Source organism: Magnolia sinica, chromosome 13, assembly GCF_029962835.1.
Source record: "Magnolia sinica isolate HGM2019 chromosome 13, MsV1, whole genome shotgun sequence".
In the NCBI taxonomy this organism is placed as follows: Eukaryota; Viridiplantae; Streptophyta; class Magnoliopsida; order Magnoliales; family Magnoliaceae; genus Magnolia; species Magnolia sinica.
The window spans coordinates 8,116,547-8,188,635 of NC_080585.1; the positions used below are offsets into that span (position 1 = coordinate 8,116,547).

General features: G+C 39.5%; 1 protein-coding gene across 4 annotated transcripts; it reads left to right on the top strand.

Annotated features, from left to right (window-relative positions):
- Positions 1-38,801: 38,801 nt before the first annotated feature.
- On the top strand, positions 38,802-59,845 carry LOC131222669 (histone-lysine N-methyltransferase ATXR4). Of its 4 annotated transcripts, none has more exons than XR_009160142.1 (8): positions 38,802-39,147; positions 39,239-39,397; positions 45,880-45,935; positions 47,805-47,931; positions 48,587-48,653; positions 48,744-48,923; positions 59,363-59,466; positions 59,599-59,845. XR_009160142.1 is itself a non-coding variant. In XM_058217826.1 (8 exons), exons 1-8 carry the CDS (start codon positions 38,860-38,862, stop codon positions 59,715-59,717), a joined length of 1,068 nt encoding a protein of 355 aa, XP_058073809.1. In that variant the 5' UTR covers positions 38,804-38,859; the 3' UTR covers positions 59,718-59,845. The 4 variants fall into 4 exon arrangements, 3 of the variants coding, with proteins under 3 accessions (XP_058073810.1, XP_058073811.1, XP_058073809.1); XM_058217826.1 differs by having other exon boundaries at positions 38,804-39,147; positions 59,395-59,466; XM_058217827.1 differs by lacking the exon at positions 59,599-59,845 and having other exon boundaries at positions 59,341-59,466.
- The last annotated feature ends 12,244 nt before the right edge of the window (positions 59,846-72,089 follow it).

Consider the following 72,089-nt stretch of genomic DNA (forward strand, 5'->3'; position numbering starts at 1 on the left):
TTGATTTTTTATAACATATATATATATATATATATATATATTTCGGTTAAACAATTCTGCCAGAATAATTAGCTTATATGCATAAAAAAAGATATCTTTCGATTTTAATCTTTCTTTAGTGTAAGTATCTCAAAACTCTGTCGAAATGACTGGTAGCCGTAGCGTTGAACCAGTTATTCCTATATAACAGAGTCAGAGAAACCACACACATATTCGCTATGTGTTTGTTAAAGTTTCCACAATCTTGCTCAGCACAATTAATGGTCATGTGCTTGTCCTAATTCGTGAACGATCTAGAGAGAAAAACTCTTAACTCTCATGAGAGACGGCACCATCTCTACGTTCATATAGGTGAAATCCTTTCAGTGTCTCCATTACTATAAGACATTTGTCCTTATAGACTAGATTTCATTAAGAGTTCTAAGACTCAACCCTCCTTCGTAACGCTCAGCACTTATCTATTACGGATGAGGTTATATAATTTAGTGCTAAAAACTTTCCACATATCAGTGACTTGTTCTTACCCATTAACTCAAAATTAGAGATTTTCTTACTTTAGGTTGAGTTACCATCACTGGTGGAACTTTGGTTGAAGAGTTTCACCCTATCTCTCTAGATGTAGCCTTTACTGCCTCTCTCGGTAGAGGTTTAGTGAAAGGATTTGCCAGGTTATTGCTTGATTTCACATAAGAAATAACAATAATTTCATCTCGAATTAATTGTCTAACATAATCATGTCGAAACTGATATGTCTAGACTTACTATTATAAGTGCCGTTATAGGCTTTAGCTAATGTGGATTCACTATCACAATGTAGTGACACAACCGATATAAGCTTTACACAGAAAGAAATTTCTAATAAAAGATCTCTTAGCCACTCAGCCTCTTTACCTGTTGCAGCTAGAGCTATAAATTAAGACTCCATAGTTGAATGTTTATGCATGTCTGTTTCTTAGATCCCCAAGATATAGCTGCACCTCCTAGGGTGAAACCCACACTGTAGTAGACTTGTTGTCCCCTGCACTCGATATCTAGCTCACATCGGTATATCCTTCCAATACGGCAGAAAACTCTGAATAAAATAGTCTCAAGTCTTTGGTTACTTTTAAGTAACTAAGGACTCTACTGATTGCATTCCAGTGTTCAGTACTGGGGTTACTAGTAAACCTACTAAGTTTACTCACAGCATATGTGATATCAAGTCTATTGCATTGCATAGCATACATAAGACTCCCTATCGCACTAGCATATTCTAATTGTGCACTTGTTCTTCCAGTATTTTCTTTTAGCTTGATACTTGGATCAAATGAGGTCTTTGCTTCTTCTATATTTAGATGGTTAAACTTATTTAGTATCTTCTCAATATAATGAGATTGACACGAAGCATAACCCACATAATGTTTTTTAACTTTGATACCTAAAATGGTATCAACTTGTCCAAGATCCTTCATTTTAAATACGGAAGATAGAAACCTCTTTGTTTCAGTCACACCTTCCATTTCATTACTTATTATTAATATGTTATCAACATACAGACAAATAATAACGATATAACTACCATCTACTTTAGAATATATGCATTTGTCAGCTACATTATGCATGAAACCATGAGATAGTATTTTGGAATCAAACTTCTCATGCCACTGTTTTGGTACTTGTTTTATTCCATACAAAGATTTGACTAATCTACATACTTTGTTTTTATTTTCTGGTAGAACGAAACCTTCAGGTTGTTTCATATATACCTCCCCATTGAGGTCACCATTCAGGAATGCAGTTTTTACATCCATTTGGTGGATGTGAAGATAATGTATAGAAGCTAGCGCAAATAATATCCTAATGGATGTTATCCTAACTACAGGTGAGTATGTGTCAAAGTAATATATCCATTCTTTTTGTCTAAAACCCTTAACTACTAGTTAAGCTTTAAAGATTTAGATAGTCCCATCAGTGTGATATTTATTCCTAAATACTCACAACCTATGGGTCTAAAACCTGGAAGTAAGTTTACTAGTTCTCATGTTTGGTTTGATAGTATGGATTCCATTTCATCATTTATAACTTCTTTCCAGAAAGCTGAGTCTGTAGGATACAGCCTCTTTATATGTTTTAGGATCATCTTCTATAGTCATCACTATAGGTATTTTTCTTATAACATTTTCTCTATCTCTTTCTACAAGATGGAAAATGACGCGTTGTGAGTCTATATAGTCATCTCCTAGACTCTTCTCTATTCTTGTCCTTTGACTCCTAAGAGATTCAATAGGAGCTTCCACTATCTGTGGAGCTGTGCTATATGATTCTCTATTAGGAGTTTGGATTTTATTATCCTTTGACTTCAATGATAGTGAGTTCTCAAAGAACTCAACATCTCTTGATTTTATTATTGTATTAAACTTTATGTCTAGAAGTATATAAGCTTTACTATTTTGTGCATACCCTACGAAGGCGTATTTAATAGCTCTTGGTCCTAACTTAGTTTTTTTTTTTATCAGGGGTTCTGCAATATGCAAGACACCCTTACACTTTTAGATATCCTAGGTTAGGTTTTCTACATCTCCATGTTTCATATGGAGATATTTTATATTTTTTAGACGGAATTCTGTTTATTATATGGCATGCTGCAAGCAATGCCTGTCATGCCCCAAACTCGGAAACCGGGCTCACAAAATTTTCGATCGCCGAATCCAGTGCCAACAACCTCCGTAGTACTCCATTCTCAGCTCCCAGCACGCATGCGCCGGATTCCGATCCTAAGATCCTACAAGGAGGATTTTCCAACGTGCATTTGTCTCGTATGAAGCATAACCACAAGTATACCCAAATCACAAGAACAATCATCATCATCATATATCCACTAATATAAACATTTGAATACAATGCTGAAAGGGAAAATACATATGTCAAAAATCAAAGCTCCAAAAGTCCACTGCACGCTCCAAGCTCAACGCTGCGGCAACCTAATGCCACCTACACGTATCTATCATGCAAAAGGTTATAGAAAGCTTAGTGGGTGGTGAAAGTGTGTGCACAAGGTAAGTGCCCAGTAACCAATATCAGAGTAATCAGAGTAAGCGAAAATACTAACAAGCCCATAAATCATACAATATTTAAAATACTAGCAAGTTCATAAAGCATGTGATATCAGAGTAATGCGAAGACATGCAAATAGGCCCATAAATACCATCAGCCTTATCCAGGCTATGTGATACAAAAATATAATAAACCAATATCATATATTGATGAAGGAATGTAGATCAGCATTGCAATGCGGAGGCAGTAAGCTAAATACTATGTGTTGAGAATGCAATGCAATATGCAATGCGAATGAAATGACTAAGCTGAACTGTGAAGTCGGAATGGTAGTACGTAGTATCACAAGCTACGGGGTCTATCACAAAGGGCTTCTATCCAAACTAGTCCCATACCTAAATTTAGATAGTCAAACCCAATGTGGTAAACTCCTGATTTCAGGTTAGTCGTGCGCCCAACCGAAATCTTGACCATGCGAAGGTACACAACAATTAGTTGCGCACCACCAACCCGAGTGGATAGTGAATGAAATGAATGTTTGAGTATGCAACTCCTACTCAATAAGTCCACAAATCAGTACGGTTCCCCTTTGAAAAATCACCGAGGTCTATTACACTCCAAACCAGATTGCCGCCTCATCGCGTGCAACAAGGTAAGTGGAAGAGACCTCACTATACGCCTGCCAATATTGGGCCCGACTCGTCGATAGCGGACCCATTCCTCGAGCTAGTCAGACTCAACATAGTATTGCCCCTCCTCTCGGGCAGGTAAGGCCGTACCCCCTTCCAACCGACCATGACACAGTGGGAGACACCACCTAACAGTATACGGCCCTTATGCGCTCATGCATCCACTCGGTCTAGACGTTAGAGCAACCTTTGGAACCAAGAGAGTTTAGGGACTTTCACCCAAGGATATCTATAACACCCTATGTAGAACAGATTTTCGGTGTCCCATCTGACCATCCACGAAATACCTGTGGAGGCTTCTACCCTGATGTCGTTAGGGCGTACAGTAATCACAACACACAATGTAAGATGCATGAGTCATATAAATCAGTCATGCATCAATCCTGCGCATACCATGTATTCATGTTAGACAATTTACGCCTATCAGGGAGTCTCATAACAACATGCCCAATGACATATGCAATGATCAACCACACCTCATAACAAACATGCAGATGATGCATATGGGCATGTATCATGATGCTATGTTGTCACATACTCATAATCGGCATCAATAACCGGCACCGACAATCAGCATCGACAATCGGCCTCGACAATGTGGACATTTAACTAACATTGTCCTCAAGGAGTGGCCCACATAAAGCCTATCATATAGTGGACCCATGGCCTCACACATGGGCTTAATACACATCATGATGGGCCTCAAATAAGTCTCGACAATCGGCCTTGGCAATCAAAATCAGCCTCAACAATCAGAATCGACCTATACAATCAGCCTCGACAATCGGAATCGACAAATCGGTCACGTCAATCAGAATCGGCAAATCGGTCACGTCAATTAGAATCGGCAATTGGTCACGACGATTGGAATCGATCGATAATCAGAATCGACAAATCGGTCAAAACAATCGGGATCAATCGATAATCAAAGTCGGTAAATCGGTTACGACAATCGGGATCGGCAATCGGATACGACAATCTGGATCGATCGATGATCAGAATGAGCAAATCGGTCATGACAATTGGAGCCACGACAATTGGGATCGATCGATAATTAGAATCAGTAAATCGGTCATGTTAATCGGAATCGGTAATCGGTCACGACGATCGGAATCGATCGATAATCAGAATTGACAAATCAGTCACGTCAATCAGAATCGATCACGACGATCGGAATCGATCGATAATCAGAATCGGCAAATCGGTCACAACAATCGGGATCAATCGATAATCAAAGTCGGTAAATCGGTCACGACAATTGGGATCAACAATCGGCTACGACAATCGGGATCGATCGATAATCAGAATCAGCAAATCGGTCACGATAATCAAAATCGACAAATCGATCAAGTCAATCGGAATCGGCAATTGGTCACGACGATCGGAATCGATCGATAATCAGAATCGGCAAATCAGTCACGACAATCGGGATCGATCGATAATCAAAGTCGGTAAATCGGTCACGACAATCGGGATCGGCAATCGGCTACGACAATTGGGATCGATCGATAATCAGAATCGGTAAATCGGTCACGTCAATCGAAATCGACGATCGGTCATGACAATCGGGATCGGCCGAACAAGGCCTAAGGGAAAGTCACAATGTGGACATTAAACCATCATTGCCTACAATGTGGCCATTAAACCATCATTGCTCCCAAGGCATGGCCCACCATAATCATCATTACATACATCGTGGAGTAATCACACATTGCAATAGACCTCATATATATCGAGCTGGCCATATCACATGGGCCACACCAGTGGGCCTCATATACATCAAGTGGATCGCGCCCACGGGCCACACCAATGGGCCTCGTATATCTCAAATGGGCCATATCAATGGGCCTAATACACATCACGATGGGCCACATGATAAGAGCCTAATACACATCATAATGGGCCTCGTGTTCGTCAAGTCAGGCCTCATCATATGGGCCTCATATACTTCAAGTGGACCGCGCCAATGAGCCTCACATATGGTCACGTGGGCTGCATCAATGGGCCGCACTAATGGGCCTTGTAGATGAGCTACAATGTACATCAAGGTGGGCCTCACAGGTGGGCCATATATATATATCAAAGTGGGTCTCAAATGGGAGTTTGGATTACATCTGAAATCATTTCAACAGTTATAGGTGCAACATATGTATCACTGCGCACTATCATTCCATGGGGCACATGGCCCACTAATGATGATCAGCACTATCCAAACATCGTCCAGCACAATCTGGACGGTGCAGATGAAATAAATACATCAAAGTGGTGTCCACAGTTTAGATGGGACCCACAGAACTTACTAACGTCTGTACAACAACAATGGCTACTGGGCCAGCCATCGAATGGACGGTGTGGCTAAAATGCATGCATCAAGGTGGGCCATACATCTATCAAAGTGGAAAGACGGTATGAATACAACACATTCATCAAGGCAGGCTTCATACAATTAGGGTGCGTCCCACAGCACCGTCCATGTACAGCCGATGTGGATGCAAAACACATCAACTCAAGGTGGGCCCCACTTGCTGCCATGGTGGGGTCCATGTCCAATGGATGGACGGCAGGAATCTAATACGTACATCAATGTGGGTCCCACTGTCCCATGTGGGAAAACAGATGGACGGCTTGAATATAAAATACATCATGGAGGGGCCCACACGAGTGGACGGTGTGGATTAAACCCATACATTACACCTAGGGTCCACGCGTCCAAAACGGACGGACAGCGTGGATGATACACATGTCATGGTGGTCCCACGATTTAGACAGTGTGGATCAAAACCACACATCACATGAGGGTGGGCCACGTCCTCTAGATGGATGGACGGTTTAAATAAAACACTGCCTGATTATCAGGCCCACAGAAGGCGTCAATGACATCAGAGGTGGGTCCCACCGGGTGGACTGACAGTGGATATACATACATCATGCGTGAGACCTATAGATCTTGTTGATGTCAGCGACAGTGGGACCCACCATCCCCACAGAAATAGATGGACGACATGGTGTAAAAATACATACGCTATGGTGCGCCCCACACCACCCATCTAGATTGACGGCATGGATAAAAACATACATCAAGGTAGCCCACACATCGGACGGTGAGATTTCAGAAAGTATACATCAAGGTGGGCCCACCCCACACGTGTGGCACGTGTGGGTTGGTCCCACACCCCAACAAGGGACGGACAGTGTGGATTTCAAACCACGTATATGTATATGAAGGTGGGTTCCCACGTGGGCCATCAGCTATATTATATGTAAAATATATTATATTAATATATATATATATATATAATATGGTATATCATATGGTCCAGTGTTCAGATGGATGATCTGGACCGTCTGATTTTTTTTTGTATATTACAAGGGGCCCACCGTCCAGAGATCTGGACGGTGCAAATATAATAAATACATTAAGGTGCGGTCGACGAAGACAGACGGCGTGGAGAAACAATACATCACGGTGGCCCTCAGATCTTGCTGACGCTGTACAGTAGCAGCAGGAAGTGTGGTCCATATAGTGGACGGTCTGGATGTCACCAACCTAGATCAAACCCACAGAACTTGCAGCATCAGCACAGCAACTGTTACTGCGACTGCTAGCGCACCTACCATCTGACGGACGGTGTGGATCACTAAGTTGGATGGCATTACATCATGGTAGGTCCCACAGATCTTACCTGCTGCACATACAACAGCTGCTTGCAGTGGTTGCTGGCCCATCATCCATCAGACGGACGGTTCATATTCAAATCAGATGGACGGTGGGGATACAACACATAAATCACGTGGGTCCCACCTGCTGGACCACGTGGATGCAACATGCATCATGCAGGCTCCACCGTGGATAGACGATGTGGATGGTACACAGGTCACAGTGGATCTCACCGTCTAAGTTGCTGGACGGTAAGGATACACCACGTACATCAAAGTGGCTCCACCGTGATGGATGCGTGGATAGATCGCACACATCAAGTGGGCCACACGGCATCAAAGGAAGGTAGAGAGAGAGAGAGATCGGAGTGGCGGAGGGGCCCCGTCACTGTGGGCCCCTCTTTGATACGAATCATACATTAAGATGGGTCCCACCACAAGTGGGCCTCAAATCATCAAAATTAACAAATAAAATCACCCACCGTTGCAAATCTTCTAGCCTCTTTGGTCTCCCCGAGCTCCAAGGGATGCGATTCAACGGTCAAGATTATCTTTGGAGGGTGAGGATGGGAGGTAAGAAGGTGGGCCACACAAGCATCTCCATGGAAGTCATGGACGTTGGGTGCTCTCATGGTGCTTGGGAGAGAAATGAGAGAGAGATGAGAGAGAGATGATGTAAGAAAGAGAGGGATGGGTGAGTGATGGGTGCGTGATGGGTGTACTTGAAAAGGGATGGGTGGAGAGAGAGAGAGAGAGAGTTGACTTTGGGTTGCTTTTTAGGTAATGTGACATGTACTTGATTGATTTGACATATTGTAGAGATTCTCTCGGTATTGCAACGCGCGGCATTTTTTCTCGAACTGAACGCGGACCCACATCTCCTGGACCGGGTAACGTCTTGGCGCGTAATATGCGGTGTCGGAATCGCGGCGACGACGCAGTCGCAAGGGTATAAGTTTCGAGTTGATCCGACTCTGATATATGAGACACGACTCACGATCGCACGCAAACACCGATAACAGATCGTGGGTTGCCGGAATTCGACCGGGAGGACCGCGGAGGCTTATGGAATAGTACGGTTAAGATACGGGTCTTACAGTGCCTCTCCCCATAGACTTAGTGACAACTTTGCTCTTATCAGTATTGAGTTGACCATTTCTACTAATATTTTATTTTTTCTTTCAGCAATTCCGTTTATTGAGGTGTGTATGGCGCTGTACATTGATGTATCAGTCCATGTTCTTCACAGAAGTTATCGAATTCATTGGAGAAGTATTCTCCTCCCTTATCGCTACGGAGAATTTTTATCTTCTTATTCATTTGATTCTCTACTTCTACTTTATATATTTTAAACATGTTTAATGCTTCATCTTTGCTCTTTAATAGATAAATATACATATATCTAGAGCAATCATCTATAAAGGTTATGAAGTACCGTTTACCTCCACGAGTAAGAATGCCGTTTAACTCACAGATATCACTGTGCACAAGATCCAATACTTGAGATGATCTTTCAACACTTGAAAAAGGTTTCTTCGTCATTTTGAATCTTATGCATACTTCACATTTATCGGTTTCATTATCTATGTATGAAATTAAACCATTCTTAGCCATGAGCCTCAAGGTACTATACTCTATAGGGGCTAGCCTATCATACCACAGTCCAGCAGATTCAACCATATATGCAGAAGTGCTACTTTCATTCAGAGAAAACTTAACCATCCCATTACAAGCATATCCCTTTCCGAAAAAATTCTCATTCTTGGACAAAATCAGTTTACCTGACTCATACACCACCCGTATGCTTGGTTTTCTCAAAAGATCCCCAGAAACTAAGTTTCGCCTCATATTTGGGACGTGCAGTACATTAGTTAGAATCACTTTCTTTCTATAGGTGACTATCAGTTTCACAGTTCCTTTGCCGACAACCTTTGATCGGACTTCATTACCCATTTGAATTTCTTGACCATCGATTAATTCCTCATAGGTTTTGAAGGCTGATTTATCGTAGCACACATGTACAGTAGCGGCAGTATCATACCACCACCCTGGAACTTTGCCTTGGATGGTATTCACCTCAGTGATCATAGCTACGATATAGCCTTCTTCTACTGCACTTGCCTCTTTTTAGATTTGTCATAGCGATATACTCGAGCATAGTGCCTGGTTTTTCCACAGATTTGGCACAGGCCCTTAAACTTTCCATTCTTCTTTTGGGTGTTCTTCTTAAATTTCCCTTTATTAGGTTTCAGGGAATTGTCCTTCTCGGGATGTTTGTTATTAGTGTTTTCTACAGCATGTACCTTGGACGAGGTATTCCCGTTATTATTTTTTCTATCGCGGTTACAGGATTCTTCTTCAATTCTAAGGTGTTTCTGTATTTGTTCCAATGCGTAGTCTTCGGTTTTATACAACTTCTTTCTATAGTCTTTCAACATCAGTGGTAATTTGGCGATTATAGCTCTGACTTGGAATGATTCAGGAAGATCGATTTTTATCGCTTTGATTTTGTTTACTATTAGCTGCAGTTCTTGGATTTGGGGCAGCAACGGTTCATTATCTACTATGCTGAAGTCAAAATACCTGGCGATGAGAAACTTGTTGGTACCTTCTTCTTCAGCCTTGTATTTGAATTCCAAAGCAGCCCAGATCTCTTTTGCTGATAATGTCTGTTGGTACAGATCGTATAGGCGGTCGGAGAGAGCATTCAGAATGTGTCATCGACACAAGAGTTCATCTTCTGCTCGTTTGGTGCCGGCAGCCACCTGTTCAGGTATGTCTTTGTCAGATGCTTCAGGTAGTGCTTGCAGATTTAGATCTAATATGTAATAGATCTTCAGCGCTGTCAGGAGAAATTTCAGCTTGTCTTGCCATCTTGTAAAATTGGTTCCATCGAACCGATCAAGACGTATAAAGTCCTGATTCATCAACTTGATGGATGAAATACTGTCGGCTTCCATTATAGAATAACATTTTAAGATTGTTAGAAATTATACAGATTAGTATTTCTGTATAATGTGGAAACCAAAAAATTACAAAATAATCTGAAATCAGGACAGGCTGAAGCACGTCTGAAACGCTATCCTTAAAGCGTTATTTGCCCCTACTCAAGTGAATTGAGTATGCTGATAGGTTATAGGCAAACCGCTTCTAGGATACGACGAGCCTGTTGTAGGTCTGTGTTCAGCAAACACGAAGGGCCACCAAATGGAACTCTTATACACTCTATCTGGCAGAATTACAATATAGAAAAAGTATCAAAAGAGAAAGAAAGAGAAGAAATTTCTTTTGATTTAGACCACTGCACTGGTCAGTTCTTCAGCCACTGGTTCAGATGAACCGTTCTAGACCACACCGTTGGTCTATTCTTCTAGCAAAGGTTCAACCCTTGCTGTCTTGCTGGAACCACTGGAGTATTAGAGAGAAGTAGTGAGTTGTGTCTCAATTCATATGAGTCTGCTGGAGTGGGTTGAGAGATGGTTTGGAAACCCATCCAGACCCTCCTTTTATAGGCTATGATAGCTGGGGGTTATGGTCCAGGGAATTAAATCCCATGACCGTTTTCTAGCTGTTGGAGAAAACTAGCCATTTTATGGCCGTTTTTTGACTGTTGTGCATGGGCCATTAAGCTACTTCATGTTGACTGTTGTGAGACAGCAGCTAGCCGTTTTCTAGCTGTTGGGCTAGCCATGCAGCAGTTACAGCTAGACCATGCACTAACTGTACAGCTGTTATAGATCTGCTGCAACATCTCTATTTTTCAGCCTTCTATATATTCTGGAAGACTCTCATTCAGTCCTCTAGTCTCCCCTTCATCCAGTCATCCGCTTTAGTCACTTAGTCGCACCCTACAGCCACACTGCCTCACATGCTCACGCCCTCACACCGAGCCCGAGCCCGTGAGCGAGACCGAGTCCGAGCCCGACCGCGAGTGTTTTAGTGTTACGCACTGGAACACGCAAGGTCCATAGTCCTTGGACTAAGTGAGTAAATATTATAATACTCTGCTGTTTTCATTTAAATTATTTTTTTTCTCTTCCCTTTCCCATGTGAAACTATTCCTAAAAACCCACAAAACGGTATTTTTCAAAACAAAAATAATATATCATATATTATTTTTTATTATTAAAATATATTTTATTAAAATCAATATTTTTGCAACGGGAGGGGGGAGTATTAGATGGAATTAAGATGGATAAAATTGCATTTGGTACATACATTTCCATGCAGCATTTGGAGAAGATAGATTAGGAGGGCTGAAATTGCATTCAGCTCCGTCTAGAATTCCCGTGGGTTTTGAAGTCTATTACACATGTGGGCCCTATATTAATGCATGTGTTTACCAACGCTGTCCATCCATATACACCATTTACACATGATGACGTGGTTATATATGTGTATAGGTGAGCGACATCTATTGCAATTTTGGTCTGTTAATTATAATAACATGGCCTACCAAACACTATTTTGCTTAATATAGTGTTTTCTTTAAAGAAATTTCTCAATCATGAGATTGGATGGCTACAATCTCATGGTATTTCCAGACATGCAATAATTGACTAATAATGGTGTTGTATCCATACCGTCCACCCATTTTTAGAGATCATTCTATGGCATTAGAATGAGAATGAGATAGATCTAAAGTTCAAGTGGACCCACCACATAAAACTGGGAGAGTAGTCACACCCACCGTTGAAACATTTATAAGGCTCACCACGATGTATTTTTGAGATCCAATCTATCCATAAGTTAACATAGAGATAGATGAAGTGAAAACAAAAATATCAACTTGATTGGAAACTACCGTGGCAATGAAAAAGTTTTGAACGGTGGATGTCATTGTCCGTACTATTTTCTATGGTGGGTCCGCTTGAACTTTAGATCTATCTCGTTCTCTTTGTAATGCCATAAAACGATCTCTAAAAATGGTTGGACGGTATGGATACAACACATGCATCATGTTCGGTTACGTCTCTTCAGTAGCGATTTGGCTACTGACCTTGTCAGTATCCAATCCGCGCCCGAGTTTTAGATATAAATGTTTTGGGTGGCCTACCAATGTGTTGAATCACCCCGATTTTTTGGATCAACGTCCAAGATGGGTTGATGTGCGGCGTGGATTTCATGCACTTTTAAGTCTTTTCTACCACATTAGTGGAAGTAACGTCGGCAGGTACGTGGCGCCACGTATCCAAGTGTTTTCCCATCAAGAAGCGTGAATATCAGATTCTATCCTTCAATCTTCCCATCATGAACAGGTGATCTGACTGGATCGGAGTATTCGTCAGCTGGGCCCTATTGTAAGAAACGGGACAGATCCTAATCATCTAATTGATGCACTTTGGTGATCATCTGAACCGTCCAATTAGTGGACCACCTGATAGATGGCCCTCAGACCAACAATGGTAGAGATTTAAATTTGGTAATTTTCAGATCCACCACCCATTTTTCTGTCATTACCCGTTCAGATTATGGCTAACAGATTCAACGGACGTGATCACAGTACGGTTTATGTGTCGGTGGAGATGTTGGACATATGCGTCAGCGGCCGTAATGGTGCACCATGACGGAACAGGTCCTTGCACTAACCCGCAACATACGCTTATTGGTCGGCCCACCAATACCTCGCACACGTGGACGCGGATTACCTCCGACGAAGCTAGGTGGGGGCGACTGTGATATTTGTGAGAAATCCAGCCCGTTCGTCCGTTTTGGGACCTCATTTTAGTACGACGAACATAGAAAAACTCAAGCGGACCAGAGGCAGGAAACGTGGGGAGGGAAATCTTACCGTTAAAAACTTTTTGATGTCTACCTTTTTTTTTATATATTTTATGCAAACCGTTCGTAAGGTTATTTACACTTGGGCAAACCAAAAGCAAATATATATATATTATAGCCTCATCCACAACTTCTGTGGCCCCATGAATTTTTCAACGGTAGGCGTTCTGTCCCTACTTTTTCCTGTCTTGGGTTTTGGATCCGCCTTATTTGTATATCATATCCTAAATGCGTTGTAAAAACGGATGGATGGCATGGATTTCGCACATACATTACAAGGGCCCCACCTAGCCTCCTACCGCAGGACTTCCTATCCAGGGGGGTCACAGACAGTCCTCGTCCCCCATACGGGTTCCATTTTTCAGTTATAAATATCGTTCGTCTCATGGGACCCATGGATGGGCCGCACCAAAGTGAATAACTATCTACTTTTTACAAAAAGGGCGGTAGCTACATGGAAGCTAGTGCTCGTTTCCTTGGTCAACTAAAGAGATTTAAAAATCTACGGCGCAAATTAAAGAGCCGGTTTCTCTACGACTACTGTAGTTATTCTAGAATTTTGTTTGCAGGCCTTATGCATGCATGACATCCATTCCGTCCATCATGTCAAGCCTCTCATATTCTCCTTGGAATAAAAAATTCATAAGTTACTTATGTGGGTGTGCTTAACATCCACTCCGTCCATCACGTCAAGCCTCTCATATTCTCCTTGGAATCGAAAATTCAGGCTAAGTTCCTTATGTATGCTTAGGGGTCGTTTGGCACCGTGGATTGGAGGTGATTTGAGGAGGTTTCGTATCCCCTAGTTGTTTGACAGCATAAAGTGAATGGGGGTTTCAAATCCCCCCTTTGAGGGAGTTTATAATATGCAATGAGAGCTTGGATTACACCTAAAATCATTTTAATAGTTGCAAGTGTAACATGTGTGTCACTATACACTATTATTCTATTAGGCACATGGCCCATTAATGATGATCAACATAGTTTAAACATTGTCTATGTAAATCAGCATTGTCCAAACATTGTCCAACACTGTCCAAACATTGTTCATGTAAATCAACAATTAAAAATTGTTGGTTAGTTACTTAGACATGATCTTGTGCTTGTGGCCCATCCAAGATTTGGAATTTCATTGTTTTGGGGCAAAGCATATATTTCAATAGGTTTATCACAACCATTGTGTCAAAAATCACATATCTCACTAATTAGAGACAGTAAAATTGATATAGTAATTAAATTCAAACCCCCACCAATATACGATGCACAAGTACTTTTGGATTAAAGTTAATTTACACTCCAGGGTGTCAAACACATAGGGAGGATTGAGAGAAGGACACCTCGTTTGAACGCTAAGGTCTTGGTTTCGATTCCCTAGTGAGGGTGGCTAACAGTGAAGTGTGAACTGACAATGGGGTGTATTAACAAGCGGACAAAAAAAAAGTACTTTTGGACTGAAGTTAATACACACTCCAGGGTGTCAAACAGACGGGAAGGATTTCAAATCCAAGGGGGTTCTGAATCTAGGAGGTTCCAAATCCACGCTCCCAAACAGGCCCTTAACATCCACTCCGTCCATCATGTCAAGCCTCTCATATTCTCCTTGGAATAAAAAATCCAAAATGGTCATAAACTCAGGTAGGCCACATCATGCATAAAACCTCTAGAATCACGTGTTGTGGCCCATAAAGTTTTGGAATGGCCTGATATTGGGGCTGTCATTCATCTTAACGGGGTGCATCTTATGAATGACTTAGATGTCATACATTCATCTTAACAGGGTGCATCTTATGAATGACTTAGATGTCATACATTCATGCATCTTAACAGGGTGCATCCCCATCCGAACCGTTGCCTATGGTGTGACCCACCTACATTTTGGATCATCCTTATTTTGGGACAGTGGAACTGAAGGTATGCACCTAATGGCTACACACAAATAGTAGAATATGTTTATTTTATAATGGTTGTAGGGAAACCGGCCTTTTTAGAGAATGCTATGACTAGGATGATGTGAGTGCCCTTTTTTAAATGGGCTTAGTGGCCATCAGCACTATTTTATCATTTTGGGGTGTATCGTAGTGGTGGACCACAAGCACTAATGAAAGCATAAGAATATCTAAAAATGTAGTCGTTACTGGTCTCTGCGTTAGGCTGCCTTTCACAATGATAAATGGAGAGAGATGATGAGCCATGAAATCATGATAAAAGGTGTTAATATGGTCTAAGAAAAATGATCACCTACAATGTTGCATGGTATGTTTCAATACAACTTTTTTTTTTTTCCAAGTGTCACTTTAGTGGAACATTGGAGCCGTGAGAAAGGTGGGCCTTAGTAAGGAGAATACCAGGAGTGAAATTTGGAAATATCGGCTCATCAGGTGGGCCACAAGCATATACCATTGAGTCAGACCAGCGGCTATCCATTGATTCCAATATTGGTTTAGACTGCGTTATGAATGGACCATCATGGTTTTCACCTCACGGGTTTTTTACAACCTGGCCCACCTTTTGCATGGCTGGGATGTTATATTGGACGTGAAAGTTAGTATCCTGAAGTGTATGAGACCATTTCTGGCATGTTTTACTAAAAGTGGCAGAGAAATTGACCACTGTAGACGCCACCTTCTGCCCAGCGTTTTTTCCAAACGCTCTCAAACTTTACTTTTACAGGCGAAACTATCATGTACGGACGTACTATTTTCGGACGAAAATACCCCTGCATTCAGCAGGGTTTCAGCATGGGTTCCGTAGACCTATAGCTACGAATTATAACCGTAGCCATAGGTAGCGCGGCCATTACAGGTGGCCAGGTCACTGCCACTGGGACCCGACCCCACCTATTCAAAGAGAGCTAGGCGGGGCCACCGCTAGTTCAGCACGACCCTACCAAGGCCAGAGTTTTGTGAGGCCCTCTACACAAATGTGGGGCCCCCTTTTAGCCATTTATGCGTCATTTTTTAGCCCTTAAATACCCCCATCTCAAAATTTCTCTAATCCCTCTCCCTCAAAACCCAAAAACCTCCATCTAAGCTCATTCCCTGCATCAAATACTCCCCACCAAACCCCATTTCCCTGAATCCTTTTCATCTTTAGGCCATTTATTTACCAAAATTCTTCCTTTCAAACACAATTCTCTCAAACCCCTCATTCCCTAAACCCGTCTTCCTTAATGGAGCGTTTGGTTCAGGGTATTAGATGGGATTAAGTGGGATAAAATTGTATTTGGTCCCGTGCAATTCCATCCATCATTTGGAGATGATGGGAAATGTTGAGATTAGTTGGGATGGAATTACATTTAGTCCCATGGAATTGCATTTGGTCCAAGCAGGATCTCTGTGGATTTTAAAATCCATTACACATATGGGCCCCACATTGATGCATGTGTTTATCTATGTCATTCATCCATATGCACCGTTTACATGTGACATTTTAGTTATATATATGTACAAGTGAATGACATCCGTTGTGAATTTAGTCCATTGATTACAATTCCATGGTCCACCAAACATGATTTTACTTAATCCAATGTTTTTCAATAGCAAAATTTTAATCCCAAACATGGGATTGGATGACTACAATACCATAGTATTTCTAAACATGCAGTCCTTTTGCAATAATGATGTTAATCCCATCTAATACAATTCAATACCATTTAAATCTATGGACCAAACACGCCCCAATGGGATAACTACTCCAAATCCACGGAGCTGGAAATTGAGCGAGGCAAGCTAGAAATTCAACGAGGCAAACTGGAAGTTGGGCGAACCAAACAGGAAGTTGAGAGAGGCAAGCTGGAAATTCAGTGAGGCAAACTAGAAATTCGGCGAGGCAAACAGCAAATTGAGCAAGGCAAACTGAAAATTCAACGAGGCAAACTGAAAATTCAAAAAGGCAAGCTGAAAATTCAGCGTGTCAAACCATCATTTCAGTGAACACTTAGAGGATGGGTTTGGGAATCCAGCAGAAGAATCGTCACCTACAAACATGAATTGCAAAATAGATCAAAATTAAAATTCAGTAGATATTTAGCGACTCAAAGTATGAAAAATTAGACATAATTGAAAACAATTAAACACTTCATGAATTTGAGCGAGCTTCGGATGAAATTAAATAAGCCTCAACTGAAATTAAGCGAGACAAACATTAAATTGAGCAAGGCAAATATGCAATTTAACTAGGCAAACATACAATTCAGCAAGCATCAAAGGAAATTGAGCAAAGCAAACAAGAAATTGAGTGAGGTAAACTAGAAATTGAGCGAGGGAAACATGAAATTGAGCGAGGCAAACTAGAAATTAAGTAAGGGAAGCATGAAAATTGAGTAAGGCAAACTAGAAATTCAGTGAAGGAAACATGAAATCGAGCGAGGGAAGTTGGAATTTGAACTAGGCAAAACTAGGAATTGAGCGAGGTAAACTAGAAATTGAGCAAGGGAAGCATGAAAATTGAGTAAGGCAAATTAGAAATTCGGCGAGGGAAACATGAAATCAAGCGAAGGAAGTTAGAATTTGAGCGAGGCAAACTAGAATTTAATCAAGGCAAAACTAGGAATTGAGCGGGCAAACTAGAAATTGAATGAGTGAAGCATGAAAATTCAGCAAGGCAAACTAAAAATTCAGCGAAGTAAACTGAGAATTAAGCAAGGCAAACTAGAAATTCAGCGAGGCAAATTAGAAATCGAATGAGGGAAACATGAAATTGAGCTAGGCAAATTGAAAATTAAGCCAGGCAAACTAGAAATTCAGCGAGGCAAACTAGATATTGAGCGAGGCAAACTGAAAATTGAGCGATACAAACTAAAAATTGAACGAGGCAAATTGAAAATTAAGTGAGGTAAACTAGAAATTGAGCGAGGTAAACTAAAAATTCAGCAAGACAAACTAAAAATTCAGCGAGGCAAGCTGAAAATTAAGTGAGGCAATCTAGAAATTCAACCGGGCAAATTAAAATTGAGCGAGAGAAACATGAAATTGTGCGAGACAAATTAGAAATTGATCGAGGCAAATTGAAAATTGAGCGAGACAAACTGAAAATTCAGCGCGGCAAGTTGAAAATTGAGTAAGGCAACTTAGAAATTCAGCGAGGCAAATTAAAAATTAAGCGAGACAAACTAGAAATTGAGCAAGACAAACTAGAAATTCAGCGAGTTCGAGGCAAACTAAAAATTGAGCGAGGCAAACTAGAAATTAAGCAAACTTAAAATTGAGCGAGGCAAATTAGAAATTTAATGAGGCAAACATGAAATTCAATAAGGCAGACATGAAATTCAGCGAGACAAACATGAAATTAAACGAGCATCAAAAGAAATTAAGTGAGCCAAACATGAAATTCAGCAAGGAAAAGTGGAAACTGAGTAAGCCAAACAGGAAATTTAGCGAGGCAAACGTGCAATTCAGCGAGGTAAAGATGTAATTTAATGAGCATCAAAAGAAATTCAGCGATGCAAGCTGAAAATTCAGCGAGGCAAATATGAAATTGAGCGAGGCAAATATAAAATTCAACAAAGCAAACATGAAATTCAACAACCCTCAAAGGAAATTGAATGAGACAAGCATGAAATTCAACGAGCCTAATTTCAAATTGAGCAAGGCTAACATCATATTGGGTGAGGCTAACATCAAATGAAATTAAACAAGCCTAACGTGAAATTGAACGAGCCTATAATGAAATTGAGCGAGGCTAACTTGAAATTCAGCAAGGCTAACATGAATTTAAATGAACTTCAAGTGAAATTGAAAGAGCCTAACACGTAATTGAACGAGCTTTACATGAAATTCAACCAGTGCTTCAATGAAGTTGACCAAGCAGTTCTTGAAATTGATAGAGCGGTACATAAAATTTACTGTTACATTAAATGAATTTGTGGAAGTTCCCAGTCATATTTTTATCATTTATATGTCAAATTCATAAATTGCTCAGGGAATTTCACCAATCATGCACCGGGAATGTCGGCGACGACTTGAGCATATTGCCGAGAGTAAGTCAAATGGACCGAGAACTCTCGCAAATTGGAAATCGATTGCTCAGTATACTCTTATCATACTGAGTTAATTGCGTTGGGCCCGCCTTGAATGTATGTGGCCTATCCATGACATTCATTTGTTTTTCCATCTAATTTAAGGGTCTGAGCAAAAAATCAGAACATATCCAAATATCAAGTGGATCATACCACAAGAAACAGTGATTCCACCGTTGAAACCTTATTAGGCCTCATAGTGATGTTTTATTTGTCGCCCATCATATTCATAGGATGATGTATACATGGATGAACCAAAAACCCAGATGTAAGCTTGATCCAACACTTCAATGGCTCACAACAAATTTACTTGAGCGAAGTAAACTGAAAATTTACTTTAGCATTCATGAGAAGTAGAAATGTATAGTCATTGGAGAAGAAAAGTCTAATTCTCATCTCTTTTATTGTTTGTCCCATTCTTTAGACAAGTCCTTGTATTGCATTGAAGCCCATGTGGAACATGAAACGACTTATAATTCCAAGTCAAGTCCGTGATAATATAAACTTAAGACATGGAGATGACTCTTCTTTTTCCAATAAATTTCTCTATAGTTAAATAAAATGGTAAAAGGTCTAAATTTTGTGTTTTCAATTAATTTAATTAATTTCCTGTAGGTGGAACATTTTAAGTTCACATGTGCAAAAGTATTTTAGGGCATGTAAAAGTTGGAAATGGGCTCGAATTAGAAATTAAGCGAGGGAAGCATGAAAATTTATCGAGGCAAACTAAAAATTGAGCAAGGCAAACTACAAATTCAACGAGACAGACTGAAAATTGAGCGAGACAAACTAAAAATTCAGCGAAGCAAACTAGAAATTAAGCATCGAAAACTAGAAATTGAGCAAGGCAAACTAAAAATTGAGCGAGGCAAACTGAAAATTGAGCGAGGCAAACTGGAATTTGAGCGAGGAAAAACTAAGAATTGAGCGAGACAAACTAGAAATCGAGCAAGGGAAGTATAAAAATTTAGCGGGGCAAACTAGAAATTGAGCAAGACAAACTAGAAATCGAGCAAGGGAAGCATAAAAATTCAGTGGGGCAAACTAGAAATTGAGCGAGACAAATTAGAAATTGAGCGAGACAAACTGAAAATTGAGCGAGTTAAACTAGAAATTGAGCAAGAAAAACTAGAAATTCAGTAAGACAAACTGAAAATTGAGTGAGACAACTTAGAAAATTAAGCGAGGCAAACTAGAAATTGAGCAAGGCAAACTGAAAATTTAGTGAGATAAACTGAAAATTAAGCTTCGTAAACTAAAAATTGAGCGAGGTAAACTACAAATTCAACGAGGCAAATAGAAAATTGAGCGAGGCAGATTAGAAATTGAGCTGGGGAGATTAGAAATTGAGCGAGGCAAACGTGAAATTGAGCGAGGCAAACTGAAAATTCCACGAGGTAAACTGGAAATTCAGTGAGGCAAATATGAAATTGAGCGAAGCGGACTGGAAATTGAGCGAGGCAAACTGAAAATTCAACGAGGGAAGCATAAAAATTTAACGAGGCAAACTAGAAATTGAACGTGGTAAATAAGAAATTGAGCGAGGCAAGCTAGAATTTAAGTGAGTCAAACTAAAAATTGAGCGAGGCAAACAAGAAATTGAGCAATGCAAACATAAAATTGAGCGAGGCAAAAATGAAATTCATCGAGGCAAACATTAAATTGAGCGAGGTTAGCATGAAATTAAGCGAGCCCTAACATGAAATTGAGCGAGATTCAAGTAGAATTAGTGAGTTTCACATGAATTTGAACGAGCAATGCATAAAATGGACTAAGCCTAACAAATGAAATTGTACGAGCCTCACATGAAATTCATTAAGCCTAACATGAAATTGACTGAACTTTACATGAAATTGAACGAGTTGTCGGTCAATTGTCATCGACTTGGGCTCGTCTCAATTTCCATGAGTTCTTCAATTTCAAGCATGCAATAGTTAAGTTTAACCAAGCACCCTTGGTGAATTACTAGCTGAATTTGCACAGGTAGCCAGTGAATTGTAGGTGAATTGTGGTTGAATGCTACAAAGGGAATTAACTATAAACTACTTCTCTAAACCCACCAACGTTTTTTTAAAATCTGTACCTCCCACAACCGTAGTAGCAGTCAGATGCAAGTTGAGCAAGAGTGCTTTGGAGTGAAGATTATTTTGAACCTTTTCAGAGATTGTAGATTACCCAAACGGAAATAACAAAGAATATTAGAAAAAAGTGTATAAATGCAACTAGTTTGAGGGATTTCACGTAATCTTGACCAAGATGGAAAATGGCAAATGTAAATTGGTAATACCTAGATGTTCAACGGGAATTTTAAAAAGAAAAATAGTTTTAAAAAATTTGCGTGCGTGAGTTTTTGGTTACAAGGGAGTGAAAGGAATGACGGTGAAAAGCAACGGTATTTTCTCCGTCAAGCGCTGTCAGTAGGTGAAACGTTTGGACTGAGAAAGTAAGTTTGGGATTGTTCAGAAAAGACACTGGATAAAAAGTAGCGTCTACAGTGTTAATTTCTCAAAAGGGCCCTATCCACTGCAAAGATTTACAGAGCAGGCATTCTCCACGGCTAGAGATGATGTTCCGAAACAGTTCAAAATCCGGGCCGAGACCTACCCCTGCCCAGCCCACTGACAGGCCTAATCCAAGTAAAAGATCTATTTTTAGATGTTTTGAGGCATATCTTCCCACGATGTACTCTCATTTCCTAAGGCCCACCTGTACTCTACAGGTACATTTCAAACCGTACATATGGTCAATCACCTCATTCTCAGTAACTTCTTAAAAATCAATCCAACCCAAAATTTGAGAGTGATGGATCACATGTGTAAGTTTTGGTGGTAGGCGTCATCCTTTTTAATTTGTCCATTGTTTCATATAGCGTGGTCCACCTAAGCTATAGATGATGTTAAATTTTGGAATGTATGGCTAACACAGTGCGATAATTCAGACGCACGATTTGGATCCTACTTAGAAAAGACAATGGAGCTCACACAACTCTGGTACAAGAAAACAAAAAAACCCACGAAAGTAGGAAAAAAGGTCAAAATTAAATAAATAAATAAATAATAGAGACTATAGAAACATAAAAAAAAACATGATAAAAATCTAAAAGACCGAAAAATACGGAGACACGTCCGTGAACATTTAAAAAAACCTGGAACACCACCCAGAAACACAGGAAACATATAGAGATATAAAAATAAAAGAAAATAATAATAATTAAAACATACGAAAACACCCGAGAATGCTAAGAAACATTAATAAACAGCCACAAATATTTAGAAAACATAAAAATATCCAAAAATAAAAATAAATAACGCTCCTAAATTATGAAAACACCGGAAAAAAAAAGAAGTATAAAAAGCACCATAAAAATTTATAAATAAATAAATAAACACCTGCTAACACCCAAAAACATTAAACAATAAATAAAAATATTTAAATAAAAAACCAAAGACACTAAAATAAAAAAATAAAATTAAAGCATCAAGAAACACAAAAAGCACTAAGAAGTATCATAAATATCCTGAAATACTTAAAATAAAAAAAAAATACTAAGAAACAAAAGAAAAAAAAAACTAAAAATATCAAGAAAACCCTAAAACACTAAGAAATATTAAAAAATATTCATAGGCACCCAGGAACTCTAAGGACAGTTAGATGGAGCAGAGCTCAGAGATGAACAGTCGAATTGACCAATCTCGAAGATCAATGATCCAATTGGGTCGATTTCAAAGATCAGCCATCGGTTTGAACTTATCTTGAAGATCAATGGTTTGATTGAAAATGGATCTTCAAATATCAAAGATCAATGGTCTAATAGGACAGTAGCGTGTAAGTATTGTATGACTAGGTATGTGTGCAACATGTCAATTGCCATGCATTCAAGTTGTGTAGGGCTACCATAATGTGTGTGAGTAGCATATCTGATCATTTTCCCATTTGATGCACCCGAGGATGTTGGCCATAGATTCAAAGAGCCAACGTGATCAGGTGTGCCACATCAAAGAGAAAAATGTGTACAAACTTGGATATAAATGGATGGTCCACTTTATTTTTTACTTGTTCATCCGAATTTTAAAACATTCCAATATTTAGGCCGGCTATAACAAATGAATATACAAGGTGTATCAATGGCGATGCGTTAATCCTGTGATGTGCCCCATCTAAGTTTTCAATAGGGATGATTCATAGGATGTACGGCTCATATGAGGAGTCTAACCTGATGAATGGTCTGAATTCTTTGTAAATATTAAGGGTGGGCTGCACACATCTAAAACGTCTAGCAACTACCATCCAGTTGAATGCATGAAAACTTTTGATTAGCTGGCATCCTCGTAGAATTAACTAGTAATTGTATACGTGGCATTCAAGTGAGTCCAATTAGTCGGTTCGAATTATGGTTATCGGTTTAAATGTATTATGAACCAAAAATTACACTTAAAATGTATTTCTGACCATTGGATCGGTGAACATTTATTGGATGGTTTAAAATGAAAATATCCCTATTTCAACAATCCAGTGTTCACAAATCAGAGCTTATGATTGCTTAATCAATCTGATTTTTCGAATGCAGTCTGTTTAAATTAAGTTAATGCATGCCACACATAAAGTTCTAAGTGCATGCGTATCAAGTGTCATACGTTGCATGAGTATCATATAACTCTCCGCTTTCTAGATACAGGCAAATGAGTGAATGACATGTCATTCCTCTCTTTTTATATATATAACAGAACTGATTACCTACGGGCAAGGTACCACAAGTTGTGGTACGATGCCATCTTTCCCGCTAAATGCCGATTGTGAAGGACGTCAGTACCATTAAAACGGTAGGCCCCATCACGTAGATCACCTGGACAAAAATCAGGCCATTCGCTCGTTCTGTGTTTTCAGGCTTTGGTGCCAAAACATCAACGGTCTGGATTACGTAACCATGGCTCCCGCTGAAGACCAGAGCATCCCATGCATATCTTCCGATCGAGTATTGTAAAAAGTTCTTCAATCGAAGGCAGGGTGGCGACTTCCGACTTTTTTCCTTCCTCTAGAAGGCATAAAACCACCAATAGCATGGAGGAAAACTTTGGTACTCTGGCGGGGTGTTATAGATGGTACGCAGGCACTAAAAAATAATTAAAATTGCATGTGTGTCATACAATTCAATCAAATTAAAATGCCCCAAAATACAATCCATGAACCAAAAATTAAGTTTATGTAATCATCTGAGTGTTGGATTGGGACATGCAGTGGACGGTTTAAAATGAAAAATATCTGATGGCCCGTTTCAACAAACATGTGTCCACAGATCAGATGCTAAGATTGTTCAACCAATCTGATTTTGGGACTGTGACCCAACAACAGTAATTTACACAATTTAGTTCGTTTAATTTGAGTTAATATATGCAGCGTTTATAATTTTATGAGTGCCAGCGTATGAAGCCTCATAATCCGCCAGACTATCAAATATCTCCCAATAGCAAAAGAGAAGCCCTTGGTTTTGTACGCATGTAGTTAGTGTACAACCGTGACGCACGTTAGCGTGGTGTGACACCATTTCATCTGTCTCGCGTGGAAAATCGATGTGGAATCGTCGTCAGTCCTCAATGTGGGGCCCATGCTGACTAGGACAGATTCCTAACCCATTCATGTTTGTCTAAAGACAGTGTCGTATCCCAAGTCCAAAGTAAGAATAGACAAAGTGAGGTAACCTTCCACCTTGGACATTTGGTCGTGACTAGAGGGACCCACCTTTCAGTAATCGAGACCATTGACTCGTCTCATCCTACCATGGATGGACCATGCTTTAAAATATGTCTAACAAGAAAATCCTATCCGCCAGTCTTGAGATTTTTCAATTAAATGTGGACCCCTTTTGTATTTTAACTTATTATCCGCCAGAAATTGAAAGCTTTGGATTGTTCTGTCTAGGATTTTAGGGATCTGGATTACCAAACAATGATATTGTTCTAGAGGGTTGATATTTGATGAGGGGGAGATGGTAGGTAGAGTTGTATACGAGTCAAGTTAGCTCATTAACTCGCTCGGATTGACTCGACTCGGATTGAAACTATAGTTGAGCTGAGTCAAGATAGTTTTAATGATCTCGAAACATTTTGAGTCGAGTCCGAGCTGGACCTAGCTCGACTTGACTCGGCTCGGTATCTAGCTTAACTCGACTCGGTTAGGCTCAGATTGATTTTTGAGTCGAGTATATATAGGTTTTTTTTTAAAAAAAAAAACCTTACTTGTTTGCTCAACTTTAACCCCAACGGCCAGCACCTAAATCCTAATCCTTTCGCCTAACCCTAACTCATTCACCCAAATCCTCTTCGCTGTCCATTTGCCCAAATACAAACCAACTACTTGATGAAATGACTCAACCAAGTATCAATTGATGGCAAGGAAGGTATGTATGTGAAACAAATATTCATTTTTCTTGCTTTTCATGTTGCCTACAAGGTGTTTGATGAAATACCTATAAAAACCGTTGTCGTCGTTTTACAAATAATAAGAATTTGAGATGCAGTTCATGTGTTTGTAAAAATGCTGTAGAGGCAAACTCGACTCGATCTTGGCTGGAACTTAGCTTGAACTGACTCGAGGTACTGACTAAATCGAGCCGAGCTGAGCTGGCTAGTCAAGCTTGAAGATCGACTTGGATCGACTCGTGTACACCTCTACTTTTGGATTAAACTTGATTCACACTTCGGCACACGTGGTAGCGATATGCTTCGATGAGGGCTGTCTGAGATATAGCATGGACGGCCCATATTTCAAGAATCAGACAACCATGTCTATCACGTATCTCCAATCCCACGCGATGAATTTTTGTCTGTTTACTATTTCATACTTCTAGACAACCAATGTCCATCGCATATCTCCAATTCCACGTGATGAATTTTTGTCCTTTAACTATTTCAAACCATACGGTTGCCTCAAAGGCAATAGGATGCTTGTTTATTTGGAGATACCATCCATCTGAAATGGGGGTAATTGGATGGACGAACCCGATTGATCCATGGTTTAGTCATTTGTATTGCGGAGAGTTGGCTGTACCATATTATGGTTCCACCAGCTCTACTGTATCATGGCCCACCACGTTCTCCTTGATGACCTGACTCTTTGAGGCCCACGTAACTTTTGTGTTTTTATCCAAGCTGTCTACTAATTTTTCAGCTAATTTTAAGACATAAGTCTAAAACTGTAGCAAATCTAAAGTTAGAGTGAACGGCACCATACCACGAAAGCAATGGAGACTAAACACTAGGGCTGAAAGCCAGATGGGTTGGACCGGGTTGGAGCTCAACCCTATCGCAACCCAAGGTTCCTATACCTCAACCCTAATCTAACCCAACCTAACCCAACATTAGGTAAGGAATTCTCAACCCAAGCCCAACCCAAGTGGGCTCGGTCAGGTTGGTGAGCTGGGTATGTGCTAATATTTTTGTTATTATATTAATCTATTATATTTTCAATACATGTTTTATTTTTTTTACCTATGATTTTATTAATTATATATGTAGTTATTTATCATAAATAAGTTTATTTTTTCTAAACAAACAAGCTAAATTATAGGATAACTGGTCCTTTAAAAGTCGTGTTGTGTAGCACAAAATCTATTTGGGAGAGAGAGATCCGATGATGTTGGAATTTCCTGTGCCTTCAACAGAAACGATCCGCAATCAATTATAATTTATGAGGAACTTATATATCGATCGATCAGGTTCAAGCTGTGTCGGGCAACGCGAGACCTCAACGCAAGCCTAACCCAAATTTTATTGGGTTGGTGTTTGTATAGCTCAAGCCCGAGGCCAAACTCGATACATCTTGCCCAAGCCCAACCCAATGTCGGGTTGGTCACAGGTTGGTCAGGTTTAACCCGCCCGACTCTCAGCCCTACTGAACACCCAGATTAAATACTTAGTGGGAGCTATAAAAGTTTTGGATCAAGATAATATTGGGTGTGAATTGGATACTACCTCACCCGAACCTAACTAGAGACAAATGATTCTATCAAGGAATCTATTGGAGGCCACTATGATGTTTATGTTTTATCCATATAGTTTATTCATGTTGATAAATCATTTTAGGAGATGAGTCAAAAAAGAGGCAGACCTAAGGCTCAAGTGGACCATAGCACAATGGGCCCTTTTAGGGCTCATGCCTTAAAATAATCTTTCAAAATAGATAGACGGCATGGATAAAACATATACTTCACAAGGGACCCCATAAAGCCCCTAACAAGACCATTCATCTCTAGCTACGTCTAATCGAGAGTGGTACCCAATCTGCGTTCAATGGTATTCGTGTTTTCTCTTCATCCAAGTGTGCATGACCTTATGAATAAGTTGATGACAAATAAACAACATAGTGGGCATTTTTGTTAGACTTTTTTTAGCTAGTTTGAAATGGCCCATTTGGATACCACTAGATAAGTTACTTTTTCCACTTATAGCAGTAGGTAAGTAACTTCTTTACGTAAAGCTACTTAATCACATTAGCTTAATAAGTAGGAACTAACTTATCTTAAGTAACTTAAGATCCAAACACCCTCAAAATGAAAAATGTTTTAATGAGGGCCTCTCACATGGGTGCATAACACCTAACATGTTCCAAGATCTGGGTACATGGCACATGTGCCAAAGATGGCCCATCCACCAGTTAGTGCCAATAGTGAACATACCATGGATAAAAAATAATAATGTTAGTGAAAAGCAGATAATTAGGAAAAAAAAAAAAGTCCAAAGCTCCAAACTCAATGGATGTGTGGTTCACTTGACATGTGTACTACATAATTTTTGTACATGGTATACTTATATTGTGCACTACTTGATGAATACCCTGGATTAACACCCCTGCTATTTGCTGGCTTGGATCTTTGAAACATGTTCTTCCCCTCTTTGATGGCTCGCATCCCATCAAGACCCGAAATTTAAAAGAACCAAAACTCCCTAGTTTTAAAGGATCACACAATTGTGTCCCCACATTTTAAGAAGCAATTATGATTTCCCATTGCAAAAGAATATCTGTCCCGGCAATGCTGATGGCCAAACACACCACGCAACATGTTTTCTATTTGTGTATTTGTTGCATGGACATTCTTAATATATTTTAAATTTATTAAGTTTTTGCAGAATTCGAAAAATTCAACAATAGTACGTAGATTTTGATCAGCTACCATAAAGGAGCTGCACAACAGTTTGCAATGATTTAGACATTGCAATTAAAGAGTTAAAAAAGAATTTGTGATATTTTAACTATCAACACATAGGGCGCATTATTGGGCATTTTTGGCACACACGATAGGTAATATGTTAGTGTACACATTTATAGTACTCCTGCAAACTACCATAAGACTTATAGCATAGTCTCATATGCACTATATTTTCTTATTTCCTTTTCATATTTGTACATTTTCCATTAAACACAATCAAATGGTGAGTGATGGTTTGACTCAACACGTGGCCTTCATGGCAGGGCCTATCATTGTCATGGCGTAGATATTCTACACAAGTGCCGCAGGGAAGATGGTCCCAGCTCCAAAAGTTGCATGTTCTAATAGAAATCCTACCCTCCAACGCGTACCAATGTTACATGCGTTCCCTGCTGAGTATGTTCTTTTACTAAAATCACGTTGATCTTGCTATTAGGTAGGCCTCATGCGTACAAAAGGATGGAAGGCTGGAAACGTATTGGACATTTGGTCATTATTTAACTTACACATGTTGCCCACCCCACAGTAAGACAGGCCTGGTTTTAGCAAGGCAACACGTGCATATGAGGAAGCCCACCTGATGCACGGCCCGGATCTCACATAACATTCCACATTAGCAGATAGCATATGGAGAGAGACGCTGGCCACGTGCAAGAGAACGCACTCGTGCTCGTCCCAGCAGCTGATGGATCTTAAAATTCACTACATCTGTAGCTGTAGCCCTATATTAATGCATGTGTTTTGTAATGATGATAGCATTAGTTGTGAAAACTCGTCTGTTGGTTATAATTCTAACAACCATCAAACACTAGTTTCAAGTAAAATAATATTTTTCACTAAGAGAAACTTGATCCCAAAAGTAGAATTGGAAGGTTGAATTTGAAATACCATTGTATTTCTAGACATAATCATAATAATAATGTTAATTCTATCTAATGCAATTCAATACCATCTAATCTTATATTCCAAATAAGCCTCTCTGTCAGGCTACTATGATGGTGCCTCTATCACCCCGCATACCTCATTTTTATAGCGGTGAACTAGAGTCTATTCATGGAGAGAGAGAGCGAGGGGCTTGCATTACTCTGGACCATCCACTAGAAGAAAAACGTGTGAGGCAAACGCGTCAAAAATAGCCCGGCCAAACATCAGAATGATGGGAGGATGGAATGGGGCAATTAAATCATGCTTAGTGGACGTGTACTACGTTCCTGTAGAGTAAGGTGGATGTCTCACATCCACCGTACATGGGTGGGACGTGCGAATTATTATGGATTTCGACGTGGATGGAATACAGCTAAAAAATAAAACACACCACATAATCCCAAGTTATCCTAACCATCTGATAAGTGGTCATCAAACCCCTGAGGCTTTGCACGGTACACGTGTGTTTTGATAGCCGGAGAACGAGGCCCGTGTATCATTAATCCAGATCACTGGTCTGTCACATCCCACCATGGGTGGACAGTGCTAAAAAGATCTCCTTGATAAGATATGCGTAACCATTTGGTTGAGAAGAGAAATACAGCAAAGGTCCACAGTCCACTAAAACCAAATATTCCAAATCTCCATTTGGGATTTATTATTTTTATTTTTATTTTTATTTCTGGATGGTGCTGATGGTAAAATTGTCGTGAATATTGGAATAGGTCTTATTCACTTTTCTCTCACAAATTGAACGGTCACGATTGAGGTTACATTGGGTGTGTAGGTGTGACAGCCCATGCTCATGGGGATTATCATACAGTCGCTCTTTCAAGTGCCTCCAAATTCTCAAAGAGGGTTTTTTTATTTTTTTTTTAACACACGCACACACACCCCACATACGCACGCTGCAGTGGAATTTCACCACCTATGGGTACTCGAGCCCGTAACTTGGTGTTGAAACTCCTGAAAGTCTTCCACCTGAGCAAGAGTAAGGACCCGAATTCAAAAAAGAGGTTGTCTCACCTCAGTGGCAACTTAGGCTACATCACGAGTTGTCCATTGCTAACCGTTGGATTAGAAAAATAAATTGAGGGACTGTTTGTTGCTAGCCATTGGATTAGAAAAGTTATTTGAGGGCCTATTTATTTACCCAAATTTCAATATTTGTTAACATTGGAATTATCGAATGCATATATTTTTTTTTCGTCATTACAGTCTAATACACGGGCATTAATAGGAGATTACATGGGTAAATATTTGTCGAATTACCGTAGTAATTGAAAAATCAAATCAACTTTAAAATTAATTAACTGTAGCACTATTTGAAATCATTTAAAACAAAAGGTGAAAACTTATTAAGAATACAAAATTAAAGATATTTTTATTTCCTTTTCTCCATAGCAACTTTCCTCTCTCACGCATGTTTCTTCTATCCCTTTACCCAGTCCATGCCCGGATGATTTCACTAAAGCCAAAAAATTAGCCAGATCCACAATTCAAGTAGACCACACCACACGGAGTGACGAAGATGGGTGCTAACCATAGGTTTATAACTATGCCCAGTACCATTGTATTATATCTCTTATCAAATCCATTAATCATGTGTTATTCAACAAGGTGAAAAGAAAATATAAAAATTAATGCGATCCAAAACTTGAATGAGCCATACTATATAAACATAGAAGTTTTGAGTGCATTTTTTTTTTTTTTTTATTGTTCCCATTGATATGGCCCATCTAAGTTGGTCATCGAGCTGAAAATTTACATGCACAATAAACATAAGGACTCTCACCTGATGGACCGAGTGGATTTCCATTAAAGTGGATTCTACATATATATAACATGTTGGGCCCAGTTCAGACGTTTTACAGCTGGAATCCTCCCCAACACCTGAGTAATGCCTCATTTTATGCATAATTTAAAACACCCAAGTTCTGTGGTACCCACCAGTTTTATATGAAAAACAGACTCCATCCATAAGGTTTTATCCTCAATTCAATTCTAGGTCCTGAGAATATAAAATCAGCCACATCCATAACTCATGTGGGCCACACCATGGAGAAATAGGATGGGTTTATATATCGGGTCACCACAGCGTATATCTTTCATCAAACTCATTAATCAGGTGTAACTCACTAGGATGAAGCAAAGAGACAAATCTATTTGATCAAAAACTTAAGTAGACCACACAACATGAGCTCAGAGGTTTTAGGAGCAATTTTACATCATTCCCATTGGTGTTGAGTATGTATTAGGCTGATCATTTGTATGTACTGTACAAATAAGGTTTCCCGATGAATGAAGTGGATTTATACACACAACATGGTTTTATGCTACTACTACAACAAGCAACTTTAGTTGAGTGTTCAGGCAAAGGAGGCGAATTACCTCTGCCTCTGCCTACAAGAAGTTCCATAGGTGGAAGCTATATAAGGCCACTGTGGTTTCCATGTAGCATCCACTCCAGTTTCACCAAGTTAGTACATGGGTCCAAAAACAATGACTGCCAAAACTAAAGTGGGACACACTATGGGAAACAATGAGAATTAAACACCCCCCATTGAAACTTTCATAGGGCCATATAAGTTTTGGATCGAGCTAATATTTGTATTTTAATTCATTATGGTGAGAATAACCTTACGAATGATTTAGTTGGCATGTAAACATCCCCATAGGCTTTGGAAAGGTTTGAACAAGGTGAGTTTTTCCATCCCATTTTCTATTATGTAGCCCACTTGAATTTTGGACATGATCCATTCTGGGCTCGTGTCCTAACATTAGGTGGCAAAGCTGATGGACAAAGTCGATTTCTGACGGAGATTGCAGTGGGCCTCTCACAGTGCTTCTGCAGTAAAGTTCCTCTAATCTACAGGAACCATGAAAGGAAACGCTAGTGGGGGTGGATTTTTATTTAAAAGAATATTAATATTATTTAGAAATGCTCCTAGTTGAATTGGGACACTTAGACAATACAATCAATCTGGACCCTCCATTAGGTACGGCATGCATTGCATATGCTATACCATGCAAATATTGCACCGTTATGATGGTCTTAACCATCTAATCAATAGGTCAAGATCATTTGTAAAACAAAAATGACTAACCAACTATTTGATCCATCTATTTAATAGCTCCCATCAGGGATTGATCCATGATTACTTATGATTCTAAATATTCACTTCTATCAGGCAATCCTGACCGTCCCATCCATGGGTTGGAAAAACGATGGCTACAAAAATAAGGCCAATTTGGTCATCATGTTAGTCTTGAGTTTTGCAGGGAAATACTTGAAATGTGTTCTAAGCTTAATGGACCGTTTAGATTAATCTAGTTACTGTCCAATTGCTTCAATGCAACTACGAGCACTATAATTTATATGCTTTGAGAGTACTCGAGCATTTCTCAATATTATTTATTATTTTATTTTATTTTTGTCCTGATTAGTTTTAGCAAATGGCAGTTAATCTCATATTACATGTTTAATCCGACGGTTAGTAATTGGTGACCGACGCTCAAGCCTAAGTAGTGACTAAGGTGAGACGGCTTCATTCTGAAATGCAATCCAGTTGGACGGCTAATCAGATGCCTCTTTGGCAATCGACGGCTCTAAAAGTTGATCCACAGGAGCGCACTAAAGGACTCATGATTGATGGCCACTTAAAGCCCAACATGGGTCCATTTTGGACCGAATAATTCATGCAACTGCTCTTGATTCCTTGTGTGGGACCCATGTCCAAATGTTGAGATTGAAATTTATTATAAGGGGATTGTTTGGCACCTTAGAAAAGAATCAAAATCTGGAACTTTCAATCTACAAGTTTGTCATTTTCTCAATTATATTTGATAGTTTGGATTTTCACTCAGGTAGAATTCAAAACTTGTTTTAAAAAACTACTTAATTTTCAAAAAAGTTGATTTACAAAGAGAGAAGAAATAGGCATCCAAATTTTAAATGAAAACAAACCACGGGATCTCATTTACCAGCAACTTGTTTATTGAGTTCGACCATTGATTGTCCACTAATTATTACGGCGAGCAGATAGGTTTGATTTTTGTACACGGTGATCTTTATGAAGGGGCTTTATTGTTTATGAAAGTCGATTGCTACCGGTGGCATGATGTGGCCCAAGCTTTGTGGGGCCCACCATGATGTGTGTTTTATCCATGTCATTCATTCATTTTGACTGAGCCCAAAAATGAGGCAAATCCAAAGCTCAAGTGGACCACGCCACAAGAAAGCAGTGGGGATGATGACCCCTGCCGTTGAAACTTTCTTAGGGCCCGTGATATTTATTTGTCATAGTAACTTGTTTATAAGGCTGCATTGACCTGGATGAAGGGAAAACACAAATATATCTTGATGCAAAAGCTTCTATAGCTAAGGAATTTTTAACTGTGGGTGTTAAATCTACTTCATTTTTTTTGTCTTTTGCCCTAAAATGAGGCGGCAAAATGGATGAATGATATAGAACAAACATCATGGTGGGCCCCACATATCTTAGCCCACATCATGCCACCAAAGATATCCTTAATGGCAGGTGCTGCTGGCAATCCACTTCCACTTTTTATATGATACCGATGTCCTATGTAGAAAGGGAAAATGGATGGTGTGATCTACTTGAGATTTGGTTATGCTTCATTTTTGGGCTCACGCCCTAAAACGAACTAGTTAAATGGATGGACAACATGGAATGTACATTATGGTGGGCCATACAAAGCTTAGGCCATGGTGTGCCACCATGAATACCCCTGCAGCAGGTGTTGTCGGCAATCCACTTCCATTATTTATATAATACCAATGTCTTATGTGGTACCGGAAGCTGATTGATTGCTGGTTGACCTAGCCCGGTGACCTGACATGGTGGAGTTTGATGGGGTCATGTGCAGTGATTCGGCCAGTTGAGTACCTACTCAATTGAACAACTTAGCTAAACATATTTTGTATGGCTCATCTCTGGTAATAGACATGGCCCAATTAAATCTAACCATTGGATAGAGACTTGGATTCGGTAGTGACCCTTCAAGCAGGTATTCATCGATGTTGTGGGCCCCGCTTTGATGTATATGATTTATCCATGCCGTCATCCATTTTACCAGCTCATTTTAGGGCATAGGCCCAAAAATGAAGTAGATTCAAATATAAGGTGGACTGCACCACAGGAAATAATGGTGACCGAACACCAATTATTAAAAACTTCATGAGGGCCACAAAAGTTTTAGATCAAGTTGATATTTGTGTTTTCTCTTCATCCATGTCTTAGTGACTTAATCAACAGGTTGAATGGCAAATAAACATTACAATGGGCCTTATGAGGTTTTTAATGGTGAGTGTTCGATTGCTACTATTTCCTCTAGTGTGGTCCACTTGAGGACTGGTCAGTGGGACTCCTAGTGAACACACTACAAAGGACCACATGAATAAAACACATACGCTATAATGACCCCAAAGCACTGACCAGTACTAACCTCGATAGTGGAGGGTCACTAGGAGTCCCACTAAGGGCCGTCAATGGGCCGGCTTGGGCGTGAAAGATAAGACTTTTGAGTAGGGTCAGCTCAAAATAGTTCTTAATCCGGGCTGAGACCTAGCCCATTGACAACCCTAAGTCCCACCAGGCAATGTGCGCCCTGTAGAAAGATCCCACGGTAGCACTAGGTCATGTACCCTGCCATGGGATCTCACTCTATAAATAAATTAAAATAACAAAATAGAGAAAGATGTTCTCTACAAGCACTCTAATAAGCCTTATTTTACAAACACTGTGTTTGTACACCATCTCATTTGTCTAACAGGTTCGTCCACCATCAAAGTGGCCAATCCACCGACGAGTAGATTGGAAGGCTTTTGAGTAGTTGTTTTAGCAGTTCGTCCGACCGTGAAAGTGTATGGATGGTCCATGTTTGGGGATTGTTGTTTCATGTTTCTTATAGGCAGACCACGTGATATATACCGGCATCCACCTTTCGTTTAGGGCCGACACTCTTGTACAGGTTCATGCCATGCAAAGGCACCTACAGGCCCCACGTACAGCACTTGCCACTTGTGGAATAAATCATTTCCCCACGATCTATTTATCTACGTCCCTTCCCCATCTATCTGTAGGCTATAGATAGAATGGTTAAGATTTTCCTACGAAGCAGAGTTTTGGTTAATCAGACACCGTCCGTCTAACGTGGGACACAACATAAACGCTATGAATCGCCGAATCAGGCACCCCACGTGTCACAGTCGTGAATGTGTGTATACTAAGGAAAGCTGGCGGCTCTGACAACGAGTAGATCTCTTATCAGTGAGATTTTCGAATCCTGGCTCATCAGCAGCCGAGCTTTCCAGATGAAAGCCCGGGATCACCAGATGGTGGGATCAGGGACAACCATCTAGCATCTGTCTTCAGGACACGCATTGTCTCGTGGAGAACTAACTCTGTAGGGCTCACCGTGATGTATGTGTCATTATCCACGCCGTCCTTCCGCTTTTTCAGCTCATTTTTAGGGCATGAGCCTTGAAGCATATCCAAAGCTCAAGTGGACCACATAAAAAAAAAGGGAGGGATAATGACCGTTGAAAACGTCCTAGTACCTACAATGATGTTTATTTGTCATCCAGTCAGTTTACAAGTAGGACTGTCAATGGGCCGGGTGGACCTCTAGGCTACGAGCTTGGCCCACCTTGAGCCGAGCTTGGGCTGATTTCCAGGCCTGGGCTAGATTCGGGCTTAACCCAAAGCCCGTTTTTGAAGTGGGCCAGGCTTGGATTTCTCTCTCAAAAAGCCCACTAACCTAGCCTGCCCCATTAACCTTTTCAAATTTAAAAAATTAAACTAAAACTTCCTCCTTATCCAAAATTCAAATCTCAAAATTTATAACTCTTTCCTTGAAACATCTCTTTCTCCTTCCAAAATTAAAATTTTAATATTTTCAACTCTTCTTTAAAATCCATCTCCCTCTCCCTCCCTCATTTTGGAATTCAAATTTCAAAATTTATAACTCTTTCCTTAACACAACCTCACCCAAAATTCGAAAATGATGATGTTTGACTCTCAGGGACTTGTTCACGAGGATCTTCAATGGTAGGATCTAGATCCTCAATTAATTGAAAGACCATAAATCATCTGCTTGCAGCATAAAGAAAATTCATGCTCGCCGCAATGTGATTGGACCACATTATTACATATTGCATTTAATGCAGTAGTTCTGACAACATCAATAATAAGGATCTAGATCCATTGTTGTTTTCCTATTCTAAAATTCTTGAACTAACATGATATCAGGCATTCCCTCGTGGGAAAAAAAAAACTAAGAAAGAAGCTTGTTATTAAAAAATTACTCCTATAAGGTTAGGAATTTCAAATGTTAAGGGTGGAAATGTCATTTCCCCTTCGATTATGGTGATTGGTGGGCTGGCCTGATTCCAACAAGTTCAAATGTTTAATTGTTTACTTGATTAAATATAATTGGCCTTTTTTCAGCCTAGAAATTTGCTTAGGTTTTTTTTTTTTTTTTTCGAGTTTGAGTTGGGCCCGATATAAATAATCTGGGCCAAGCTCAGGCTGAACTATTTTGGCCCGTCATGAGCCCAAGTCGAGTTTGGAATTTAGGCTAAAATTTTAGGGTTGAGCTTGGATAGACCTTGGCCTGATCCTAACCCAACCCATTGACACCCAATTTATTAAGGTCATGCAGACAAATGAGAGGAAAACACAAATATAGTTTGTTGCAAAACTTCAATAGCCCTCAAGAAGTCTACCATTGAAAACTTGATATTTTTACCAAAATGCCCCCAAGGGAAGGCCATTTCAAGAGAGTAACCTTACTTTTTATTTTTTTTCATTTAGGCTCCTGGCAATTCTTTAGCTTTTATAAGACCAAAATGTCATTGCCTTATTAGTTGCTACTTGCTTTTGATTATGGGAGAAGCTTCATAGCTTTAATCCCAATGCGTCATGTGGGCATCACGTGATGATTAGGCCTACTTAAAAGGAGATCGAATTCATCATTTCTCTTCGTGGCTCACCATTTTGACCAAAAGATACTAATTTCAACCAAATGCAAGTTCTCCGTCACTCATAACAACCAAAAAGAGTGTCGTTCACTCCTAACTGTTTCCTTACAATGAGATCCGCCCTATATGTGGATGTGACTCATTATTTGGCCATTGTTAAAATTAAATTTTGAATCCAATTGACAAAGTGTATTCGACACATACCTCATGGTAGGCCCCACAACCCTTAACACATGACGCGTGTCATATGTCAAAGGTCATGGTTGTTATGTGTTAAAGGCTTGGGTCATTATTGTCACATGTTAAAGGTCGTGGCGGTTACATGATGAGGGCTTGAGTCATTATTGTTATATGCCAAGGGTTTGAGTCATTGTTGTCCTATGTTGAGGGTCATGGTTGTTATGTGTCAAGGGTTGCGAGGCTCACTGTGAGGTATATATCAAATCAACTCCGTCCATTATATCTATAATTTAATTTAAGGCAATGAACCAACGAATGAGTCACATTTTATAGATAAGTTGAACTCCACCCCATGAAAACATGACCACCATTATTGGTTGTTATGAGGCACAAAGAGTTTGTATCTAGTTGAAATTGGTGTCTTTCAATTGAAATAGTGGACCATGAAGAGAATAAACGAATTTAATCTCCATTCAAGTGGGCCTAATCACCACGTGATAGGTACATGATATATTGGGATTAAAACTACGAAGCTTATCCTAAAAGCAAAAGCAAGTATTGTCGCAACTCATGAAAGGAATGGCATTTCGTATGGTAAGGATTAAAAAATTATGAAAAGGAAAGTTATTTTTTTTAATTTTTTTTGTTAGCTTATTAGTACACCACAATGTCAGTTGACACTTCGCTGTTAACCACCCCCATTAGGGATTGATGCCAAGACCTCAGTATCGAAACGAGATATCTTTCACTCAATCTACCACTTGAGCTATATAGAACAGGGTGTAAGGAAAACTATTTTCTTAAAATAGCTGTAGCATAGGCCCATTTTGATCTTAAAAAAATAAAACTAAAAATAAAAACTCTTCAAAACTTTTAAGGACTTATGGGACGTTTACTTGTCATTCATCTTGTAAGGTCACGGGCATGATGATGAGAAACCGTGGTGAGGCTTACAGTGATAATTATTTGTCATCCAACCAGTTTATAAGGTCAACTCGACCTGAACAGAAGAAATGCACAAATATCACCCCGAACGAATGCCCACCGTTAAAAAATTCCTAAGGCCTGTGTAGTTATGTGCACAGAGAGAAAACACAAATATTGATCCAAAAATACCATGGATCTCATGGTGTTTTCAACAGTTATTTCCACTGTTTCCTGTGGTGTGGTTTACTTGAGCTTTTGATATACTTCAATTTTAGGCCCATTACCTAAGATGAGCTAGAAGAACGGATGAACTGTGTGAATAATGACACGTACATCACGGTGGACCCCACAGAGTTTACTCACCATACTATACCGGGGTGAGTTCCTCACCACCCAAAACGCGTCCGTCTTCCAAACTCCCAACATCTGGAAGCAGATACGCACCATGTTTCGCACCATCAGCCATCGTTGGGGGCGATTGAAGCAGCTGCAATCCACCAACAACTACAATCACAACAATCCTTCTCCTTCCTTCCTTTTCTCTCTCTCAACCACAGCTACAGCCAACAACAACAGCAGCAGTAAGTCGAGTGCTTTGCCTCCTCCGATCCGAGTCTCACTCACCGACTCAGCAGGCAGAGGCACGTTCGCAACTCGGAGAATCGGCGCAGGCGATCTCATCCACACTGCAAAGCCCTTAATCTCCCATCCTTCCATCTCCCTCATCCTCAATGTATTCTCTCTAGACCTTTCTCTCTCCTATTTTTCTCAGTCCAGCTTCTGAGATTTAAGCTATAAACCCTAACTATCCCTCTCTTTCTTAGGTCTGCTACTTCTGCTTGAAGAGATTGGGGATGGACTCTTCTGCCATTTCCGCCCCTCTTGAGGGCAATCGCCGTACTGATTCAACCCCCACCGGACCCGCTTTGGATGTCGATCGTCGCGTCTATTTCTGCAGTGAGGAATGTCGAGAAAATTCAAAGGTTTTGGTTCATTCCTCATCTTATTACTTTCCTCCAAGTTGGCTTGTTGTCTTGTACATATGTTTGCAATGATGCTCAACCTAAAGAAACCGCAATCCCTGTGATGATGCAAGTGGGGTCCACTTTTTGACAATCTAAGCCGTTTGTCAGTTGGGACCGACCATAAGATGGTCCATGTCCAGTTATATCCCCCTATCAGATGATCCTGGAGTGGATGATTGCATCTGATTCTCTGTATTTAGCAGCGAAGATGTGATGGTTATGATCATCGGATGGAGGAGATTCTCAGCGAGTTTCACATCTATGATGGGGTCTACGGTATGACTGTTTCGATCACCAAGATGTGGACCCAATTCATGATGTGTTGGAACAAGTGAATTGCTTGATTAAACGATGCATACTAATCCAATGCTTCAAAATACAACCAATCTGCTAGGGGTTGTTTGGATGGTGGTAAATGGTTTAAGTTGTAAATGGGTGTGTTTGGATTAATGATTATAGCAGTAATGGGCTGTGATGTGTGGTAAAAAAGTAATGATTATCATTACTACCATAGTCCGAAGGAAAACAAAGTAATGACCGTATGCAATACTAGTCTCACATCGCCACTTTCAACATGTAAAGTAATTTCGCTGGTTAGATAACTTGTAATTCCATCAATATGTGTTAGATCCACACCGTCCATCCATTTTGCAAAATCATTTGAGGGCGTGTCTCCAAAAATGAGCTTGATCCGTCAAGAAGTTTTCAATGGTGGGCGTTCAATCCCCATGCTAGCTATGGTGTGGTCCATATCTTTTTTGGATTTGCCTCATTTTTTGTCCTATTCTATTAAATGATCATGTAAGAGGGATGGACGGTTTAGATATAGCACATACATTATGGTGAGGCCCACGAAACTATGCCACCTCAACACACCTCCACCAATCTATGTAATGCGGTGATTCCAAAGGATTACCATGATTTGACAACATGTAATATTGATGCGGACATTAGTGATGCATCCTTTAGAGTGTAATAGAGGAGGAGGCATCGTCGATAGAGTACCGGAGCGGAGGAGTTGATGTCGATGAACGTTGGGTCCATCGGACCCATTTTCTAACTCGCTAAGAGTACATGAGCGGCATGACCGCACCCTGACGATAAATCCATAGGTCAGATTTCACACCCTATCACACGGGTGTTTTAGTTTTAAGCGTTTTTGTTATTTTTTCTTGTTTCAGGGGCTTTATTGCACTTTCTTTTTTTTTTCATTTTTATATTATTTTTCTTATTTTCAGGGGCTTTAGTGCACTTTTACTTTTTCCATAACTTATATATACGTTGTGAGAAACCCTATTTTCATTATTATTAAATGAATAAAAATTTGTATATTTTCTTCCTCTTTATTCAAGAGATTAGGGTTTCAGGATTGACCCTTGGGTGTTGAGGATTCCACCCCGATTTTAGGTTTCCTTCTTTCTAGATCTTCGAGGTACAGGAAAAGGTAAGAATCATCCTCCTCCTTTTGTTTTGACGACAAAATGACACGTACGTTCTTTATCTTAAACCCTTCATTCTTCACCCCTTTCGTTTCTCTCTGGATATTCTCTTTCCAGTTTGAACAAAAAAGAGGGATGATTAGTCAGTAGAATCAGATCCAAACTTGACCGTGGACTGACTTATGCTAGATTTGGGATATCCTCATATCCTCAAGTCCTCCCTTTTTACTGCTTACACGATTTCATGCTAAGGGGCATGATCCTAACAGAATGACCTCATCTTTATGTTGAAATTTACCTAATCCCTTTGATTAGAAAGGGTTAGTTGATTCGCGTATTTATTTGAACATTCTTTAACCTGATTATACATGCGTTTAGGATTAGGTCATCACATGTCCCTGCATCAAATATTCAATCAAAGGTAAATAGTAATATGATGTGAGTTTTACATCACATTACTATTGTAGTCCATGATCCACAACCTGTCCGTTTGGCTTTAAGTTGTAAATGATTTTCTAGTAAATCATTTACAGTGTTTGAATAGCTTGTAATTGTTTATTCACACCTAAGATAGTAGAGAAGTAATTAAAAAACATTCATATGGCATATAAGAGTAGATTTTAAAATGCATCATTGGGTTAAAGCCTAACTCTCTAAAGCTTAGGGTTAATCCTCACATAAAACCAAGTAGTAAGTGAGCCATAGAAGTAGGCCCACGAATTCAAATGCTTTTTTATAAGGCCGGTAGCAAGATCTGCTACCGTTGGCACAAAGATAGAGAGAGAGAGAGAGAGAGAGAGAGAGAGAGAGAGAGTTCTCAGATACAATGGAGAGAGGAAGGTGCATATCTCCCAGCCTTCAAAAAAAGAGTCGTTGGAGGCTTCTTGTTCGTAAATCATTTGCTAGGAAATGAAATCCCAGCTTTGTGCTAGCAAATGAAAAGGGGGAAAAGGTGGTAAATCATTTACAACTAGTAAATGATTTACAAGCGTTACATTGTAGCCGTATTGATCCCTGCTTAGATATTATCAAGTTTGTAGAAATAGAAAAATACAAGTCCTATGGCTAGGATTACCTTGATCAAGCCTTTGGGAAACTACCGGTTCTCAATGTTGATCCTTCAATGAGAAAGTCCCTCCCCTATCTATCCCAATCAAAGAGAAGGTGAGAGCCGACACATCAACCCTAGATCAAGGCTAGGGATGGCGCATAGAGTTGTCTAAAGTGGACCCCAAACATGTGAATGTGTGATGGAAGGAAGGGACTCTCTCTCTCTCTCTCTCTCTCTCTCTCTCTCTCTCTCTCTCTCTCTGAGTTACACCCAAGGGGGTAGGGACATCTAAGGCTCTCTCTCGCTAAACCATCAGCGATAGGATCTATTTATAAGGAATTGGGGTTTCAGGGAGAGACACCAGTATGATATTCTGCCACTTTACATTCTTTTCATATGCTCTACTAAATTGGAAGTCTCTGATTCTACCTTAACCGTGTACTCAATACCTGATCCAATCCATCAACTATCATGGCCATCCACCATTGATCCGGCTCTCATGCAAGTTAAGCGATGGACCTCAATATCTAAACCATTAGAGTATCATCAAGTGCAATAAAAGCCTTTTTTAATGGTTAAAACAAAAGTTTAACAGTTTATAAAACTTTTAAAACCTTTGGCTGTTGGGCCCATCGAAAAAATCACTTGGGAAATAGAAAGGGATGTTTTAGATTGGGTTGTTGGTCTTCGGCATATAGTTGCTTCTAATGCTCAATCTGTTTTGGGGTTGTAATTTTTTGTTTTCCTTTGTTTTATTGTATTCTTTGTTGTCTTGGTTGTTTCCAAGCAGTTTTTTTTAATAAAATCTTTATCCTTAAAAAAAATTATGATCTCCAATATCTAAGTCATAAGATAGTTATAGGAAACTAGTATATCCCTTCTTGAACCATGTGAGCCTTAACTAGACCTTGATGTATGCCTGCACCTACACCCACTTTCGTTAGCCATGCCAAAGCACGTGTAATCAAGACCTTGAACTCCTCACATGTTCATAGGTTTAATGATTTATCAAATCTAGTACATTCACAAGTCAATCATAGTCCAGGGCCTCCAGGCCTGATGTCCTTTTGATCTAGAGACTCGAATTGTTCCACCAATGCAAGCATCTAATAGGTACAACACCAGGAGTCTATTCCCATGGTACACTCGCACTCTTATATGGGGTAGGGTAAGTCACCTACACGATGTAGAGCCCGATGGTGGAGACCGTTCATTTTGACTCATCCTTAGTTCCCTCACACAAGATTACCGTATAATATTAATAATAACCATATTTCTATCCTATAACCTGCTAGTTAGTCATGGTATTGAGATACATGGCCCACAACTTTCCCTTTGTCAATGAGTATTCCCTTTGTCAGTGATTGTTGTCCACTCCCAAGTTCCTGTGGACGACTAGAGGAATCTCTCTCCTTTTAACCCATGTTCATATGTTTAAGGTAGTCCCACATATTAATTATGGCATTGCAATATATCCATCTAGGACCTATGATCATTGTGATATATAGTCATGATCATCAATATCATTGGATACCATCAATGTTATCAATGGATAAGATTTACATTGGTTTTCTAGGACACAACACCAATAGTAGCATCTCTATATTGAGATTGGTCCCATCTTCTGATGGCTATTAGGGGAGCAAATGGGTCAGCCCGAGTAGGGTTGAGGGAAGTCCTAGACTTGAGTCATTTAATAATTGGGTTTGTATTTTGGCCACAGGCATAATTTGTTAAAAGCCATGATGGGTCAAAGTCAAAGTAAGCCAACCCATTTATTTAATGGATTGGGTCTAGGCAGAGAAGGATACAGATGCAACCCATGATTGTTGACGGTAAAAAAAAATGTTCAAAACAAGACTCCAGATCATCCCAGATTAGACTACAAGAAGCTTGCAACCATAGATGGAGTTTGAGACTGCAAACGATGACTCTAAAGTTTAACCTGGTCCGCAAGTCAATCTAACAATTTATTGTACACCAAGGACCACACCACATCAAGAGTGCAAGCCACATGGAGATTTCAATGATAGAGATCTCTCTCCAATAGTTGATCAAGTACAAAAATAACACCCAAGTGTGGATACTCTACCAACTTGAAACCTCAAGCACAATGTTGTCAAATCGCATATGCCATTGTATGCGATCAGCATATGCTGTTCGCATATGCGATCGCACAATCGCATATGCCATGGCATATTTTTTATAAAATTAAAAAAAAAAATGAAAAAAAATAATTTAAAAATGAAAAAAAATCTAAAAAAATAGGAAAAACTTGCCTAATTAGTACACATGATTGGATTGAGTTATTTTACTTATTTCATTATAGTTTGAGTGTTTCATTAAGTTATATATTTAATTACTTATATTATATTATATAAATTTTAACAAAACAATCAAGTTACATTAAAAGAGAACTAATTATTACAAACTTCGAGCAAAGAAATTTTATTGATAAATGGATAACTTGAAACAACTTACAAGTTATAACTTACAGCTTAATTTACAAAAAGTAAGCACAACTTATAAAATACAAAAAATAAACATACTTGAAGTAATTGTAGAGAGATTAGAGTAAGAGAGAGAGTAATAGATTTAGAGCTTTGGAGTAGAGAATAGTGAAAATGGAGGGGATATGAGTGTCTATTTATAGGCAAAAGTTCTCCAAATTGAAAAATAAAAAATAAAAAAATTGCTTCCCCTCTGATTATTAGGAAATATGCGATTGCATACTCGCATATGCGATTCCATATTTATCGCATATAAAAGTATGCCATGGCATACTTGCCAAGATCGCATATGCCATCATGGCATATGCGATTCGATCCATAGTATGCGCATATGCGATCGCATTTGACAACAATGCTCAAGCATCAGGTGACCAAATCTAGAGGTTCACAATTCATGGCCACTTGTCCTGTGCATTCAAATCTCTATAAATCAAGCTGTAAAATTTTCCTAAATGTTTGGGAAAGCTTGAAGACAACTCCACACTTTTGATTTGTTGTCAAATTGAAGTGTTCTAAGTTTTTGCTCGAGCATTGAACCCCACTTTGTTTAAAATGGTTTTTTTTTTCCTCATTAAATTTTCTTTCCTTAATCTTGTAAGTTTAGAGGAGTTATAAGCCCCGAACCCATGGGTTGGGCTAAGGCATTCCTAGGATGATCTCTACGTGAGGGATACCCATATCTCATATAAGTGTAAATCGGTAGCATGTGTATTACAAAGACCCCGTTCATTTAAGTGGCTAGACCTAACATCACTCTTCTTCAGAAGATCTCCTTTCCCTTTTCTTATTACCAATTCAGTAGATATATGAAAAATCATCACAAATAGCAGTTGTATGTGAACTTTCACATCCATCCATTTCTCTACCATCAACGTGTTACATGTAAGAATATCCAATCCAGTCAACTTTCATATCCACCCACTAATTAACTAATTATAGTTTTCCAATTCGTACCTTCCATCATCAGACTTAAAAAAGTTGTAGATAGAGTTATCAGGGTTCAACCCCTTAGGTCAATGGTAGATAGCATGTGCTTCAACAATGAGGTCTTCGGTTCAAGCCCAATTTACTTACCAAGAGAGAATAAGGGTTTAATTTTGGAGGACCTAGACCTGACCCGTTTGGTAATTGGGTTGAACTTTTGCACCCAAACTTATGGCTCCAAATCTTGGACCCAGACCCGTCAGGTTGACGCGATCCACTTGTATCCCTAATGGTTATGGCCCAAGCGCCACAACGTTGTCAACAGTAACACTTTAGAATGCTCGTGAAATTGACATCCTGTTTAGAACAAGATTTTTGTCACTGCCTGCTGGAAAAAGAGAAGCACCAAATGGTAAAGTGATGTGTTGGTTTTATGTTGATTTAGTGATTCTATCTTATGAGTCATGGTTGTCTACTTAGTGTTATTTATTTTCTCTTGGTGATTTGTTCCCATAGGTATTTTATGAAGTTGAGAAGATGGTGGATTGGTCAGCATTTGATGATCATTGCAGGTATGAGAGTATACCAGAAGTTTATATAACTACATTATGGACTATAGAAATTTTTGGCAAAATATGGATCTTGAATTGTCACCTAAGATTGTACACCATACTGATGTTTCTTTCTATTTGAGTTTGGTATTCCCTTGTTTCGTGTACTTAAAGCCCTCGCTTTTATGCAGATTCCATGTTTAATTTTTGCTTGCTTTAAAGATTTGAACCATGGTTGAAATATCGTCTGATCCCAGGTCAACCCAGTAACGGTGGATATGGAAGTCACTCATCCAAAACCTTGATCAATTCTGACCAAGTCGTGACAAGTACTGGTTTTGGTCCATAGCCAAGTTGCTGTCCAAACCAATATTAAAACTGTGTTTAGAACTACAATACTACATTCAAAATAAAAGGCCTCTTGTTTAGTGTAACATTCGAAATTGAGTGACAAGGTCTAATCCAGCATCGCTGACTGACTCATCCATGACCAAAATCCAATGGACGCACAAAGTCAAGTACGTAAACATTGCATGTTTCAATTGTTCATGTATGTGAAAACCCACTATTGAGTTGAAAAGCCTTAAAAAAACAAGAAAGTTACTCATCATCATCATCTGTGATTCCATCTGTCTTTGATGTTTTTAGATGGTGGAAAACAAACCTCAATCATCAAGATCATGGAATCTCCAATGTGGTGCTTCAGAGCTTCTATATATACATTCTGGTACTGATTGGCATTTCGGCCATTAGATGTTCCCAAAATCTTTATATATATATAAAAAATCTTCTGAACAAGTTCCTCCTAGCAAGGAATGGAGTAAATGACTTATTGGGGAGTTTTTCAGCCTCATTCAATGGTCGAATCGAACAAAAGTTGCATATACAGCATATCCACCATGGACATGTAGTGATTGACTTGACTGATACCATAAATAATTGGTTGGGTCTTTTCAAGGATACGAGTCACCTTCTGTCTTGACTAATACAATAAATTGCGGTAGAGTCTTGTCAATGCGACTCACATTGGTGACCACCAACACCTGGTTGACCTCATTGTGACTCAGCTGAGTCTTGAAACCTTGGTAAGTGTTCTCAGTGAGGATGCATCTAGTGCAATTTATCTTCTTTCCTAGGATATGCTCACCCGCAGATGGCAATGTCGAGGAAGATACTGCAACAAAAGTTCGGTACATCCACGTGCTAATTTTTGTTACAACTTGGAACAAGAATGGTCTTTGCTAGTGAATTTAAACTGGTAATTGTAAGATCGCATTTAATCAATTTTCTCTCTTATTATAACTTGATCCACGCGGTGGGATAATAAGGGTGTGACATGAGGTTGTTTTACCATCACTTAATGCTGACATCCTAGTGCTGCATTCTAGGTGTCTGATTGTCAATAAATAGGCAATATGGCCTAGGTTAGCCAACATATGGTTGTCTCGTCTGTTTTCATGCAGTGGATGTTGGTATTGCATTCTACATGATATAGTTGCACTTTGTCCTGTGGGCCATGGTTTAACTTTCTTTCATTCATACATGTCCTTCCCTTTGACTTCTTTGCGAAAGGCTCTTTGTTAGTGGTACATATGCCAGGGGTTCCTTTATTGCAGTGTTGTTTTAGTTTATTGGCTAATTGTCTTATTGTCGATTACTCATCTTGCTTGAGTGCGCTCCCATGGCCTTTAGTACTTAAAAATGTCTGTAGGTATATTTCTGAGCATTCCCATAAAGATTATCATCTTGGTTTACCTCAATTGTTTTTAATATTCTATGCCAACGCCTTATGGATGTTGTAACTTAGGTTTCTACCGAAGATATTTCCCAAATATATTCATTTTAGAATGCTCTAGTTTCTCCATTTTTACTTACTGTCTCTTTCTGAAGATTACGAGGGTTGAAATATCCATTTTTGGTAAAGCGGTTGGCTTGTATGATTATATCAGGAGCAGCATCCGTAGACTTTCTCGACATTCTTCAGCCAGCCAATTTATTCCCTGAGATGATTTTAGAGGTGAGGCCCTTTCTTCAAAGTAGTCCTGAATCATCTGGGCTAATAAATAATGTGCTCGTGAGAAATATTCCCATTTGCTGACCTATGTAAGATTGTGGCTTGACTGTTTTATATATCACTGCTTGCACAAAAGACTGGACATTTTCTTATTGTCTCTACTATAGATAACTTGAGTAGTCAGTGGACATATTTACCCCTGCAACTAGTCGTTGATAGATTGTAAAACAAAATGAGTATTCAATGTGTCTGGCCTTCAACGGGCGGTATTTCCGTCATTTCCATCTTTTCATGAGCTAGCATGTGCCATTTTCCCTCCTCTTTGCATGTAGCCTGCACAAAGCAACTCCTTAGGACTTCGGGGGGATGTGATGTCTCTGTGAAATCCATTCCGTCTATTAGTTATGGTGGGGCATCCACCATTGAAACCATCCTGGTGGCTCTCTCTCTCTCTCTCTCTCTCTCTCTCTCTCTCTCTCTCTCTCTCTCTCTACATGCGTCGCATGTGCCCTACGCCTAGTTTCTTTTATCATCAGACATTGTTCATTGGTATTCACTTTTATTTTTTTTATTTTTTTATTTTTTTGTAATCCCTGTATTACTGTGCATTTATTTCTTCCAAACATCATCTTACTCATGCCATTGCTTCATTTTCTAGATGGAAGAGGAGTTTCATTTGCTCAGGTGCACTTTATTGAAGGCAGGGTTTGATGAACAGATTGCATGTATCCTTAGCATGGAAGATGTGATTCCTAATGTCAGTCGCTCCAAGTTTTAGCATGCTTTTAAACAGCACATTTCTTTGACATGACTAGTTCTAACAAAGCAATGGTACATTGGTGTGCTGGTGAGGATTCGGATCAATGCATTTCGTGTTGAATTGATTGGAGGCTCATATGAGGATCTACTTTCAGCAGCAGCAGCCTCCATTGTTGCTGAATCTGCTGTTGGAAATGCCGTTTATATGCTTCCATCCTTTTACAATCATGACTGTGGTAAGATTTCATTCTCCTCTACTCTCATCTGGTGCCTGATGTTATTGAACTGATTTTTGGGTGTTTATCAGCCTATAGCCTTCGTAATATTCCTGATTTGAAAATGGGATCATAGCATTTCACTCTGATGGGTAGGCTAGGTGTTGTTACCATGTAGTCTGGAATCCACATGCATGTTTCTCATGGAGACATGATGGGATCCTCTTTTGCTGCATTGGAGAGAACCTTGACAACCATAATGGGTAGTCCTTTGACAATCTCCTTACCATTATGGCACTGATCCTTTCCATTCACTTAATTTGACTAGAAATTCAAATCAAATATGGTTGAGTGAAATGGCGGAATAGGATTCATCTAGCTGACCCCAATTAGTTGGGATGAGACTTAGATGATGATGATTCAGATAGATGCAGCTGAAGACTTGTACATGAACTCAGGGTTGTCAATTTGCAATTCGAACCGTATTGTATACGTGTATGATGCAAATCGTATACGTATACAATATGGTTCAAATTGCAATCAACCTAAGCATAGACTATTAAATAGTGCTTGATTGTACTTAACCTATGTAATAGTCTATGACATTGTACCTGTGGGAATTTTATGCTCACATTGTTGGTCCCCAGCCTAGATCAAGGAGGGTTGTGTCTGGTTGGCAGCTGGTGTTGAACTTATGCCATAACTTCTAACATGAAAAGGAAAGTTAACTTAGCTTGCGCTCAAGAGACTAAGTTGAAATGGGCCAAACTAAAGAAATTGATGGATATAGGCTTTGGTATTTTGGAAGGACAATAATAGAAATGGGGTAAGGATAACTAATTAGCAGTAGATAAAGATTTAAAGGATAAAGTTGTAGATGTTAAGAGAATAAGTGACTGGATTTTATTAATAAAACTTGTGTTAGGAAAGAAGATAATGTTGTTAGTGCATATGCGCTGCAGGTAGGGTTTGAGGATAGAATTAACAAACAATTCTGGGAGGATATAGAGGTATTAATGCAACGAATTACGAACAGAGAGAGGATATTTGTGGGAGGAGACTGAAATGGGTGTGTAGGAAAGGAAAGCAGAGGATGTGAGAGGATACATGAAGGATATGGTTTTGGGCGAAGAAATGAGATGGAGGAAACTATCCTTGATTTTGCACTGACATATAATCTAGCTCTAGCAAACGCATACTTTAAAAGGAGAGATGAGCATTTAATAATTTCAAAAGTGTATCATATACAAGCCAAATAGATTTCCTTTTACTTAGGAAGACGGAACAATCAATATGCAAGGACAGCAAGGTGATATGTAGAAAGAGTTTGGCTGCACAACATATGTTAGTGGTCATGGATGTTTACATTAAGAGATGGAAGAAAAGGAATGAAATTAATAGGTGCCTAAAAACTAGGTGGTGGAAGTTAAAAGGAGAAAACAATGTTATTCATAAGAAAATTGATGAAAGAAGGAAAGTGGAATGTCGAGGAAGAAGTAAATCATTATGTGGAATAAGGTGGCCGATTGCTTTAGGAAATTGGCAAAAGATGTTTTAGGTGTATCTAGAGCGATAACCATTCATATAAGCAAAAAGTTATTTATGAGAAACGTTCATGTTTCAAAGCCTAGCAAGGGACTAGAAACAATGAAAATCTTGAACTACATAGAAATGCCAAAAGATTGTTAGGAAAGTAATGGGTGAGGCTAAATTTAAGGCTTATGATGATCTTTGCTATAGATTGGGGACAACAGAAAGTGAGAGATGTCTTTATACTTGTAAAAATGAGAGAGATGAAGAGTAGGGACCTAGATCAAGTTAAATGCATTAAGAGTGATGACTATAGGACATGGTACTAGTCAAGGACAATGGGATCAATGAAAGGTGGAGAAACTATTTCCAAAACTTGTTAAATGACAATCACTCTGAGAGCATAGGGATGGAAGGAATCATAAACTCAAATGACGTTAGATTCCACAAATACTTTCATAGGATTAGGATATCTGAAGTGAAAGAAGCTTTGAGAAAGATAAAAACAAGAAAGGCCCTTGGACATATACTGATAGAGATTTGGAAACGTATGGGAGATGTTGGGTTATTTTGGTTGGCAAAGTTGTTCGACAAGATTCTTAGATCAAAGAAAATGCTAGATGAATGGAGAAAAAGTATTATGGCATCTATTTATAACAATAAGGAGACACAAGATATTTGAAGCGAAAGAAGCTTTGAGCAAAATAAAAACAGGAAAGGTCCTTGGACCAGATAATATACCAATAGGTTTGAAAGTGTATGGGAGATACTGGGTTATTTTGGTTGACAAAGTTGTTCAACAATATTTTTAGATCGAAGAACATGCTAGATGAATGGAGAAAAAGTCATCATGGTACATATATTTATAAGAATAAAGGTGATAGAGAGCTGCACTAACTATTGTAGGATTAAAACTTATGAGTCATACTATGAAACTTTGGAAAAGAGTGATTGAGCAATGACTAAAGAATGGGACGAATTTATCAGAAAATCAACTGGCTTCATGTTGGGGAGGTCTACCACAGAAGCTATTTTCCTACTTAGACAATTGATAGAGAAATATAGAAATGGGAGGATCTCCACATGGTCTTTATTGACGTAGAGAAAACTTACAGTGGGATCCCTAGAGAGTTAATCTAGTGAGTGACTGAGTGTTGCGAAAGAAATGAGTTTCAAGATTATATTTGGACATGATTAAGGATATGTATGAGGGAGCAATAACAAATGTGAGGACCACTAGTGGAGAGACAAATGATTTCTACTATAGGCTTGCACCAGGGGTTGGCATTGAGCCTGTACCTTGTCATACTGGTTATGGACAAGTTAACAAGGCATTTGCAAGAAGAGATCCCATGGAGTATGTTGTTTGCACATAATATAATTTTGATTGACAAGAAGAGGGAGGGCATAAACAAAAAGCTAGATTTATGCAGGCGTGCTAAAGAATCTAAAGGATTTAAAATTAATCCAACAAAACAGAGTATATGGAGTGCAACTTTAGTAATAATAGGAGTGAGAATGAGGAATTAGTTAAGATTGTTGACCAAGAAGATTCCCAAAATGACCACTTCCGATATCTTGGGTCGATAATTCACAAGTGTGGAGAGATTGAGAAGGATGTTGCCCATAGAATTTAAGTGGGTTGGAAGAAGTGGATATTTGCCTCTAGAGTTTTATGTGATTGTCGTGTACCACTCAGACTGAAAGGGAAATTTTATAGGATGGCTATAAAATCGGCCATGCTTTATGGGACAGAAAGTTGGGCAATTAAGGAACAACATGTCCATAGGATGTGTAGCTGAAATGTGGATGTTGAGATGGATGAGTGGCAAGGCAAGAAAGGGTAGAATTAGAAATGAATGCATGTGTGGGAATTTAGGAGTAGCACCAATAGGTAATAAGACGAGGGAAGGCAGACTTAGATGATTTGGTCATGTACAATAGAGACCAACAATTGTACCAGTTAGGAGGAGTTGGTACAAGTTGAAGGCTCTAGAAGGGCAAGGGGAAGGTCCAAAAGGACATGGGGGGCAATAGTAAGAAAAGACTTGATGACCTATGGTGTACGTGTCTAACTGAAGTTATGATTGTTGATAGAGTAGAATGGCGGAAAAGGATTCATGTAGCCGAGCCCTATTGGTTGGGATAAGGCTTAGATGATGATGATATGATGCAAATCGTATACCAAATTGCATATCCACATGAATTGTATTTATTGTAATCATGGACTGTAAATGGGGACCAAAATTGCTTCTTCTTCTTTCTTTCTTTTCTTTTTTTTTCCTTTCATTTTTGTTCCCTTTTTCTACCCTTGTGCTTTTAACATGTAAAAGGCCCTCCCCTATTACCAAAAAAAAAAAAGGCCCTCATTTTTATGTTTTTAGACGGGTTTCGTACTCAAAAACTCACAGAAAATCAGGATATCTTGTTTTCAGACAATAAAATCAAATGCCGCTTTCTCTCACATGATTCTACACTCAAGAAAGGTATTAAAGAACATAAATTGTTGAAGGATTCCTATATTTTTAAAATTACATTCATTTTATTTTTTTTGAAAGGTAACTTTTTTATTAAGAAGCCGCCATTGGTGGAAAAGAATACAAACAAGAAAAGGAGAAAACAGGGCACTCAAAAGCAGATTACAACCCCAAAAGGGCTAGGATGATACAAATATCTAAGTCCTTGAAGCCCGTTGCCTTGCCTCCACTATAGTCGTTTTGTTTTCAAAGCACCTGCTGTTTCTTTCTCACCAAATGGCCCATAGGCATGCCAATGCCCCTAACTGCCAAACCATTTTTCCTTCTTTCCCAGTTCCACCTTCATGCCATGATTCTAGAAAAAAATACATCGATTCCGGCATAACCCACTAGATGTTAAGAGTTTTGAGGAAGAGCTCCTCCCATACCTTACTGGCGTTTGGGCAGTGGATGAAGAGATGACCCACTAACTCTGCCTTCCACATGCAGAGTAAACATATATTTTGCAAGACCATTCCTTTTTGGCAGAGATCGTCTACTGTTAATATTCTATTTCTTCCCAACAAGTGAATGAGACAACCTTTAAAGGAGCTCCATATTTCCATAAATGAAAGTTGTGGGATGAAGGGGTTTGTGGCTAGGCTAAGAGCTTTTAGGAGGATCCCACCGAGAATCTGCCCGAGCGCTTCTTCCACATTATGGAGTCTTTCAAGTTTGAGTCGACTGCACTTCTGTTCAGCTTGTCAAGAAGGTTTAGCAACACATCTAATTCCGCATCCGATAAGTCTCTTCGACAAGGAGGCATCCACACTATGCAACCACTTTCTTTGGAATAGGACCCCGCCACTGAAATGTTTCCGTCCGGGCCCCAGGGCTAGCGCTACCAGATTAGGAAAAGCATCCTTCAATAAGCAATCGCCTATCCATAAATCCTCCCAGAATTGAATCTACACCCCATCTCCTACTATAGTAGTTGTTCCTTCTTTGAACCTAGGCTCCATCGAAATGACTGCTTTCCAAAGACTAGACATCCTATAACGCGAAGAGTTTTTAGACCACCATCCCCCTAGCTCAGTCCTGTACTTGGATGCTATCACCTTTTTCCATAAACTTTCCTCTTCCGTGATGAATCTCCACCACCATTTGCCGAGAAGAGCCTGATTCACCCGCTCCTTCCACTATAGGCTTACATACTTCTTCCCATTTCAAGAGATGAAACTTTGTGATGTATGACATGAAATTTAAGTATGAGATGCAATAATTCAGGCTTAGATCATACCAATTCAGAAACAGTTACACAAATTCCACCTCCCACATGACAATCCAAATCATTCAATTAAAAAGGGGAATCTATGCGGGTCCAAGCCGACACAGGCTAGGACTAGACCAATAAAAATTATAAACCAAACGATGTTAAAGGGAAATAGAAATCAACCACACATGCATAAAATGCAGTCCCTAATCCAAGGGATTCCCCAATTTCAATTCAAGGAACCCTAGGGTGAAAAAAAAAAAAGGACAAATAAATTAGGGCTAATGCAAACTAAGGCTAGGATTTAGGAAATATGAATGAAAAGAGGAAAACCAGAGGAAAACCTGACTCAGAGAAAGCTCCTACATGCAAATGGTGACCCGGGGCTGACGCACATGTGCGGGTGGGCTGGCCGCACGTGTGATGGGAGCCCATCTCCCCAAAGTGACACGTAGGCATTGGTCGGCCAGGGGAGACCTCCAATCCCTCCAAGTTTGACGACGATCCGACATAAGGTTGAGGCATAGTGCTCCGCCAAAGTTTTAGCCATTCTATAGGTCCAGATTTTGGAAACTGGCTGTAGGGGGGATGAATAACTGCAAAAGCTGAGAAATTTAAAGCAATAATGATGATAGAGGATGAGAGATATGGATGGAAGAGGGTAGGGGCGGATGGGGATAGATGTGGCTTCGCACCACGGTAGTTAGCCCTTCGAAGAAGGGAGGGCTTCGCACCCACTTTTGAATTCTTCCACAACTCACGAAGAGAGCAGAAAAATAAAGCAAGAATTTTTATTAAACTTGAATGAATGAAAAGAATTACAAGGGATGCCTATTTATAAGAAAAATCCTATACTCCAAAACTCGCACCATGTGAAAACCTATTACTTGGTGGTGAAATAAACTAAAATAAAAACCAAATAAAGAAATTCAAAGCGTTCACGATGTTCTAAATAATAACAATAAGTAAAACCTAAAATATGACATCAATCCGTCGAGTGGGCCATGATCATGAGAACCCATGATGGGCTTTTCTTGACTATCGGGCCCACTCTTTTGAACTAAAACATCGTCTTCTAGCTAGAAGGCCCTCCCTGGACGTCGTTGTCTAGCAAGATCGATGGTGGGGCCATCTTGCGTACGTACGTGTGTAGGGGTTGGTGTGCGTGCGCGTGTGCGCATGGTGTCCCCATTAACTCTCCCCTGCTGCAAAGATTTCGCAACTGGTAAAATAAAACTCTTGAACCGATCCAGGATGTCAGGATCAAGTCTCTGAAGCTCTTCCTCAGTGAGTCATGTGCTGTTTGAAGCTGGGTGTGACTTCCATTTAACCAGGTACTTATGAAACCCGCCGTCCGACGTGGATATTATCTGATGGTTCAGAATATCCTCTATTTCCTCTCTAGGTGTGGGAAGGGTAGGTATGTGAGGTAAAGGCTGAGAAAATGGGTCAGGAAGGGTAGGCATGGGACGTAATAGCTGAGAAGATGGGTCAGGACAGGTAGGTATGGGGGTAGAGGCTGGAAAAATGGGTCACGACGGATAGGTATGGGAGGTAAAAGTTGAAAAATGGGTCGGGAGGGGTAGGTATGGGACGTAGTTGCTGGGAAGATGAGTCGGGACGGATAGGTATGGGAGGTAGAGGCTGGGAAAATGGGTCGGGAGGGGTCCATAGATCAAAGGAAATGTCTGATGAATCAGGATGGTTAGACGAAAAGCTGGAGAATGCATCAATGGCCCCTTGGAATGCAACTAGATCCTCCACATTGAATGTAGAACTAATTCCCATGGAGGGTAAAAGATTTGTTACATATGCATTGAGACCGTTTCGTTTTATAATTTTGACGGGTCCAGCGCTACGCACGTGTAACTTACGAACGGCCCCCGGAGGATACCTCTCGGGCCTAATGCGGACCATCACAGTCCCTTACATTGAATTCCTTGAAACATTTATGCTTCTCTGCAGAAAATTTGTAATGTTCATTACTAGTAGTGATCTTCTGCCTGATTTCTTGATGCAATGAATGAATGTGATGCACAAAAGACTCTACAGGCTCTGACGGCCTATGGGACAGTGACATAGGGACAAGATCAATAGATTTTTCAGGTTTATAACCAGTAACGACTTCATAAGGACTGAGACCTGTGGACCTATCGATAGAACTATTAAACATAAACTCGGCTGTAAGTATTACGGTTTCCCATGTTCTGGTGTGATCTATATCCCTCCTAGGGGGAGACTCATCCGGTAGATCATCAGGAAAGACATCATGAAACTCATCCGCTACCAGAATGGCCTCAGTAGGTAACTCTACACTAGCCTCTGGTGCACTCTCTGTAGCCACGAGGCTGCATATGTTGTACACTTCAAAATAATGGTCTTGATGTCCCTCATGGAGTAGGGGTACGGATGCACGCCCATAACTGATTCCTTCGCCACCTCCATTCATTGGTCTATCCTCCTGGCCACCTACCTGAGATTAGCCATCTTCTCTAATGGTAGGGTTTGTCCTGAGGGAGGCCTCTATTTGGTCAAGGCGTTGATCTGTCTTGTTCCAAGCGCTTATCCCAAGACTCGATCTGCTGGGACAGCTTGTTTAGTAACTCTAGCAGTTATTCCATGTTTAGTGTAGGGTGTTAGCCAAAACCATGACCCGTATGTGTAGGCGTACAACTTGCAACTCCACCTAAGGACTTTCTACAACGACTATATGAGACTGAATGATCCTATGAGACTCTATATGAGGGAAACTACGCAGTGCTACTAAAATCCGGCAATATAGTTGTCAAAATAAAGGAATAACAGAAAGTTACGGCAATGTAAATTGCTAACTTCCTGCTAATAGAAATTTCAGCAACTAATGTTAGGAACTATGGACTCCTAAAAGCTACATATGATGAACTGAATGCATGATGGACTCAAACAAACAAACCCTAAACATGTAATGTATTCCCCTATAAAAACCCTAAGCTTTGATACTAAATTTGATGTAGGACATGAAATTTAAGTATGAGTTGCAATAATTCAGGCTTAGATCATACCAATTCAGAAACAGTTACACAAATTCCACATCCCACATGACAATCCAAATCATTCAATTAAAAAGGGGAATCTATGCGGGTCCAAGCGGACATAGGCTAGGACTGGACCAATAAAAATTATAAACCAAACGATGTTAAAGGGAAATAGAAATCAACCACACATGCATAAAAATCAGTCCCTAATCTAAGGGATTCCCCAATTTCAATCCAAGGAACCCTAGGGTGAAAAAAATGGACAAATAAATTAGGGCTAATGCAAACTAAGGCTAGGGTTTAGGAAATATGAATGAAAAGAGGAAAACCTGACTCGGAGAAAGCTCCTGCATGCAGATGGTGACCCGGGGCTGACGCACGTGCGCGGGTAGGCTGGCCACACTTGTGATGGAAGCCCACCTTCCCAAAGTGACACCTAAGCCTTAGTCAGCCAGGGGAGACCTCCAATCCCTCCAAGTTTGACGACAATCCGACGTAAGGTCGAGCGTAGTGCTCCGCCAAAGTTTCAGCCATCCTACAGGTCCAGATTTTAGAAACTGGCTGTAGGGGGATAAATAGCTGTAGAAGCTGAGAAATTTAAAGCAATAATGATGATAGAAGATGAGAGATATGGATGGAAGAGGGTAGAGGCGGATGGGGATAGATGTGGTTTCGCACCACGGTAGTTAGCCCTTCGAAGAAGGGAGGGCTTCGCACCCACTTTTGAATTCTTCCACAACTCATGAAGAGAGCAGAAAAATAAAGCAGGAATTTTTATTAAACTTAAATGAATGAAAAGAACTACAGGGGGTGCTTATTTATAGGAAAAATCGTATACCCCAACACTCGCACCATGTGAAAACCTATTACTTAGCGGTGAAGTAAACTGAAATAAAAACCAAACAAAGAAATTCAAAACGTTCACGATGTTCTAGACTATAACAATAAGCAAAACCTAAAATATGACATCAATCCAACGAGTGGGCCATGATCATGAGATCCTATGATGGGCTTTTCTTGACTATTGGGCTCACCCTTTTGAACTAAAACTTCGTCTTCTAGCTAGAAGGCCCTCTCTGGACGTCGTCGTCGAGCAAGATTGATGGTGGGGCCCTCCTTCTGCGTACGTACGTGCGTAGGGGGGTGGTGTGCGTGCGCATGTACGCATGATGCCCCCATCACTTTGGTTTCTCCTATTTGCCACTCCATAGAAAATTCCTTTTAAGGTTTTCCAGGCAAGCAAGAACCGCTTTCGGCCATTGAAAGAGCGACATGAAATATAGAAGCATGTTAGAAAAGGTTGTTTTAATTGGAGTTGATCCACCTCCAAAATATAGGTGCCGACTTTTCCAGGTCAATAGCTTCTGCTCTCCTTCCGATCTATCATTTCATTTCATTTCATGAGAGAGAGAGAGAGAGAGAGAGAGAGAGAGGTCTTTTAACACTATCACAATGTCTACTGCATACAGGTTCTCAATTGATCATACTTTGATGTGTATTACTTGGTGCATATCGATCGGAAATGTATGACTGATGAGTTGTTTTATTCTTTTTCTGATTTATTTATATTATAAGAAAATCAGGGGAAAAAAAAATCTTACAATTTACGATACAATTTCCAATTCAATCTCTATTACAATTTGCTATACAATAACAATTTTGACAACATTGGGTAAACTAAGCAAAAGGGCAACAACAAAATGGAAAACTACAACCCCAAAATAGAGGATGTGCTTAAGTTCCAAGAAAAAAGAGAAACATCTGAAGTATTCCATGTAACTCAGCACAGTACTCTCGACGATATTCTCCTTAAGAATATCTTTACTTCCATCTCAAGATGAGGTAAATTGGTAGTTTTGGAGTAAGGTACCAAGCAAGGTTTGAAATGGGTGTGTTACGTAACATATACCATTGATACCATTAATTTATCGCCCCCCATATCTCCTTGTATTGGGCTGTCTTGGGCCAATACACCCATATCGTTTGTGGGAGATACTGGTACATATTGGACGATACGTACCGGTTTCGGATGATACTTTAGACCTTGGAACCAAGTATACATGTTTGTGGGAGTTTCACAGTTTCATTAAACCAATTATACACATGATGTAAGCGGGTTGCCATCTTATGTTATAGTGTAGCATTTTTTTTTTTAATTGACTAAGTTTTTCCAACTCCAAAAGAAAGTGGCTAAGCTGATTGCAAGTTGTGCACTCCAGATCCAAATGCACACATAATTTGGATAGAGAACGTGGATGCAAGATTGAAGGCTCTCCGTGACATTGAAGCAGGTTTATAGCCCATTCCCTTAAGACAGTGGCATTACTAAATATGGACGGCATTGTCGGAAGCTGCTGACTGTCTCCATTTTGTTACATTTATAATCGTTTATCTCATGTACTGCACCGCTTGTTTCGTGTCAGATGAGGAGCTTCGTATATGCTACATTGATGCGGGTATGGACCATGATGCTCGACAAACCCTCCTCTCCAAAGGGTTTGGTTTCCAGTGCAGATGTCCCCGGTGCATGTCTGGTGATTAAGGAAATAAAAGGACTCCATTTTTCATTTCTGTATTGGTTTTTCATCCTTCTTTTTTTCACGGACATGTATTGTAATATTTTCTCAGAATAAAGGTAAGAGGTCCGTGAGTACCAGGTGTTTTGAGTTATCAGCATTTTTGCATCCGCACACAGTAAAATGCATATGAGATCCACTGTTCATCCATTGGTCCACACCCCGAAAGTGTATGCCGTTCAAACAACCTGACCTCAGCCATGTTGATTGGAGGATTTTATTTGTTCATTCATCTGTTGATATATTCTAAGAATTGAAAATACATGTTCCTCTCTGCATATTTTATGCTAGGAAATCCCATAATAACAGCCATCATAGTATGTATGGTTGGATAATAGAAACACTCAGAAGCTGATAGAGGATATGTCTGAAGAAGAGAGGAGCCTTTTGTCTGATGTAGGAAGCTGTGATTAGGAAGATTATATCTCTAACTTTCACATTCCTGATCAAAATAGATGATATGCATCAAGCGCAGGGAATGATTTGGGAAAGGCCCATCACATGCAATATTCAAGTTTTGGGTCATATGAGCTTCTAACAACCTATGCCATTGGGCATGCATAGTGTGGCGTGGGACTTCCAGATTTTCAGGTGATTTTGTTGGATAAATGATATTTTAGTATGGGTTTCGGTCACATGCATTCAAACCCACTTGAAGCTATCTTCCCATCAAGCTGCATGGGGCCTACCCGTGATGTGTATATGGAATCCAAACCATGCATATGGTGCGCCACCTCCTGTTCACTGTACATCCCAAGTATCATCCTGATCCAAAATTCAGGTGGGACACACCACAGGGAGCAATGTACAATCAGGCTGAAAGTTATATATTCATTCAGTGTAGTCCACTTTTGATGGCCTGCATTTCGGTGTGTCACTTCATCTTGGTGATTCTCACCTGATGACTGGTTTGGATGGTATATCCAAAAGAGGGACACCATATTTGAAGGCGTTAGCTTCCCCAATATCCTCCATTGTGCCCTTTGTTGTCGCTCACCTGAGTAATGGATCAGGCTGGATTTTGGAATCTGTGCCTCACATGGCAGGGTGCTCCAGATGCACGGTAGATTTACATACACATCATGATTTCAGGTGCCAAGTATTTGTCGGGACTGTATCAGCTGATGTGGTTGTAGTATTGTGGAATGAGGAGTTAAATTATATAATACTCATGCTGGGTACGACGTTTGATACTCAGGCAAGTACACCTGCCATAAATAATAATTTACAAAAAAAAAAAAAAACCGACTAGATTACGCAGCCCACTGTCTCGAATCACAATCCCGATATCAGATTGGTTTAAGAATCCCGACCTCTAATTCATGGAAACTTGTTTGTGAGAAAGAACAGTTGGATATTTTTCATTTTCAGACCTCCAATGACTGTCTTCCAATCCAATAGTCACAAAACCATAGCTCAATTTTTGGTTCATGATGATACACCTACACCTAGTTCTATAACTTGCAACATCAAGGTTGAGCATACTAAGGTTTCAATGGTAGGTATTTCTTTCTCCAATTTTCTCTCCCATGTAGCCCACTAGAATTTTTTATCCACCTCATTTTTCATCGCTTGTCGTAAAGTGAGCTTGCCAAACCTATACAAACATAGCGGTGGGCCCTACCCAGCATCCTTGCGCATGAATGTTGTGTAGGGCCCACCTCCGTGTTTGTGAGAAATCTACCCAGTTTACCCATTTTGCAAGATCATTTTACGGCATTTGACTAAAACTGAAGTGGAGCCCCACACAACATGCTTGCGGAGGAAGCATGGATGCTGGGTAGGGCCATGTTTGTTGGAAATCTACTCGTTTGTACGTTTGGCGAGCTATTTTAAAACAAGCCAACAAAAATAAGGTGGATAAAAATTCTAATCGACACGCGAGAGAAAAAAGTTGGAAAAAGAAATAACTATTCTTGAAACCATCCTGGGCTCCACAACTCTAGATAACCATAGCTCAATTTTTGGTTCATGATGATACACCTACACCGTCCAATCCGTTCGTACAACTTGCATCTACAGGAGCTGCAACGCTCGTCTTCGCACGACACATACCCACACCACCCATATCGCTGGTGCGCGGTACACCAGCCAATACGCTTCCGAAGCGGGGGCCGGCCGTGGGCCCACAAATGCGCGTGATACCGAGCAGATTCCAATGGCCGGAGACCATCTTGAAAATGGTGGCTTCACATGGAGCACTCATGTACAGCTATCCTGACCATTCAAGCCATGGGTCGCTTTGTACACGGTGGAAATCCACAAAATCATCCTGAATAAGAAATCTGGCCATCCAATTGATGGATATCAGATGGATGGTAAAAATTAAAACAGTCAGTGATCCAAGTAGAAGAGTACACTATTATTCTATTGTCAATGTAATTTTTAGGCTCTGCTCCGTTCAAACTTAGGTAAGCGATCTGGACCGTCTGGATTACCTTACAAATATGCCATGTGTACGGTTGAAGATTCACCACCAATTTTTAAATAGTGCTGAACTAACACGGGAGTCCAAGGCACATCCCTCTCTTCCCTAAGAACTGCCGAGAAAGAGGGGAACCTCTGCCCTTTCGTTGTAAAAATCGTCCAACGGTCCACGTGTAAAATATCGGTGGTCCACCAACCTGCCAATTCATGTGATCCCTTATGCTCTTCTTGGTGAAACAATGAGACCCACCTTCATATGACGCGACATGGTTGTTCATTACGTGGGCGACATATTGAAAACCTGCGGGTCCCATATTTCTCACTAGTGGTAGCTCGTAGGATCACTTGAATTAGTGTCCCAGCGGAGTACACAAGCTACGAAGAAAGCTGGGTGGATGTCGTTTCCGTTAGAGAATCCACAGGGCGGCTGGTCAAACGTCAAACCCACGCCCTGACTTATCTTTTCCACACTCTTCCGGTGGGAGCAGGGAGATTCGGGATAAGGTAGGGACATCTATTACTGTACACGTGGCATGTTAGTGAGTCAATCCGGAACGTCCATATAGTTATTCCTGCTATGGATGGAAAATTATTCAAAATAATCATAAATTGGATTATTACATCCTTCTATCAATTGCCTTGACATGGATGGTAGAAACGAAAAGTAATTAATTGTAGGAACTCAGTATAAAAAAACAAAAAATAAAGCGATGGATAGATTCATTGAAATGTCTGCAATTCTATACATAGCCTATCAATTGTTGTATCCAGTAGATGAACCGTCCTGATTGATAAATCACCCTACCATATTCTGGATCTACTGGCGGTAGCATCTCTACCTCTTTTTGGGATGGGTTGACCGGGTCACATTACTAACGGGATCGTACGGTAATTCGGTAGAAACGGAATGCGGTGGAGCATCTCTCTACCGTACAATTCGCAGATAGATGTCCAGATCGGGGCCGTCCATCCGGTTGCTCCATCATTCAGATCATTCAATAGGCACTCCAAGTGAAAGAGTGCATAAAAAGTGATGGCTGGGATTGTCTTAGCAATCTTTTTTTTTTCCGTATATGGCAACAACAAGGCCCACTGAATGGGAATTTGGGATTTGGCCCACTCAGTTGAAGATAGCATGATCAGTACCTTTCGTTCGGTGGGACAATTTTTCTTGGATGAGATGATAGGATGATATCGACCTCACAGGCCGCTAGAAAAATGGGGAGCGGATTAGGTGCGGCCCAGGCCGGACACAAAACAGTGATGCCCTTAACGTGGGGCCCACCTTGATGTATGTATTATATATCCACGCCGTCCATCCATTTTTTTCGGATCATTTTAGCTATGGACCTAAAAATGAAGTTTGTCCAGTTCTTAGATGCACCATACCATAGGAAATAGTGGTGAATGAAAGTTTACCATTAAAAACTTCCTAGGGCTCACGTTAAGTCTTCCGTAATGTTCATTTGACATCCGACCTGTTTATAAGGTAATATAAACGTGGATGAAGGAATGAAATAAATATTATCTTGATCTAAAACTTTTGTGATCCATTAATGATCAATGGCCATTGTTTCCTATGACATGGCCTATCTTAGAATTGGATCTAGTTTATTTTTGGGCTCATGGCCTAAATCGAACTATTAAAATGTATGTAAAGCGTGGATATATAATACATACATCAAGGTGAGTCCCACAGTAAGGGCCACACCCTCTTGGGTGCCATTGGGGCGTCACTTAATACGCTGCCCAAAGCTGATATAGACCTTAAAGGCGGCTAGAAAACCATATGAGTGATCCATAACATAGCAGAAGATATTTAATAGTCGAAGTATCACGGATTTGGAATCACTTGAGAATAGTATTTCCCTCAGCCATGCCTGATATATTCTGCGGCCAACCATATGAATGATATCTGACGCAAGCATAGGAGGCATATGATGGTATGATTCTGGATGTTATTGTGCAAGAAGTCAAAATACAGTTTCTCTCTAAAATAAGAAACTTTGTCATGTATATTAATTTATAAGTTATTATTAATCATAACATGACCAGTAAATAACAAAAATAATCATTCTAAAAAATATTTCATAAGAAGCATACTGGGTTGAATACTAGCCCTCGAGTGCTAAATAGGAAATCGATGTATTTCATCACAAAGATTCTTCGTTCGCTTTTCACCAGCCTATTTTGGAATCTCACTTACTATTTGAAAAATTCATCTAACTTTTAAATGCTTATTGCTCCCATCACATAAATGAAACAACCATCTCAATCTCTCTGTGAAACTAGTTATAAACTCATCATACTTCTCTATCTGGTATAAATGTTGTCAAGCAATTAAACCGGTCTTCTTTTTAGGTGCATGACAATCAAAATCCAGTATTGATTTTAGATATTATGTGGAAAGTATACCTACAAAATACATAAACAATAATAAGTACATCTAAACTAAACACAACCTAAAACACTAAGTCAAGTAATTAAATCACGTATAAGTTTAACGATAAACTTACACAATCGAATTTTTACATCTCATTTTGAAAACACCATCCTCTAATAATAGTCAGAACATGTGGATTAATAGCTTTCAAGATATCATTTTTAACTCTATAAACATGCAATATGACACCATATTCATGTAATACTTTGACGCTATCCTTAAAAAGTTACTGTCACAAATGAATGAAAATACTATAAGTTATATTGATTCCAATTTAAGTTAAACGTGCATATCAGTAAATAGACATTACCCAAAATAATGTTATTACAAACATGCATTTTTGAGGATACATGTCAGGATATTATAAACGTCTATCAGTCAAAAAATCCATATATATGACAATTCTCTCGTCATCAACCCATGCATCCTCTCATAGGTATTTTAGCCAATCATGACCACCGTCAACATAGGCCGCCTTAACAATTTCATATTCCTAAGGGCTAAGTCTTCTTAATAGGTCCGTAAATACAAACTTGTGGTAGGCTAGGTCTCCTTCCTGAACCTACACAATAGCACTTATTGACGTCGGATGTGCACCATGCATGAATATTACATATATTCGTTACATTAGAACAAATAAGACTTGTATATGATAATAATTAGAAATTTAAATATTTTCAGTAACTCCACCTCAGCTCATAGAAAATTCACTTTGTTGTGCATGTAGATATTTTCATCTTCCACTTTCTCCAACTTCTCCGATAACATCTTTAAGTGTGAGTCTATTCTTCTCCCCTGTCTCTCCTTTCTTAACCCTCTTATTCCACTATCCTTTCATACAATAGAGACAATATTTTCCTCATCCAATAAGGGGATGAATTCGCCGTTTACCTACAATAATATGTATGCAGTGTCAGAATCACTGAAATACAACACGAAACCAAGTTTGAATTGATATTTCAACTTACTCTCACATTCGTAAAAAGTTTGTTATAGCATTGTATTTTTTCACCTTAGTCACATTCCAATTAAAAATTTGTGGAATTCTAATCATACTACAGCTAGTGGCCAAGTCTTTCATGCGGTAAAGACTGGGGATGACCTTATATGCGCAAACCTATTGGACAAGAGAAACATGAAATATTAAAATAAAGTACATTATAGTGGCATAATAGTTTATAGAAATTTATAAAAAAATAATTACTTATAGGGCATATGGGCATCCCCCGTCGTAGGAGTTCGGAAGGTGCTTCTTAATCATGGTATTCGCTTTTTCTATCAAGATTTGGTACCCCATACTCCCCAATGGTGATTATCAAATGCATTATGATTATTTGCTAAATGTACATACTTATCTATACGCTCGTTCTTTTTGGACAATCCAACAAGCAAATTCTCGATACATATCAACATCGCCACCTGTACAGCGACTGCATCATCGGTACTTCCTCCTTGGAGAGATCAAAATGTCTTTAAAATTTTTTTATTTATAATATGATATTGATCCTTGAAAAATCGATCATTGATGCTATTTCTTCTTGACAATCCTTGACTAGTCTATTTCAATTTATCTGGTGTTCCCTACTTTTGACCTATAATAAAGGCAAAGTCCATCTCCTTGAATTGGAAAATGGTACCTTCGAAGTTAAAGCAGAGGTTGTCAAGGTGCCTTTGCATTAGGTAGTAGAGCAATGGTCAATTTTCCCACCATCCTCCTTCGTTAAAATTAAGTAGATACTTGAATTGAGTTCTTTTAAACATCTCTTTCTTAATAAGGAACATGTTAAATTTATTCCTCAAAGTAGGTAAAAATCATACTGAGCATTTGGGGGTGACCTTTATATTGGAATATTTTAAACATGGGCTAGGTTCCCTCGCCTCGCAAACGGATTTTGTAGTATATGAAAGACAAAATATTATATTAAAAAAATTATATCAAGAAAGGACCGTGGATATTAACAGAGGTCACTGATATTGACAGAAGTTTGCTGATATTAACAAAGGACCGCTGATATTCACCGTGAATCGTTGATCTTAACAGGGCATCGCCGATCTTAACAGAGCATCGCCAATATTATCTACGGTCCACAGTGAATGTCAACGAACATTAACAGAGGATCACTAATATTTACTGTAGATCGTTGATATTAACAAGGACCGCTGATATTCACCGTGAATTGTGGATATTAACAAGGACCGCTAATATTATCTGCGATGTACAATGAATATATTAACGGTCCTCTATTAATATGGGTGATCCATAATGAATTCCACTAATATATACTATGAATGCTCGATCTTAATAAGGGACTGCTGATATTATATGTGATCCACAATGAATATGAGTGATTCACAGTGAATAGCAATGAATATTCATGATCCATGTGGTCCCACCATTCATACATCAGAAAAATGGGACCCCACTCTCCTCCATTTCATAAACTTTCACTATTCATACAATAAGAAAAACAAACAACACCTATAAAGGAACCACCATACCCCCCATTCCTTTCACAAATTCCCACCCGACCCTCTCTTTCACCAACTCCCACCATTCATGCTTATAAATAAAGAAAAACACAAAGAAACAAAAAACAAAAAAACAAAAAAAACCTTACCTCCACTCACCATAGCTTTTACTTTGAAGATTGTGATTGAAAAACTTTATATATATATATTTCTTGAAGAGTTGTCTAAACTTCGTTGGAGCCGAACCAAAGTTTTTAGTCATTGTCTAGAGAGTTCAGACTATGGCCATATAACTACTAACCATTAAAGAAGCTTCGGCTTCGTGTGGTCTTAAGGAAGCGAAAAAGGAAAAAAAAAAAAAAAAAGAGGAAGAAGACAAGAAAAAATGAAATGATCAAATGACCTCGTATGACAAGAGCCCCACATTTTGAACTCATCCACATTTAATATGAGGTCCACTGGATTTTCTTGAGGCAAATCCAACCCATCCACAAGTAGGGGGTTTTAATTTCATATCATCGACCTAAGATTGAGGTCAAATCTCATCACGGATGTACCACACAGAAGGGAAGATTTCAATATTAACACACAGAATTAGTGTAGTTATGAGCCACATGCATCAATTTTTTTAAAAAAATGTTGAGAAGACCCATTCATATGTTTACGGCTATTTGATTAAAATGAATGGATCAGATTGGCTAAGAGGCGGGCCAATTTTCAGTTTTTGGTGGAGCCCATGTTCCTTTTTAAAGGACCTTTCACTTTTTGAGATGAAAACATGTCGTACGAAGGACAACTATGGTAGAGGGACACTTTCATCATACTAAAAATGAAAAAGTGAATTCAGGCTAGAATTCCTAAAGTATCATTCATACGGCTTATTGAAATGACCACATCACCTTATGGGGTCACTTGGACAATTAATCCCACTAATGTGAGAGCACCGGTGTTACACAGGTGAATGTTAGTGGGTGTTTCCCTGACCCAGAGCCCACATTGATATTTTTGTTGAATATCCGCAAGGTCTTTTAGTTTTTTCGACTTATTTTAAAACATGGTGCCAAAAATGAAATAAATCCAAACCTCAAGTGGACCACACAATAGGTATTGAATTCCCACCATTAAAAACTTCCCGAGTGCCACAAAAGTTCTGGATCAAACTGATATTGGTGTTTTCCTTTCATCCAAATCTATATGATATTATTAACGGGTGGGAGCTAATAAACATCATGATGAGCCCTACTAAGTTTTTACTTTACGACTACTATTTCCAACAGTGTGTTTCACTCGAGATTTGGATGTGCTTCATTTTTGGGGAAAAAAAGCAGTGTAGACGCTTCCCTTCTATGCCTTTTTTTTTCCGCCTGCCGAAAACTTAGGTTACGAAAGTAGATTTTTAGGGTACAGAAAGAGGGTTTTGGATGAAAATATCCCTGGATTTTAGGGTAAAGCAGCTGGAAAAAGTAGGGATATTTTTATCTTTATGGGTTTGTCCATATGTGTAGAGGTCTAGTTTAGTAAGTAGGTTTTGTTTTGGTCGAATAAAAAAAGGTGGATTATCGGTCGTGTCTATAGTAAAAAATTACCCATTTTTGGGATTATGCCATAAATGAGCTAGAAAATTGATGGACAGAGTGTATATACAACACATGCATTAAGGTGAACCCCAAGGTCAGGCAACACCCAGTAACTTATTTCTTAGGTAACCTCAACCGGGCATGGATTTCCTGTTGAGTCCTTTAGCATTAAGTTTCTGCTTGAAACCTAGGTGGGCCATCGTAATTTTTGTGAGAAATCCATTCTATCCACCTATTTTGTGAGATTATTTTAGAACATTGATCAAAAATTAGCTAGATCCAATACTCAAGTAACCCAAAAATGTGAAGATTGAACTTCCACAGTTGCAATAATCATGGGCCACATAAGTTTTGAATCAGGCTAATATTTGTATTTTCAGTTCATCCCAATACGAATCACTCTACTAAGGATATAGATGGCATTTAAACATCACTGTAGACCCCACTAAGGTTTCATCGGAACGGAATCCCTACTTAAGTCTCGGATCCCACTCACTTTGATCTCATGTCTTAATATGATGTCACAAGACAGATGGACAGGTGGATTTCTCCTAACAGGAACTCCATGCGAAAGGCTTTCCTAGAAAATAGTGCTCCCCAACTAACTACCGTACACAAAAACAAACGAAAAAATTAGCACCATAGACGCTTTCCTTATATGTCTCTTTTTTTTAATCCTGATGAAAGGCCGAAAACTTATATTACGAAAGTAGTTTTTATGGATATGGAAAGAGGGTTTTGGACATATTTTTATTTTTATGGTTCGTTCATACGGATATTAGTCTACATTAGTAAGGTAAGTAGGTTTTGTTCAGGTCTAAGTAAAAAAATGTAGATAGTCAGTCGCGTCTATAGTAAAAAATTATCCAAAACGAACGTACAGGGGGTGTCAATTGATAATCTGGCAGAGTATGGTTATTCATAAACATGCACTCAGAAGCTGCATACACGTTATATTCTCAACTCATATAAATATTGGAAATCGTGGGAAATACTGTATTGAGGCCATCAAAATTAAAACATTTTGTTTTAGCCATGCTAATCTCTGATTAGTGGACATTTGTTTATTGAATCCACACCGCAGACTATCTTTTAACTGAACCGTCCACTAAATGTCTAGCAATTAGCTAGAAACGATATCAACTTTCAGTTTAATTTTTGTAGAGTACCATTCAATATGGAGCCTACGCGTTGGACGGTTTATTTTTAATTCTAGACGTGTAAAATTTAAGAGTGCACGATGACAGAGTATCGAAGTTTATCTCTTCTTGCATGCATCGCACGCGATGGTGTGATGCACGTGAACTCATTATTTGAAACAAGATATACACGCAACTCAAATTAAACTGTCCAAATTCATGGGACCCACTTAAACATGTACTAAATCAAAATTTAAACTGAAATAATTTCTTGACTATCAGATTGATGGACATCTAACGGACGGTCAAGATGAAAAAGTTCAACGGTCCAAAGTCAACACAGAAATTTATTCCATCTGACTTTTGATTGAGATACATCTAAAATGGTCCCACAATTCCGATGGTTTGATTGGTTCGCATGCATGCCATGTTTATGATTTAAGATTGCACGAGTGTGTGGAGCCATCACACTCTTCCAGAGTATCAAATAACTCCCCAGTGCATCCGAAGATTCTGTCCATTTGATCAAGGTCCTATAAATAGACGGTTAAGACAAAGATAACGTTGGATGCGGGTTGCATACAGAACCTGTCAATACCGCCCTCGATTTTGGTCGGTGCTCAATGGGCCCCACCATGATATATGTGTTGTATCAACTCTGCCCATTCATTATTTTAGATCATCTTTAGACATGAGCCCAAAAATAGGCAGATCCAAGATCTCAAGTGGACCACACCCTAATAAAAGGTAATGAATGAACGCAGACCATTACGGGCTTCCTGGGGGACAAACGTTTTGGATCAAGCTGATTTTTGTTTTTATTCCTTCGTCCAAGTTTATGTGAGCTAATCAACAGGTTAGATGGCAAATAAACATTAATGTAGGACTTAGGAAGTTTTTAATGATAGGTGTTCAATCACTACTGTTTTCATGTGATGTCCTCCACTGATATTTTGATCTACCTCATTTTTGTGCTACTGCCCTGGAAGGAGGTGGAAAAATGGGTGGACGGCCTGGATAAAACACATATATCATGGTGGGGCCACAGTACCGACCAGTAGCGAAAGCGGTACTTCCAGGGGCAGTGTCCAATCCGCGTCCGTCGGATACTGTGACAGTTCCCAAAAGATTTCTTATATTGTATATTTCAATATGAATCCGGATCCTATACTCGCTACAGAGCAGAATTTTTTTTGCAAGGACTGCTTCATTAAATACAGTCCGTGATGATGTGGATGGTTGAGATCAAAGTTACGTGGCCCCACAATGATGTATTTATCATATCCCTACCATTCATCCATTCTACGCGATCATTTTAGAGTATATAACCGAAAATAAGTCATATCCAAAATATCCAAAGTTAAGTGGACCACACCACAAATAACATTAGGATAATTATTTTCACAGTTTAAATACACATAAGGTTCATCATAATGTTTATTTTTCATCCAACCTATTTATGGGGTCACACAGACATAGGAAAAACGAATATCATACAAATCCAAAACTTAACCTTAAAAAGGTTTCTTTGGTAGACGTTCCATCCCCGTTGCTTTTCAGTGTTCTCCGCGTGATATTTGGATCTGCCATACTTTTTGGCTAAAGCCTTACAATGAGCTGGCCAAAATGGGTGGACGCTCACACAGACATAGACGAAGGGGAAAAACAAATATCATATGGATCTAAAACTTAACCCTAAAAAGGTTTGTTTGGTAGACGTTCAATCCCCCTAGCTTTTCATTGTGGTCCACTTTATATTTGGATCTCTCGTCTTTTTTAGCTAAAGCCTTACAAGGAGCTCGCCAAACGAGTGGACGGTCTGATTATAACACCTAACTTTTAATATGACCCATAGAACTTATTGACATCAATACACCGGCTAGGACGGTGTGTGTGGTACACCAGCCAATCCGCTTCCCATCCACCATTCCTTGCGGGACCCATCAATCCAACGGTAAGTATCACCTACCCATGTGCCAACCAAGGAGGCTGATATCCTTTGGAAGGCCTTTTGCAATAAGTTCTTTAGCTAGGATGTTAGTGGGGTCACTTTGATGTTTGTAAATCGGACAGTTCATCCATTTTACTAGCTAAATTGGGGACATTTGATTAAAAACATAAGGTGAATTAAAAACTAAAGTAGGCCATAGGAGAGGAAAGAGTGGGAAATGAATGATCACCGTTCAAACATTTGTACAACCACAAAAGTTTTTTATCAGGTTAAGTTTTCTTGGAATTTTTACTTCATTCCAAAAAATTATGGCATCCTCACTTCATCCCAAT

Coding starts and splice junctions, on each gene's coding strand:
- LOC131222669 (XM_058217826.1), top strand. CDS start 38,860: ATGTTTCGCACCATCAGCCATCGTTGGGGGCGATTGAAGCAGCTGCAA. Junction 47,932..48,586: donor TCCCTGAGATGATTTTAGAG/GTGAGGCCCTTT, acceptor TTCATTTTCTAG/ATGGAAGAGGAGTTTCATTT. Junction 48,924..59,394: donor CTTTTACAATCATGACTGTG/GTAAGATTTCAT, acceptor TGTGCACTCCAG/ATCCAAATGCACACATAATT.